At 49.5% G+C, this 69,369-nt stretch overlaps 4 protein-coding genes and 2 long non-coding RNA genes across 10 annotated transcripts; 4 read left to right on the forward strand and 2 right to left on the reverse strand.

Annotated features, from left to right (window-relative positions):
• The first annotated feature begins 2,515 nt into the window (after positions 1-2,515).
• LOC112879744 lies at positions 2,516-3,139 on the forward strand. The gene is made up of 3 exons (XR_003226153.1): positions 2,516-2,631; positions 2,725-2,832; positions 2,943-3,139. It is a non-coding gene; the product is annotated as an uncharacterized LOC112879744 (long non-coding RNA).
• A 1,505-nt stretch (positions 3,140-4,644) lies between these two features.
• LOC112881033 (probable LRR receptor-like serine/threonine-protein kinase At1g07650) lies at positions 4,645-7,150 on the forward strand. Its single transcript, XM_025945745.1, has 6 exons — positions 4,645-4,750; positions 5,052-5,170; positions 5,249-5,435; positions 5,525-5,792; positions 6,212-6,362; positions 6,815-7,150. The coding sequence occupies exons 1-6, from the start codon at positions 4,645-4,647 to the stop codon at positions 7,148-7,150; spliced, it is 1,167 nt and encodes a 388-aa protein (XP_025801530.1).
• Positions 6,704-9,542, reverse strand: LOC112879742 (probable NADH kinase). Its single transcript, XM_025944124.1, has 5 exons — positions 9,285-9,542; positions 8,304-8,549; positions 8,064-8,144; positions 7,806-7,957; positions 6,704-7,726 (listed from the first exon to the last, which is right to left on the reverse strand). Exons 1-5 carry the CDS (start codon positions 9,417-9,419, stop codon positions 7,348-7,350), a joined length of 993 nt encoding a protein of 330 aa, XP_025799909.1. The 5' UTR covers positions 9,420-9,542; the 3' UTR covers positions 6,704-7,347.
• Positions 9,543-10,265: 723 nt separating this feature from the next.
• On the forward strand, positions 10,266-16,675 carry LOC112881968. 4 transcript variants are annotated; one of them, XR_003226565.1, is made up of 7 exons: positions 10,266-10,478; positions 11,136-11,404; positions 11,512-12,177; positions 12,417-12,817; positions 15,710-15,892; positions 16,096-16,193; positions 16,293-16,675. It is a non-coding gene; the product is annotated as an uncharacterized LOC112881968 (long non-coding RNA). The 4 variants fall into 4 exon arrangements; XR_003226564.1 differs by having other exon boundaries at positions 11,136-12,177; XR_003226566.1 differs by lacking the exon at positions 11,136-11,404 and having other exon boundaries at positions 10,268-10,478; positions 11,995-12,177.
• A 558-nt stretch (positions 16,676-17,233) lies between these two features.
• Positions 17,234-22,703, forward strand: LOC112880512 (proton pump-interactor BIP103). 2 transcript variants are annotated; one of them, XM_025945157.1, is made up of 8 exons: positions 17,234-17,383; positions 19,283-19,637; positions 19,815-20,009; positions 20,092-20,271; positions 20,355-20,549; positions 21,268-21,366; positions 21,462-21,968; positions 22,054-22,703. In XM_025945157.1, exons 2-8 carry the CDS (start codon positions 19,293-19,295, stop codon positions 22,393-22,395), a joined length of 1,863 nt encoding a protein of 620 aa, XP_025800942.1. In that variant the 5' UTR covers positions 17,234-17,383; positions 19,283-19,292; the 3' UTR covers positions 22,396-22,703. The 2 variants fall into 2 exon arrangements, with proteins under 2 accessions (XP_025800942.1, XP_025800943.1); XM_025945158.1 differs by having other exon boundaries at positions 17,236-17,383; positions 19,289-19,637.
• Positions 22,704-25,721: 3,018 nt separating this feature from the next.
• On the reverse strand, positions 25,722-49,184 carry LOC112881034 (uncharacterized abhydrolase domain-containing protein DDB_G0269086-like). The gene is made up of 3 exons (XM_025945746.1): positions 48,891-49,184; positions 36,352-36,708; positions 25,722-25,730 (listed from the first exon to the last, which is right to left on the reverse strand). The coding sequence occupies exons 1-3, from the start codon at positions 49,182-49,184 to the stop codon at positions 25,722-25,724; spliced, it is 660 nt and encodes a 219-aa protein (XP_025801531.1).
• Positions 49,185-69,369: the final 20,185 nt, after the last annotated feature.

A 69,369-nucleotide genomic window follows, 5' to 3' on the forward strand; every position in this document is an offset into this window, starting at 1 on the left:
GTCGTCCACTGCCGCCGTAGGTGAGCTTTCCCCTTTCTAATTAGTCAGTGTTCATACCCTACATATGGATGTATGAGGCAAGAAACATCTTCCATGGACACACATAGTATGTTTTGCTACACAGAATTGAAAACAAATCAAATTATCAAGAGCAAAAAGAGACCAACCTAGCCAAATAAAAAAAAGAGCGGTTAATGACCAAAGATTAAGTCATATATTTCAAAAAATGGAGATTACTTTGCGAGAATATGTATCACTAAAGCATTAAGCATGTCTAGGCCTAGGTATGGGATTCATGCGGTTACTCTATGGTTGTATCTAATTCGGAGCGTTTACTCTATGGTTGTATCTGTTTTTTTTCTTTCTCGTGTAGCATGATGTCCAGTGGTCCGGACAGTGTGCAGCAAGCTGCAGGCGGTGAGGACAGTGTGCAGCAACCTACAGATGACAGAGCATCATCAGGACGGCCGGCACGGTCACAGTCAGGAGCTAGCACGTCTGGTGCTGGCAGAAAGAAAAGGTCACAGACAACGTGGCCATCAGATGTGAAAAGTTGTGGCCGGCTCAATTCTGAGGCAGCACCCGAAGACCCGTCAATCTTGGTGAGATTAGCACGGGTTTGTGGCCTCACTGCCCGGCAAAGGGTGCCACTCACCTTGGAACATTTCGATGACTTATCTTGGGACGACAAAAAGAGAATCTTCAAAAACAATATTCAACCCTATGTTGAATATCCGATAGAGTTGCACGATAAGGCTACGAAGCATGCTATGAAGATCATCTCTAAAGCCTGGAGGAGCTACAAGAACAAGTAAAGTGTTGTCACTTACTATTGTCATTTACTAACATTTTTTCATTATCTACTGTCACTTATGCAGATTTATTGTTTTGTCGTGCAGGCTTTTAAAGTGTTGGAAGAAGAAAGAGAACCCTTTTGACAAGTATGCGGACTTGACCAAAGAAGCCTGGGACGAGCTTGTTCAAAAGTGGAATACTCCCGAGTTCCAACAGTCAAGTGAGTATTTTCGGGGTCTCCGAGCGCGGAACGAGCTTGACCACCACCTTGGCTCAGCGGGATATGCTGGAAAGCAACGCAAGTGGGAGCAGGAGGATGAGATGCTGGCAGAGAGGGGCATTGAGAATCCCTATGAATCGTTTGAGGACGGCTGGCACCATTTATGCGTGCTAGGTCAAAGCTCACGGAGGATGGCAATATCAATTACTACAGCACGAGCGCTGAGGAAGTTGCTCAAAGGGCTTTGATGGAGAGCAGCCAAGGTTCAAATGAAGGAGTGAGGGAGTTTGATGCGCTCACCAGGGCTTTGGGAACCCGTGAGCAACGGGGTCATGTCCGTGGTGTTTCCAGTCAGTTGACCTGGAAGGAGGGGTTCCCTGAACACAAAGGCAGATACCGGAAGCGGACTCGAGACTCCTCATCAAAGGTTGACATAGATGAGATCAAAAGGCAGGTGAAGATGGAGATGTTTGGAGAGCTAAAGACCATCTTCGAGTCTCAAGGATTGCCATTCCCTGATTTGCCGGGGAGTACGATGAGTGAAGAGAGAAGCGACAGGGTCGCTTCTACTGCAGCGGGTGCTTCTCAAGGTAGAGGGACAGAGAGGGCAATTGTGCCTATATCAGTGGAGCCGGATACGATAGATGGCTTGGCTCGTCCGACCCGATGCAGTCTTCTCGTGCAGCTGCAGCTGGTCGGAGATTCATCTCGATTGGAGGTCGGGGAAAGGGCTTGTGTATCTCGGTATGTCCCAGCTTGAAGGTGCCCAGGTCAGTGCATTGGTCTTTGCCTCTCTTTTCTTTTCTCCTATTTCTTTTTGTTTTTTTCTTTTGGTATGTACAACTTGCTTGAGATTTAAAGGCTTTGTTGTTGTTGTTGTTGCAGGTCAGGGCTGATTGTGCTGTGGTCAAGATTGACTTAATCCATGAGTTTGCTAAGAATATCAAGCTGGAATTCCCACCAGATGACACGACCACCACTTTGCGGGATGCAGTTGCGAGAAGGGTTCAGTGGCGGAGAGCTGGTATTCATATTGATCCAGCAGACGCAGATTCAGTACCGACCAGTCAACCTCAGCCACAGAGTCCTGCAGTGCCACCGACGTTTTCTGAGCCATGCCCACAGCTGCCGGATACATGGGAAGCGTTACCGGATCCGCATCCTCCTGTTCCTACTCAGCCTCAGATTACCCCCCCTCCACCTGTTCCGATAGAGCCAGCTACCGCTCACAAGAAGCCAAGCAAGGCTAATCCTGTGAGGAAGAAGCAGAGTAGGCTGATGGCGGCGAAGCGGGAGATCTCAGAGGGTAAGAAAAAGGTGGATCGGATAAAACAACCGGTCACAAGGGCTTACACTTCTGAGAATCCAAAGTACAGGGTTGGAAAGTCCTTGCTTAGTGTCCCTGAGCTTCGGGCAGCAGGTCAATATTGTGTGGAGCTGCACAACTACTACATGAGCAAGGTCAATCAAGCCGAGGAAATCATGGTGTCATACGAAGAGCGGCACTTTCTGCAGCTTGAGGGCAGTCGTAACATCTTTATTGTTGCCTGGAGCGATTTGTTCGACCTTTTCAACCTCGATGCTTTGGATCTTTCTCTCATTCGGTGCTTTGCATTGTAAGTCGATTAAGACTTGTTTCCATTTCAATGCATTTGATATACGTTCAACAATTTAAGTCGTTTCTATTTCAATTCATCTGGATCGTGTAGGCACATGCAACAAGAGACAAGGCGTCGAACCGGAAAGAAGTGTGGGTACATTGACCCACAGATGATGACGGTGACATTTATGAATTCAGATAGAGATAGCTTGGTCAGGTGCGCACATTCAACAATTAAACTTGTTTTCATTTCAACTTGTAGCCACATGTAGTCACTTGTTTCCATTTAACACATGTAACCGCTTGTTTCCATTTCAACTTGGTTAGGTACATGGTGAAGTGCATGGGAGTACATGCTGACAAAGAGCACATTGTGGTGCCGTACAACCTAGGCGACCATTGGGTTACACTCATCATCAATGTCAGGAGCAAGCAAGTCTTCTACCTTGACTCGAGCATTCCATCAGATGAGTCGGGCGCGCCTCAGATACGTGATTATTCTCTAGTCATCTCAATCCTTGACGAGTAAGTTTGTTGTTTGCTTTAGTTTTTTATCATTTGCCCATTTCAGAAGCATTTGTAATATAACATCCGGATGTCTGTGTTTAGGTCTCTTGACAGGCATCTTAGGGCCTCAGAAGGATACAAAGAGCAACGTCAAGTTGCGTTTACACATCACACCGCGTGGACGGTAACTACTATAACTAAATCGCTTTACTATTACGATGTTTTCTTGGTTCTAAGTGTCGCAAAATGCTAATTTCTATCTATCTTTGACATGTAGTGCACACGGCAACCCTCGGGTAACTCATGTGGGTTCTATGTTTGCCACAACATGCTTCTAGTTGCAGAGAAACCGGATTTCATGGTAAGAATTCTCACGTGTTCTAATTAAAAAATATCTGTCTTCATCTTGTATTCTAACTGCTTGTAATTATATTTCGAAGGACGAAGATGATTATTTCAATCGAACGACACTTGGTAACGTGCAGGATATCCGAGAGAGGCCAGCGGGGTTCCTCATGATGGAGGTGATCAACAAAAAGGGGGAGTTCCATTTTTAATAGCACGGCAGGCGACATTGAACTAGATTGAGAGACTTGCTTTGCATGTACTCTATTGTTCTTATCGATCATTGTTGTTTTGAGTTAGGTTGAGCCTTGTTTTGAGTTTTGGACGAGGCTAATTGATTGTACATGTGTTATATAATACTATCTTTGCTTGTGTGTATCGCACTGTGTGAATTGTATGGATGCGTGCGATGATTGCGGTGAATTCTGTGAATTGAAATCTTTTGCAGGTATTTGAATGCAGCTGCCAAATCCTGGCTAGTTCCAGGATGCAGCTGGGGAAAAAAAAGACCCTTGTTGGGGGTAGACTAATGCAAGACGCGCCTCGCTTAGGGCGCGACTCTCAATAGGCTCCCAGGGGCGCCTGTGTGAAGCCAAGGCGAGACGCGCCGTAAGTGAGGCGCGTCTCTCATCTGTGACTAATGCGAGACGCGCCTAGCCTAGAGCACGTCTCGCATTTGGCTCTCAGGGAAGCCTGTGAATCCAAGACGAGACGCGCCGTAAGTGAGGCGTGTCTCTCATCTGTGACTAATGCGAGACGCGCCTAGCCTATAGCGCGTCTTGCATTTGGCTCCCAGAGAAGCCTGTGTGAAGCCAAGTCGAGACGCGCCGTAAGTGAGGCGCGTCTTGCATTTTGGTAATCTGAGACGCGTGTGAGGCGCGTCTCAGATTACTTTTTAATCTGCGACGCGGTAATGCGGGACGCGACCCCTTCGCGTCTAGCATTTTGCCTAGGGCGCGTCTCAGATTAGGGCTTTCAATTTTGCACATTTTGCTCCATTAATTACAATGGGAAAGGACACAATATTTGATGTCTAATTACACTCTTGAAATTAAAATGTTATTTTCCTAACTGATCTGGCAGTTTGGATCTTGTTTGTTCATGTTCAGATTTCCAGCTTCCATTGCCTGTTTAACCTCACGAAACTGGCGGTAGCAAAAAGGCCTCGAGGGTGTCCATGCATGATGCTCTGGTGTTTGGAATCCCTATTGTAGCAATTTTCACTGCTCTGATTGTCAGCGTTTATGGGATTAAGCAGAGGAGAAAGAGTTTGATGCATAAAGGTATTATAGCAACTTTCGTATTCAACTCATTTCAAATTTGTGTTACGTAACAAAATGGTAGCTATCTTTCACTTTTTAGTTAACTCGCGTGCTAGAGCACATATACTGCTCAGCAGTGCTAGGAATTGCAAGATAATATCATGAGTCTAAAATAAACGGAAACTGTCTACAAAATTTCCTTGACTAGAAAGCAGTTAAGTAAGGGTAGTAAAGCTTTGCATATTTATGCGTGGGCGCAGAGAAATCATCCCTATCTATGTTAGTATACATATTAATGACTGCATATAAATCCATTCTATAGATCTCCAAGCCCTTGACCTGCAAACTGGCTCCTTCACCTTGAGACGAATCAAAGCGGCAACTAGAAATTTTGATCCGGCTAACAAGATTGGTGAAGGTGGTTTTGGTTCAGTTTACAAGGTCAGTCAGCATTGCTTCCCACGCAAAAACTATACAGAGGGTAATACTGCTGAAGCATTGCCTTTGCTCACTTGACAGGGTTCACTGTCCGATGGCACCGTCATTGCTGTCAAGCAGTTATCATCAAGGTCTAAACAAGGGAATAGGGAGTTCGTGAATGAGATAGGGATGATATCTGCATTACAGCATCCTAACCTTGTCAAACTCTATGGCTGTTGTACAGAAGGGAACCAGTTGTTTCTAGTTTACGAGTATATGGAAAACCATTGCCTTGCACGAGCTCTTTTCAGTGATCATACTCTCATGTTTCTTGGTTTACCCTTTTATAAACTTATGCTACATGTTACAACTAACATACTATTTCTGGACTATTACTGCTGGGTCCAGCTGAACAACATAAACTGCAACTGGATTGGGCAACAAGACTCAAGATTTGCCTTGGGATAGCAAGAGGTCTAGCATATCTGCATGAGGAATCCGCAATAAGGATTGTACACCGAGATATCAAGGCCAGCAATAAACTGCTTGACAAAGATTTGAATGCTAAGATCTCAGATTTTGGGCTAGCAAAGCTTAATGAAGATGACCACACCCACATAAGCACAAAAGTAGCTGGAACAATGTAAGTGTTTCAATGACATACATGTTTTCATCAAAACATAGAATCACATCCGCACCGCACATCAGATTGACCTACAAGGCTGCAAATAAGCAGCTCTTGATGGGAAGGCAGTCTGAAGCAATGCTGGCGATGAACATTGCAACATTTAACTTAAGGATAGACTCTAAAACCAGAGAAATAAAAATTCATCGGCACAACTCCAGAAAGTACATGCATATGGGGGTGACATTGCTGCATAAAAACATAATCAGAAAAGACGCAACTAACAGCATATTGATAGTTTCCTTGAATTAAGAAAATGTTACTAATCAGTTCCTGTTTGAACAACAACTGATGGAGATTACTTTTCTGCTCATTTGTTACTAAATCTATCGGATTGCAAAACTTACAGCTGACTTGATCGTCCTGTATTCATGCAGCGGATACATGGCTCCTAAGTATGCTATGCGTGGTTATTTAACAGATAAAGCTGATGAATACAGTTTTGGAGTTGTTGCTTTGGAAATTGTCAGTGGAAAAAGTAACACAAACTACAGGCCAAAGGAAGATTTTGTTTATCTTCTTGATTGGGTAATTTATAGATCTTTAACTTTGTAAACATTAATGTTCACCATGTTATTGGGACATAGATCAATTTTCACTTAAGACTAGGATGTTTCATGAAAGTGAACGTGGATACACATTTAAGATGATCTTATTATTTAAACATTCGCATTAGGCCAATCCTGTGACCAATCCTTGTGTCCTTTCCAACCAAACTCCTGAAGATACATGGATGCCAACCTATACATTCTGTAGATTAAATATCTGTCATCCTTTGTCGCATTACAAAACAATAGATTCTAACAAAATCTCATTGTGTTAACTGTTAGATTTTTACCTCTACGGTAACAAAATAAGGAATATCCACGTGAACAAGGGAAATTGGATTATATTGAATCAATACGCCAAACTCTAGTTGTTTTACTATCATGTACATACCTTGAGAGTAGTAAGCTAATTGCACGTTAAATGTGTTGCAGGCTTGTGTTCTGCAGGAGAGAGGATCTCTCCTGGAATTGGTAGACTCAGATCTAGGATCCAATTACTCAACAGAAGAGGCACTCCTCGTGCTGAATGTTGCCCTGCTATGCACCACAGCGACACCTACACTCAGACCAAAGATGTCAGAAGTTGTTAGCCTGCTTGAGGGCAAAGCCTCTCTTCAGCCCTTGCTGTCAGATCTCAGCCTTGCTGAAAATAGCCTGAGCTCAAGTGCTGTACGCATGAACTTCTGGCAAATCCTAAGTAAGGCCCAGAGCCTGACAGCACAAGCTTTGTGCAATGACACTAATGGAGTAATGGATCATCAATCATAGATACAGATGGTAGCCTGACACTATTGGTGAGTTAGATGTAGTGGACGTGCACCAGTATGTGTATGTCTGTCAAATATCAAAAGTGCAATGCAAATACCAATTAGCATACTGATGTCCAGTTAATTACTCAATGTCTCAGCTCACCTCAAACATCATATCAAATCAATAAGCATCAACACAAAAATACTTTTATTTCACTATTCAGATGGCTTCATTAGCAAATGTTCTGGCAAAACAACTTTTAAGGTTGGAGCATATGAGGATATCTCAAGTGTGTCCCCATGCTGAATTGAATGCACTACATGTGAACCGTCAAAATACACAGCACCCTCTTGATTGTACCAGACAACAAGCATATGTTGCTCTTGCTTAACTAAACCATGCAGCAGTGGTTTGTCAGCATCTGTTGGCGAAATAGGTTCTCTTATCATATACTGAAGCTCACGGCTTGATAGTGGCATCACAAATCCTCCAGCTGATAGCATAGCAGCAGTTGATCCAGCAGCTGTCGAGACCCTTAGACCACTTGATCTACAATTAATTAAATGCGAACTTTCTCCTGTATTGCTCCTTTTCCTAACGTCGTAAATACAAATCAGAATTGATCATGTCAGAAACCAAAATAAATTTACTAGGAAGCTCGAGTGAAATATACCTAAATGAGAAGCGCGACACACTTGCTGGACATGGGTGTGACACCAATATATCATTCAGGGCATAAGTTGGTAGCTGAATTCCATTTAGTTTCATGGAAATCCTTGACAGCTCCGAAGGGCGTCTACTGCCATCAAGCGTTGCATCAAGTATCTGGGAATATGACAAGTTCAGTAGAAATGAAACTTGGAAAGTACAAGGTTTCATTAATCTGTAAAGTAGGATACGCTTGAAATTTCAGAATAGGTAGTTCAATAACCTGTTCAAAGTTTCCTGCAGTCGCTGCACAAAGATACCCTGTGCTTCTCCTCGCATCAAATTCATCAGTTAACTCATCAACCTGCATAAGAGCTACAGAATTATAACTAGATCTAATCAGGCATAAATTTAATATCACTCATCAGAACAAGAAATGACATACTAGGTATAGTATGAAACAGTGTACCACCGCATTGGTTTCAAGCTATAAGTTTTGAGAGTCAGAAAACCAACAACTTACCTCCTTTGGACAAGTAGGATCTGAATTGACACCCAAAATAGGAACTGAACTGTCCAGGAAGTGGCTAGCTCGAAGAAGAGTGCCATCGCCCCCAACAGTGATCACAAGATCCACATCACGTATTGGCTGAGAGAAGTTATTTCTCTGCACTGAAGTCCAGTCAAGGGACTTGTGCTGCAGGACGCTCTGGCAGAGATCAATCGTGTCCTTGTGAACTCTGCACCTATCATCCAGATAACTTAAGACCTGCAAGGACAAATCACAACTAGGATAGATAAGTGCCAAAACAATTTATAATCCAAATCAGACAGTGCCAACGGTAATGCGATGAATCAGGGAAAAAACTGCACTTAAATTATAGAACTCAAAGATAGCCCAGCAACCAGAGGTAGGTGAACCTTTGTCTAAACAGAAAGTATCAAACACAATGCCAGACTCAGAAATCAAACGAGTCCAAAAATGGTGGACACCATTCACTGTCCATATTTCTCTGATCAAACCATGCAAGTCTATCCAACAAACTATAAAATGGCATCCTGAAGGCATTATGAGAAGTGCCACTGCACTGGCTACCGCAAGGTATCCAGCATGACTTTCAGTTAGCGTTGGTGCTGCTAATCAGTGCAGAACAAAAGTAGACGGGAGGACACAGTCCACACAGGCATTTCGGCGAACAACTGGACTTTAGCGCCATTTAGACAAGCATTTCGCCTCGTTCGGGCCGAATGGATCAAATGCGCGCCCCGCACGATGGACACCGCCGCGATCGCAGCTGTTGGAACCGGAAAACCTGCATCCTGGCGGCCCTTCCACGATCCAAGTGCAAAGCACCGAACGCCAGGACCATTTGGACCCATCACCCCATGCGACCGTCGGAACATGGGAGGCAGGCGGGAGCACCCTGGCACCTCAGTACAGCCCTCAGACAGACATGTTCAACGGCACAGCCAAGATTGAGAGAGGGTGGGAGAGGGGTAGGACCTTGGGGTTGGCGGCGCGCGGTTGCGACGGCGGCGGCGAGGAGGAGGTGGGGAAGGAGGCCGCGGACCCGGCGCACGGGCGGGGAGGGTAGACGTCGAAGGGCTTGAGGAAGAGGAGCACGCGGCGGCGCGCCATGGGAAGCGAGGGTCACGGCGAATCGTAGAGGCGGCGGCGGCGCCGGTCACTTGAGCGGCGGGGAGGTGGCAACGCACGCTACAGGTTCCCTTCCCACAATAACACCCGCGTCGGCCACCAGGATACGTCTTTGAGGACTGCCGAATACGTTTCCAGATCCTGCTCGCGTGAGAGCTTGTTGTTTTCCGGAAAAGCCCCTGACACGGGACAAACTTGAGGATGCATCCCGTCGGAACTGGGCTACTTGGCTTTCGAGGCATGTTTAAATCCACCAACTAATTGGTACACCTAGATAGCTAATTTTAGTTGAGTAGACTGGCTAACGTGCAGCTAAAATTTTTCTAATTAGCTGAATAGCAACTATCTATTTAGCTAGTTTATTAGCTGGGTGGATTTAAACGGAGTCCAAAATCTCTATGTATGTCGATTTCATATACACGCAACTTGTACCTACTATATCATCATCATTTTTAAGATTCAAGCGGAGCTCTCTTGATATAGTTAGCTAGTTCATTAGTTGCATAAGCAGCTTCTACTCGCTCTATTTTAAAATGTAAAAATAATTTTATCTAGTGTGTTCTCCGTGACTTCACTTTAACCATCATGTTATATTATTGCTCACGACCTAAAATTGACATCATATAGTAAGTACTTTGAATTGTTGGTCAAAGATACTTTGAGTTTTGGAGGGCATGCACTCCATACAAAAGTTACACTAGGAGGATGCTACACAGAGCCACAAGGAAGATGTGTATATGGCATAGATCTTGCGCTACACAAGCAAAGATCTGGCATAATAATAAACCTAACTGAACCGGATTCATCGCCGGAGTTCGGAGACGCCCGGAAAGCCGCAAGTTGTCTCCCGCACTATCCTGCCCCTACAGCGCGAGGCCACCCGTGACAGACAGCTGGGCCCGGCGCGCACGAAGCTGCGCCAGGCACACGCAGCAGCCCAAACCCCCGCCCCCCTCGCCCGCGCCGCGTCGTCCTGAGATTCGGCGGCCGCGCCGCCACCGCCGGATCGCCGCTCGACCCTCGCTCGTCAATCGTCATCAGGTGAGTGGGCTGGCCTGTCGGCCTGACACTCCCGCGCCGTAGTACGTTTTCCTCCTCTCGACGGGTCATCACGTCGCCGCGCGCCCCGGGGCGGGTTTCGGATGAGCTTCTCCTGCCCGCTCCGGCCGGCATATGCTGGGGCGGACACCGGGACATCGCTGTTCGATGCGGCGGCGGCGTCGCGGGGTGCTGCCCCGGCCGTGATCATCGTTTTCCTGCGATAAGATTGTTGTTAGGGTTCGCGTTGGTTACTTTTTTTTCTTCCGGCATTGCATTTGCGTGCGTAAACTGCAGTGGTGTCTACGCTGTTGTTTGAGAGAACTAGGTTAGGTTTATTCTGTGTAACCTGATTGCATAATAAAAAAATATATATCAAGAAAAGACGACCAAATGGCAGGTGGTGTCATGTATATATATAGTAGTATATCTATGCTAGCATGTCGGCTATGGTGTTCTGATAACGAGAAAAATGCCATTCAAGGATGTATAAATTGGCAAATGCCATTCACTGCAAGGGGATGGGCACGTCGTCATCTTGGCAGTGGTACTGACCTTTAGAGATGGGTTTACTACTAGGTCCAGTGTTAGTTCACTGTGTTCGTGCAGTTCTGAGTTTCTGACTTTTGCATTTGCTCCTTGAACCGTGTGCCTGCTCAGCCTGCAGAGCTGGAGTTGACCCCAGCACTAAACTTGCATCAGCACACCGTCAGCTGTAGCCAACTATGTTCCCCACCGAGAAGCAGAAATAAGAAACAGGCTGATTGCTGATTGCCCAATTTCAAGACACTCGAGAAACTAAAAAAGACCAAAAAAGGAATCCCTGCTTTTAATATCAAAGCACCTGCCCTCTGATATCTAAAGCAAGGCCAAAAAAGGAGGCCATCTCCCAGGTCCACAGATTTGGCTTTGCAGCTGCAAACTCCCAGGTGATGAACCAATCCTGCCATTATTTCCTTTCTTAAGATAAAAAAAAAGAACAGAGAGAGGTAACATTCGCATGTGGTCCTTCGTTTCCTATTTCTACGAAGTGCAGGATTGGCCTTCGATTCCTCGCAGATGGGTAATTAGATGAAGGATTAGCCTGTTTCAATATAGGGGCAGGAGAAGCAGCCTCTTGAAACACTACCGACGGAGACAGCGTTAGTATGTTTGTAGGATTAGCCTGTTTCAATATAGGGGCAGGAGAAGCAGAGTTAGTATGTTTGTAGGTGTACAATATAAATAGCCTCTTGAAACACTACTGACGGAGACAGCGTCCCTTTTGATTCTTTGATGGTGATCTCATCTGCATGCGTTGACTTTAGATGACCTAATTTCACAGTTGATTCACATAAATCCCTTTCGATGTTTTGGTGTTGCTTTAATCTACATTCCCTGAAAATCATATTATACCGGACCTAGCTTTGGTTGTCTGGTGGGATTTGATCTGGACCCTCTGCTTGCTGGGTTGGTGAAATGATGTGTCATTATTGTGTCGGTTTCTGGTTTATGGTTGAATGTTTTTTCTGGGGTTCAGAGACCAATGGAGCCACGAAACAGGGTGAAGGAGTGCCCTGAATCTACTTATGCTTTCTACTTCATCAAGATCCGCCCATTCGAGGATCCTGAGCTGAGAGAAAAACTTGTGCTGGCTGACCATGAATTTCAGAAGAAGGTCCAAGCTCGTAATAAAATTATTGAGGCTGCAAAAGCCAAGAAGGTATTGTTACAAATCCTTACGCAAGTATAATCTTCCTTTTCTGATGCATAGTGCATCTTATTTTAAAAAAAAAATCAGCAAGAGGTTCGTGTCCTATTACCTTGTTTAAATGGATGTATGTTCTTCTGTTGGCCTAAAGTGCTCTTGAATCTCGATGGATGTAGACAGACAACTCAAGAAGTCATGTGCATGCTTTAACCATGTCATATCGTGTTTTACAACTTATCCTTTATTTGCAGGAGGAACGCTCCATTATAATCTCAGAGCTGAAGACATTGACTGCTGAGAACAAAGAATACAATGTAGTGGTGGAGACTCTTCAAAACTATTTAGGCATGTTTCGTGATGGAAACAACACCATGCAGGCACAGAGCACAGTTTTACGCTCTGTTGTTGAAGAACTTAACCCTTGGTCAACTCATCTTTCACTGCTATACTATAAGTGGGTTTTCTCTCCATTGCTCTTCAATAGATCAAAATGTTGAGCGACCGCATCGTCCATGAGAGCATATCTATACTTGAGGAGAAGCTTTTGCGTAAACAAATTAAGGACATTGAAGAAGCCAGATCAAAGGTCATTTATCTCTCTACCAATCGAGCTAAACTCCAAGATACGGTGGAGGGAAATGAGGCCACACAGGTACGTGCCATACCCGGTTTTAAAAAGGAACCGAATGCTTTTTATATATGCGTCAGGATCAAGTTCCACACATATGATAGACAATACAATTATAATCCGAAACAATATCATAACGAGAGAGAGTATCACAGTACTTTATTATATGACCGAAAGTCTTAATCTTAAACGAATAAGTAAACGTTTATAACTAGCAGCGGATTTTAACTTCATATGTAGATGACTGGGAGACATACGTCTAGCACTCTTCGAAATCTTCAGGAAACTTCAGACAATTATCTTGTTTTGAGCAGCATTGGTTTTAGTAAAGCAACCGTAAGTACACTTATGGTTGGTACTCAGCAAGTGGAGTAAATTATATGACATGCAAGGTCAAAATCAAGGAAAAACTGACATGGTTTGACTACGATAAGCATTTTTAATTGATCAAGTTTTATTTAGCAAGCATCACTATATATCAACCCTTAAATAAATAAAAGAGATAAGATAACAATATTATGAACAAAGAATCTCGATTTAGATCATCTTTTAAGTTCAATTATCATGTGAGGGTCCAAACCGCTCTTAACCGTGAGCACGATTGATATATCAGTTTTCACTCTGCAGAGATTGTACACTTTACCCACAATTCGTGTTTTCATTGATGCCCGGGTTTGCAAGTCACTTAGACACTTCCAAGATGAGTAACGGAGATTCACTACGAGGCCTTTACAAAGATTCCCTAACTTATGACAATCTGCTAAGGTTTCGAGTCAAAGCGGTCATAACCCTCCCCAATGAGATAGTGTTTTAGCCAAGGACCACATATCATAAAGCCTCAAGAGGACCGAGCTATACCCTGACAATGCAACCCTTCTTGTCCTTTCGGTAAGATTATCATAAGCTAAAATTTCTAATTAATTAGCCAAGACCAGAGCCATGTAGTATTGTGGTTGCGCTATTTTCTTGGGTGGTTCTCCATGTTCCAATTAATGCATTGATCTTTATTATCACCGTAAAAGTATTCCAAAATATGAGTAAACCAGTGTAGCATGATTTCAGGTTATCCAACCAAAGTCTAAGTAAAAGCAACTAGCGTAGCTACAACATAAATATAACAACCCAGATTTAATCAAGAAAGTTCAAAAGAAACTAGGCAAATCCTTAGTTTGGGATCCATCATATTCTAGACACATGCATGCATATAAAATAATGTGTGTATTTATAAAGTTATTGGGACTGAAATATGATCAAGGACCACTTGCCTTTGTCAAAGAAGTGATGCTCGGGAACATCTTCAAAGCTTTGCTCTTGCAGACCCTAGAACTGCGCACCGTCTGTTGTAACATACAAGTATATACAAACAAACAATAGAATAAATAAGAAACAGTACACCAAACAATATAAACAGCACAAAACAGCGTTATAAAGCTACTGTATATGTCGCAAGGGTTGCGTGAGCGCGAGAATCGATGAAAACGGAGTTAAAACGGAGAAATTATGGCTAAAACATGATTCTAGGGGCTTAGTTGTAAAAGATTTGAATTAGAAGGGCTTTGGACAAATAAACCGAGGGCTAAAACATAATTAAACCTTAAATCTAGGGTTTAGATTGAAAAACAGAAAGGCTAGGGACCGCGAGTTCTATTTTTGAAAAGGACAGGGGCCTATTCAAAAGAAAAAGGATCTATTCGTGAATACTTTTGAACTGCCATGGACTGCGGGCTGATTCCTATATAACTCAGGGCTAAAGTGCAAAATAGATTTGACCGGTATCGGGTTTACTAGACTCGGGTTAGACGGCCAGGGGCGGCTGGAGGCGTGGGGGCGGCGGCGCTGGGCGCGGGCGGCGAGAGCAGGCGGCGGCGGACGGCGGCAGGCTTGCCGGATTTGGCCGAAAACGGTCGTCCGTGCACGGTTTTGAGCGCGGGCTGCACAGGAAGGACGCAGGCATTACGGGGAACTCATCTAAGGGCTCGGGTTGGCGAGGCGGGGGCCGGAGAGGGACGCACGGCGGCGATGGCGAGGAATCAGGTGCGCGGGAAGGCAGGGAAGAAGGGAAGAAGGGGCCGGCGAGGATCCTCACCGCAAGGCGGAGCTCCGGTGGCAGCTTGTTGTGCCAGCGGAACGGCGAAGCGGCGGCTGCGGCGGCGACCGAGAGGCGGCATCAATGGCGGCGGCGGCTAGGGCTTCGAGGGCGAGAGGCGGTGGCTGCAAGTTATGTGGAGTCTAGGGCACGGGCGGCGCTTTAAATAGGGCGGCCGCGGCCTTGGCGTGCGGGCCCCGGTGTCGCGCGGCGGGGAGGCCGTGCCGCGGCCAGACTCAACACAAGTCCGAGCCCGGCTCGAGCTCGAGGTCGGGGAAGACCCCGACAGGCAGGTCCCGCCTGTCAGCGTGAGAGAGGGAGGGGAGGAGGGAAGCTGGCGCGCGGGCGGACTGGGCTGGGGAAAGAGAAGCAGGCTGCGCGCGGTGGAGGGAGAGGAAGGAAAGAGGCCAGCTGTCCTGGGCCGTGCGGGGAGAGAGGAAAAAGAGAAAGGCCGGTTGGGCTTGGGCCGCAAGGAAGAAAAGAGAGATAAAAAGAAAAAAAGAGAGAGTGGGCCGAGCCTAAATAGAAAAAGAGAGAGAAAAAGAATTGCATTCAAATATATTTGCATTTAAATTTAAATAAAAAACAAACAATAAAATAATGCAATGCGGCATGAAATACACAAAACCTATATTTTCTTATGTTTCTTTTTATGGTTAAGTAAATTACCATTAATTCACGGTAAATGCTCTAAAATCAACGGTAAATGCTCTAAAATTTATTTAGCTTTTTAATTTGAAAATTTGGGTGTTACAGAACACTACACTTCATCTTTTGTTCCTGCACGTATTTCCTGAAGAAAGAAAAAAGTAGTGATGATCTGCATTCAGGTCACTGATAGAATAAGAAAGGAGCAACAAGCAATCAGATCTAAGATTAATGTCTTAGAGGATGAGCTAAATGTTGTTTATGCTGAGATCGCATCAATTCAAGAAGATTTAGATGCAGCTACTGGCAGAAAGGACAAGGCATATGAGTCGTTGGCAGCATTGAGACAAGCGCGTGATGCGAAAGTAAGTTTACATATCTTGAAAGCTCCTCATGAAAAGATGCCTGCTCATAATGTTGTTTTTCTCTGCTATGCTCGGGCTAACACCCTGATTCTTTTACATACTACTTCTCTATTAAATTCTACAAAGTTAGCAAAGTCATCTCCTTGTTATTTCTAGGATAATTGTGTTGTGCGGTTCATTGACACTCTGTTGCACTTGTCCAGAACGCCGCATTCCTTCGAAACCGTCTGGTTCTGGAAATGCTAGAGATTACGCTTCAAGGGGAATGGTGACAGGGCTGCAAGGGCTCCACAAGGCCGAGGTGTGCTTCTGGAAATGCTACTACGTTGCCCCATGAGTTGATACTTTGTGATGCTGATATGAGTGGTTGTACTAAACACTTTGTTGCTATGATACATAGGTTGACGAGTTCATGGCCCAGTGGTGCCGAAGCAAGGATTTCAGAGAGGACTGCGAGGCGAGGACCCTCTCTTCTCTCAGCGACCGGCAACAGGAAAGAGATGGCCGGACGAGGGACACATAACCAGTGAAATCGGCTAAGAAATTGCTAGAGATTCAAGAAGTAGGGTTGGTTTATATTGCACAGTGAAAAACACGACATGAATTTCGGGGTCAATGTATCCTTAAACTTCGGCGGAATCCCAATATAAACACAGGAAGCACTTGGCATGATTCCTTGTGCCGTTATTCATAAAAAGAAACAGAAAAGGGCAGGGGCTGGACATATCTTTTTTTTGTGAACTCTTAAGATATTGTTCCAGCTGTGCGCTTTCTTTCAGTCTCCCTTTTCTGTCCGTTCATTGCCGCTGTATCCGCTCCCCGCTGCCACAACCCCAAACTACAAGCCTAACCCCACGATGGCAGTGCAGCATAGTGTTGCTGGGGCATTTTGGCCTTCCAATCATTTCACTAGCATTTGAATCCAACCCAGCACTAGCCAATAGCCATACGATTTTTGCCCCCTTTTTGGATCGGATCCGTGCATTTTGTTTTCTCTCATGAATCATTTGCTCAAAAACCTGGAGGGTCCAACCAAAAAGGCAAAAGAGGACGATTCATGGAGAGCAGATAGCCAGCTGGGCCCATCATCTAAACAGACAGCCGGGCCCATGACGCGCGGACGTCACAGCCCATGCCATTCCTTTCCCTTTGCGGACGAGCACGGGCAGGAGGAGAGACAGAGAGAGAAACCCAAACGATCCATCCGGTAATTTCCTGCCTGCGCCCCCGCAATTTGCAACCAAACAAACCCAATGGGATTTAAAAGAAAAATCTATCTCATATATAACCCCCGCCACCGTTCGGCTTCTACTTGTAGCAGGCACGCGGCCCAAACCCCTCCCCGCCCCCCCCCCCCCCCCCGTCTCCTTCCTCCAAATCCACATCACCCCGAGCCGGCGTGCGCCTCCAGATTTGGCGACCGCCGCCTCCGCCGTCGCCAGATCGGAGCGGGCGCGGCCTCGCTTCGCCTCCCCGCGCGGCCCCCGCCTGGTGAGTGAGCTGCCCGGCTCGCCGGCCCCCCTGCTGCCGTACCCCTCCGAGTCGTCTGCTAGATTTGGTTCGCGGGTTTGACGGGCCGGAGCTGCTCCCCTCCCCTCTGATCCGCTGGGCTGCGGCCCCGGAGGAGCGCGGGGTGGCGTAGGTGCCTCGTGATCTGCTGTGGCTGCGTTTCCTTCTGGTTTGGGGAGCGGTGGGGGGTTTTTTTTTTGGTATTTTTTGTTGCGATTCGCGGCGATCGGTTCCGTGGTGGGTTGAAATGGGTTGCGGGGGAACTGGGAGTGGTTATGTGGTAGATCTGGATCGGCGGCCTGGTTGGATTGGGGTTGACGATCGGAGGTAGCATGGCTGTGATCTGCGGTGCCTCGTGGATCACGCCTGGATTTGACCGGGTGTGGTGGCTGGATTCTAAGTCGGATCCCTCCACGTGCTGGCAGCGCTTTTTTTTTTGCGCCTCCGTTAGTAATCGTACTCGAGCTCTAGATTTTCCTTGCATAGGAGTAGCACTCCTGTTCCGTTTCATGTGTTAAATCTGCTGCTGTAGTTTGCTCATAGGCTTTGCCATATTAGTGATATAACTGTCCCGGTATGTCAGTGGGCCAACTGCCGTTGAACGTGTGCAGTGATTTCAACTCCTGCCTGTATCAGGATCACCCTATCTTCTGCTGCTGGAATTCCAGAGTTCATGTTGGTCGCTCTCAATCCCACTGCATGCATAAACTGCGGTGTTTCTACTGTTGTGTTAGAACTAAATGATACGGGTGGAACTTTTGCAGAATGAAGAAATATCATGACCCTCAACTATGCTAAGAAAAGATAGCCAGAATGAGATAATGCCAGGCAGTTCGTGTTTGGTGTGTCATGGGCAGATAGCATGTGGGCGTGGGCTTTGTGTGCTAGTGATTCAGTGTGCAGTTGTACACCTCACCACCTTGTCCGGGAACTTGTGAGCTGTGACGTTGTTATGAGTTGTATGCCCTTATCCAAATTTTGTATCCATTTGGCTACCTTCTGCTGTAAGTTGACGCAGCACCAAAATTGCAACTGCATACTGGCCCCACTACACTTTTGTCTGACTAGCTTTCCTTTTTGGGAAGCAGAAAGAAGAAAGACACGCGATCTACCAAGCAAAAACTGTAAAGCCCCAAAAGGAAACCCTGCCTTTTATGTCAAAACCTCCGCCCTTCTCCCATATTCCTCTGATAGATATTCAAATTTGGGGATGCAGCTGCAGCCAATTCCAGGTGAACCTACTCCTTAGGAACACAGATGAGTATGTTTGGAAGTGGTGCTTTGCTTAGGCTTGGTAGGGAGTTATTCTTAGATGGGGGATCGGATAAGAGTTGGCATTAGATAGCCCCTTGAGTGTGAACTGGTGGAGATAACTCCCCTTTTGATGATTTGATGGTGATATGATCTACATACCTTGTATCACACCTTAGCTTTAGTTCGGTTTACATAATTTCTGTTTGATCTTCTCATGGTGATTTGATCAACATGCCTCTTGGATTGGCAAGTTTTTGGGTGTTTGGTCCCTTGAGTTTGAACTGCTGGAGATAACGACCCTTTTGATGATTTGATGGTGATGTGATCTACATACCTTATATGGCACCTTAACTTTAGTTTGGTTTACATAATTTCTATTTGATCTTTTCATGGTGATTTGATCAACATGCCTTGGATTGGCTAGTTTTTGGGTGTTCTGTAACATTTACTAGCCTCTGTTTGTTTGCCGGCTGACTGCTTCTAGTTTGCATTTGCACTTCTTGTGTAGTTGAGTAAAATCTATATAGTTTGGAAATAAAGATTCAGCTAACTGTATGTATTCCTCAGATTTTGATTTTAATTCTACCTCATTGTAACCTGTTCCACTGACAGTTTTCTGTGCTGTAGCTGCAGGGTCATGGGAATGGAGGTCGTTGGAGCTGAAACAGCACCGGCAGAGGTCAAAGTATCTGATGGAGAAGTGAACCTATTCCAAGAGAAGGAAAGCAAAGCAACTGCTAAAGAACGTGAGGAGGCAGCTGTTTTTGGCTCAGAGACAACTACAAATGTTGCTGATATGGCACCTCCAAAGGATGCGAAGGATGAGTGGCCTGAACCTAAGCAAACTTATGCCTTCTACTTCGTCAAGATCCGCTCGTTTGAGGATCCTAAGCTGAGGGCAAAACTCGAGCAGGCTGACAAAGAATTCCAGAAGAAGATCCAAGCTCGTTCTAAACTTATCGAGGCACTAAGAGCCAAGAAGGTATTCCTCATTGACATAGGGTCTTCTTTGATGCTGTATTACTGTACATCAGCAAGAGATTTCATGTCTTGTAACTTTAAATGTATGCATGTGAGATTGCTTAGATCTGCTCTTAATTGGAGTAGGCAGCCCCAGAGTGACATGTATTCCATTTTATAACTTACAAATTCTTTGCAGTCAGAGCGCTCTAGTATTATCTCGGAGCTGAAGCCATTGTCTGCCGAGAACAAACAATATAATGAAGTTGTGAATGAGAAGATAAAGGAGATGGAGCCTCTTCGGAACAGTTTAGGCAGGTTTCGTGAGGAAAACAATGCCATGAGGGCACAGGGTGCAGGTTTATGCTCTTCTATTGAAGAGCTTGAACAAACGGTATGCCCAGAACCTTTTTGCAAACTCAGCTTCAACTCATTCAGTGTTTAATTATATGTTGGTGTCCATTGCTCCTCCCTAGATCAAGATGCTTAATGACCGTATAGTACATGAGAGCATATCCTTACCTGAGGAGAAACGTCTGGTCAAAGAAATCAAGGACCTTGAAAAAACCAGATCAAAAGTCATATCTAATGCTGCTAACCGGGCTAAACTGCAAGATACTGTGGTTGAAAAAGAGGCCATACAGGACCAGGTCAAAGTAAGTATGTTGTGCTGCAATTCATCTTTTATTTCTGTATCTATTTCCTGAAGAAAAAAAAGGTAACACTGGTATAAATTCAGATAATTGGGGAGGGCATTGATGGAATAAAGAAGGAAAGACAAGCAGTCAGATCTAAGATTAAGGTCCTGGAGGATGAGCTAAAAGTTGTTGATGCTGAGATCGCATCGCTTCAAGAAGATTTAGATGCAGCAACCGCCAGAAAGGATAAGGCATATGAATCATTGCAAGAATTGAGGGCAGCGCGCGATGCGAAAGTAAGTTTTAACGTTTATTCAAATTTCCCGATGCATAGATTGTGTGTCCTTGTAATATTGCTATACTTGGGCTAATAGGGAATTTCTTCTGTGGCTTCATCTTTTGTTTGTCTTACCTGGCGGTTTAGATTACCTGTGTGGGCCTGTGCAGCATGTAGCTGTTTTTGTAATGATCTTGTTTCGCTGTGTGCCTTTTAGCAATGGCTGTGTTGGATTAGTGTGCCTGCTCTTTTGTTTTGCTTTTCCTTGAGTATGCTTTGGCCTTTTTTGGATGTTGACTTCCTATAGTTTGGGACGGGAACAAACTATTGTTTAGATACCATTTACAGCTCTCTTCTTATATGTGTATCATCTATCTATTCTTGTGCAAGGCATCAGCTAGTGCTACCTTTCCTTGAGTTGAATGTATTTGTGATTTATCTCTGTTCTTTCATGTCTAGATTCGACGCATTACATCACAGCCACATGTTATGCATTCCAACTACCTTTTGAACTCCATGCATAATGCTAGTTCATTTAGCGGCATGATCTTATCAGGACTGTTTTAAGCTGATGATGGGGATTTGTTCTTGTCGGTCTTTAGCGTCTTGAAACTTTCTGCCTGTTGCATAACCTGAGGTGGCATGGCTTGCTTTCTTTTTTTGTTTTTTATGGGAGCTTGTCGCTGGCTTATGATTATGTGTGGCAATTCAATGATGTTCTTCTACACTTGATCCAGAATGCATCCTTCCTTCAAAACCGCACGGTTTTAAACAAGGCTAGGGACTATTCGTCAAGGAATATGCTGACAGAATTGCAAGAGCTCCACAAGACTGAGGTTTGCTTCTAAAAATGTTGATAGTATAATGGATGATGGATCGATCCCATGTGATGCCCAACTTGTCTGTACTTAAACAATTGCTACTCTGACAGGTCGACAAGTTCATGACCCAATGGTGCGAAAGCAAGGCCTTCAGAGAGGACTATGAGAAGAGGATTCTTGCCTCCCTCAACAGCCGACTGCTGAGCCGAGATGGCCGGATGAGGAATCCTGATGAGAAGCCCATATTCATCGAGTCGCAGGCACCAGCACCAGCTGCAGAAATGGATCCTGTCCCGGTAAAATTACCTGCAAAACAAGCCAAGGAAGCGCCTGCTCCCCCAGCAGATGAAGCTCCCAAGGTTGAAGTCCGTTCAAAAGGGCCTGTGAAGTCACTCAAGGCAAAAGCTGCACTGGATGCTGATGATGATTACGAGGCCGAGCCTCCAAAGGAAAAGGCGAAGCCTACAGAGGCTGATGTGGCGAAGTTGAAAGAGAAAAAGAGGCAGGAGGAGATTGAGAAGAACAGGCTTGCGTTGGAGAGGAAGAAGAGGCAGGCTGAGAAGCAGGCAGCTAAGGCGGCGGCCCGAGCACAGAAGGATGCTGAGAAGAAGCTGAAGGTACTGCTGATCTCTCTTTCTTGCTTCTCTCTCGTTCACTGACATGTGATCTATACTGTAATAATGCATCACCTAATTCTTTCAGAAAGAGGAGAAAAAGGCCAAGAAGAAATCCGGAGCAGCTGACACCGATGAGCCCTCAGAATCAGATGCCAAGTCTGATGAAGCCATGGAAGCCCAGGCCGAGGAGGAAGCAGCCCCAGTTTCCACCACAGGGAAGAAAGAACAGAAGGAGAATGCCCGGTACAGGAGTGGGGTCAGCCGGAGCAAGGCCCCGCCACCCAAGGCGATCCTTAAGAGGAAGAAGGCGCAGTCATATTGGTCGTGGGCTGGCCCGGCTGCTGCAGTGGCAGCTGCTGTGCTGGTGGCCCTCCTTGCGGTGCTGGGCTACTACCAGTACTACCTCCCAGCGAGTGCCAGCAACTAGAGGGTTGAGGGAGGGCCTGTTCCGCCGCGGCCACGCCCCTGAATGATGTGGAGACCAATTTTGCAGGCGAGAAGGAACAGAGTGCGTGGTCAGCTTTTGAGACGTAGACTGGAGGAGGGGTCGGTCTTGTTCGCTTTTCGTTGTGTTAGCTTATATTCTGTGGAGTCGGAGAAGAAGATACAGTTGATTTTGGTTGCGACTTTGCTAGATCTTATATATATACTGCCACTGATATATCCCGTGTACTTTTGAAGTGAAGCGTATATTGCCGTCTGGAATAATACCTTTCTCTTTAGCTGCATCTGAAATACAAGCCTTTAACGGTCCTTCCAGTTGGTCTCTGTTAAATTGCGCAAGGGTTTCTTCTTTTTTCCCTTCTTATTGATTGCCGCTGTTTGTTAGCCAGATTACCCATTCATTCACCCGAGTCAATGGCAGTCGGGCAGTCGCTGCTCGAATTTCAACTCCCAAATGGCAGTCCACTTACAAAATTTGAGAGTTGCTCCAAATTGAACTCGATACATCACTAAAGCCTGTGAAAGGTTTTATGCTTCAGAACACGCACAAGTCCCGAGCGCCTCTGAACACCGCACAAACCTGTCTGCACATCCTCACAAAAGGCTTAGAAATCCCTGTTATAGCACACAACTGCCAGAAAAGGCAGGGGCAAAACTGATGCGGCATTAAACAGCACATCCTCACAAATTGGAAGCACTATACGTTTTATGCGAATTTAAGGAAGCTCGGCATCTATGTATTTTGCAGCGCCACAAAGTATCACAGTTATTAATTAAAGAACATTGCATATCCTAGTAAAGTTTTGAGTAAAATACACCGTCGGATATTAAACTTAGCTCGGAGTATCATACGGATTCTCAAACTTTCAAATTATACATTTAAATCCTTAAACTTGCTAATCATATCACGCTAATCATATCACGCGAGGTCCAAATCACAGTTGTTTAAACTAAATCGAACGTTATATAATTTATTCACGTATAAAATTATATACAAAATATATACAAATAAATAATAATAAAAAAATTATTTGTACAAATATGTTCAAATATGAAATATTTGTATAAAAATTTTGTAGGAAAATGAAACTCATATGACAAAATTTATACAAAAAGTAGAAACAAAAGTTGGAGGAAATATTGGAAAGAATATTCGGACATGAAGTTTTGAAACAAATATAAGATTTGAGTGCAAAAATTCTAAATGAAATTTGGGCCCACATGTAAACTCCACGTTAACATAAATACTTCCAGTTTAGAATTTAAAAAATGGTAATTTGGACTCACGTGACACAATCAGTAAGTTTGTGGATCTGAATATGCATTTTGGAAGTTTGGGGACCTAGATGATGGCCCTGTTTGGCACGGCTTATGGGCCAGTTTGTGAGCAATTTTAAGCCGCGGGCTAGCCAAACGGTTCGCTTATGCCCCGCTTCCCCCCCAGCGCTTGCCGACCGCCTTCATGAAACGAGCAGCCGCGCCTGACCAGCTTCCGCAGCTTCCCCAATCCATTCCCCCCTTCCGCCCCCCTGCGCTGGGCTCCCCGCGCCGGCCCCCCTCGCCGGCCTCCGCCCCCTGCGCCGCCCCCTTCCGCCCCCCTGCGCCCGCCCCCTTCCGCCCCCCGCGCCGGCCTCCGGCCCCCCGCGCCGCCCCCTAATTTATTTGTGTAATGACACTATTATGTTATCTAATTTATAATTAAGTTATCATTATCTTATTTAAGAGTAATTTTTGATTAATTGTATGATATATTTGTGTTGTTAATAATTCTATTGTTATTCTGTTGTAAAAATAAATGAATATATATCTGTACAGTATTTCAGCCCATTCAATAAGCAGTCTGCCAAACATTTAACTTCTGTGACCAGCTGCTTCTTTAACAAGCTGCTTCTCTGGCCAGCTAGCCACCAGCTGGCTTCTGAACAAGTTTCAGCTGCGCCAAACAGGGCCGATATTACGAACCAAGTTCGAGGACCGGCCGTGTATTTTACTTTAAAATTTTTATTTTAGCTAAGGTTATAAAAAGCGCTTGTCGATGTTTTACCGCCACGCCCACGGAGGGATACCTCTGAGGTGTTGAGTTTATAGGTAGGGTGTCGCCGAGATCAGGAACTCAAAGGTGCAAAGGAACACAAGGTTTAGACAGTTTCGGACCGCCGAGAGCGTAATACTCTACATCCTGTGTGGTTTGTATTGTCTTTGATGGTCGTTTGGTGATCTCCTGGGTGGTTCCCCGGGTGATCTGTCTGTTTTCCCTGGAGGGGGTCCTGTCTGCCCTTATATAGTCTGGGGGGATAGATTCACATGGAAGTTCTAGTCGGATACATGCCCTAGAGTCCTACTCGAGTACTTTTCTGGTAGTTCCCTACTATATCCAACTAGTTTTACTATTGTATGAGCAGTTGTACTAGGCTACGAGTAGTTACACAGAAGTAGGACATGGGTCATGTCCCAACCCTTATCATTTGAAAAGTATGCCACGTGTACAGTCCCGTGGCTCGGGGTATGACAAGCCACCGAGCTCTTCGTAGCCGAGTACTGCAGGCGTCCGAGTACTTCTGAAGGCGTCTTCATGTTCTTCCGAACTTCATCTTGAAGATGTCTTCCGAGTTCTTCCTTGGCTGCGTCGAGACTGTGAGGTGCTCATGCCCCGAGTAGTTATCTTCTTTTATATGGGGTGCGATTAAACTCGCACTCTATATGGAGTAGCCCTCGAGCCTTAGGTTGACTCGCAGAATCAGGCTGACGGTCAATTCAATCTTGACTCTTCTATCTTTATCTTCCAGCAGATTTGAAAAATAAGTCGGTGTTGACACGTGTCCCACAGCCCCTGAGTCTTGAATCCGAATTCCAAGTTTTGGAATAAAAGATCCAAAGAATCGTGGCATGCAATCTCCATTGCGGAGAGCCGTGTCGCATCTAGCCCCCGAGCCTGGGAGCTAAATAAGTCGCATAGGATATGCCCAGTAATCGGTGGCGCCAGCCTCCGAGCCTAGGTATTGGCTAAGGAGCCGCTGAATCTTGAGCTATCGATGAAGCCCAATAGTCGGAGTCGATTCCGACTAGTTTTGTAGGCGAAACGAGTAGCCGAAGTAGTCGCCAGCGTGTCGCCGTGCATTCTTCACGAAGTCCAATAGTCGCCGACGGTTGTTGATGAACCCAACTGATCGGAGTCGAATCCTACGAGTAGTCGTTGTAGTCAGCAACATGTAAGCGAGCGTTCTCGCGAAATTGGAGTAGTCGTGGGCGATTGTTGATAAAACCAACTAGTCGGAGTTGAATCCGACTTGCCCAGCAGCACGGTCCAGATTAGGTCCCCTGCAAGGTAAACACAAAAGTATGTTGTAACTGATAGACATGAAACCGTGTTGGGAGCGTGGCCCTTGCAATAAACTCCATGTATAACTAGTTAAAAACTAGTAAACGGAGAAATACTGAAAGTATGGGAGTGAGGCCTCTTCAGTAACATAGAGTACTAGTCAGAGACTTAGTAGTCTGAGCGTTACTGGAAGTATGGGAGCGAGGCCCCTTTAGTAAACTACGTGTAGTACTAGTCAAGAACTAGTAAAACGAAATTATACTGGAAGTACGGGAGCGATGCCCCTTCAGTATACTACACGTAGTACTGGTAGCGAACTAGTAAAACGGAATGTTACTGGAGCTATGGGATTGAGGTCCCTTCAGTACACTACGCATAGTACTAGTCGCGAACTAGTAAAACGGAGTTGTACAGGAAGTATGGGAGTGAGGCCCCTTTAGTAAATTATGCGTAGTACTAGTCGCGAACTAGTAAAACGGAGTTGTACTGGAAGTATTAGAGCGAGGCCCCTTCAGTACACTACGCGTAGTACTAGTCGCGAACTAGTAAAACAGAGTGTTACTGGAACTATGGGAGCGAGGCTCTTTCAGTAAACTACGCGTAGTACTAGTCACGAACTAGTAAAACGGATTAGTACTGGGATTCTGGGAGCGAGGCCCCTTCAGTACACTACGCGTAGTACTAGCCGAGAACTAGTAATACGGAGTGTTACTGGAAGTCTGTGAAGGTTACTGTAAGTCAATTAGCAAGAGAGAGATGAATCTTGCTAGTAGCTTCAATCATATCCTTAGGTGAATCTTGAGAATTCATATGTTGACTTGCGAAAACATCACGGTTGGCCCGAAGGGGTTGATTACAAGGTCTTTCACGTGAGGCGATGAGTTCCTTGAGCGGGCCAAGACAAGTCTCGGTTGGCCCAAAGGGACAACACAATCGTGTACTTGCGTTGGTACAAAAGTAGTCGTTGAACAAGGATGACTCGGCTAGCCCAAAGGAACTCCTTGGACGGGCCAAGACAAGTCGCAAGTTGCCATGCGAAGATATCTCGGTTAGCCCAAAGGAATACCTTGGGCGAGCCAAAACAAGTCGCACGGCGCTGAAGTAAGGATGAACGAACATGCCCTATTTTGAAAAAACTCCTTGATCCCCTGACCGAGTGGTTGAACGAATTCTTTGGGAAAAACCCCCTTGTGTCGAGATGAAACTCGAGATAATGGTTAAACAAATTCCCTAAAGATCTCCGTAAAACCTCCTTGAATCAGGTTTCAATCTTCTCGTGGGTGAGTGGCGATCTTGGTTCGTTGGTGATTGCCGACGGAGTCGTGGCGCTTGTTGATGAAGCCGCACCGGTTCGGTGATGATCCTGACTAGTCGGAATCAATTCCAACTAGTCACTGGTAGAACGAGTCCTGCTTCCAGCTAATTTTGTAGTCGAAGTAGTCGTTGGCGGGTCAGCCAAGTGCCCTGGCGATGGCGAAGTAATCGTCGAGGAGTCGAGGGTCGTGCCTGCTTGGAGCGGTGCTAGGCCTGACAAGTTGTCGGGGTTGGTGGCGCAAAAAGGTGGGCTAAAGCGGGTAGCTTGGAGGGCTCCATGCCCTTCCGATACCCTAGCCTACCTTGCCAAGTTTGTGGCGCAAAAAGGTGGGTTGAGCTGGGTACCTTAGAGGACTCGTGCCCTTCCAATACCTAGGCCCACCCGACCAAGTTGTAGTCGAAGAAAGGTGGGCTGAGCCGGGTAGCTTGGAGGACTCGTGCCCTTCGGATACCCCAGGCCCGCCCAATCAAGTCGTAGGCGAAGAAAGGTGGGCTGAGCTGGGTAGCTTGGAGGACTTATGCCCTTCCTATACCCTGGCCCGCCCTACCACATCGTAGGTGAAGAAAGGTGGGCTGAGCCGGGTAGCTTGGAGAACTCGTGCCCTTCCTATGCCCTGGCCCGCCCTACCAAGATGGAGGCGTAAAATGGTGGGCTGAACCGGGTAGCTTGGAGGACTCGTGCCCTTCCTATGCCCAGACCCGCCCTACCAAGATTGGCCTAGTTGATGAAGTCCGAGTAGTTGAGGGGAACGGGAGCCTTTCAATGGATGCTGGCTAGTCCTTCTCTGATTTGTAGGAAGCGATCCATATCCTCCTCCAACTTGTAGTAGACGTTCCATATCCTCCTCCGACTTGTCGTAGGCGATCCAAATCTTCCTCCGACTTGTCATAGATGATCCAAATCCTCCTCCGACTTGTAGTAGTGGAGCTTCCTCCATTTACTAGTTTCGACGGTTTCAAGGGGTTCCGAGTCGTCGATTGCATGGTTGATTTCTATGTGGGTGGTACGGTTGCTTCGTGCTTCTTCTAGTCGGGAAAAATTGAATTCCATCGAAATAGTTGGCAAAGTTGTGCGGGAGCAAGGCCCCTTCAGCAAACTACGCGTAATACTAGTCGGAAACTAGTAAACGGAGTGTTACTGGAGGTCTGGGAGCAAGGCCCCTTCAGTAACACAACAGACTAGTCAGGAACTAGTAATCTATGCATTACTGGAAGTGATTGATAGACAATAGCGTAGGTGCTTTGTTTGACTAATTATCGGGTTCCACTAGTCATTGCCAAACGAGACAACCACTATTGGCAGTCACATGGTTCGGTTGTGACAGAGTTCCCTGAGTTTAGCGAGGGAGTCGTGATTAACCCGTGTAAATGAACATAAATAGTGACTGTCGGTACATACAGACAGGGGTACCTCCGGCTAGGGTGTCCAGGCCCCTGGCGTCTCGTAATCCATAACCCCCTCCTCTCCCTTTGGGTGACGTGGCATGCGACCCGGGCCTGACAGCTGGGGCCACGGTCTCCGGACCCTCCCCGAGCTCTGGGAAGCCCGGGGCCCCTGTGCACCAAGGAGGGCAGGACGGCTTTCGGGTTGCCCCCGCGGCCCCGGACCCCCCAGGGGGTCCGCGGCCGCTACGTGTGATAACCGGACCATCACGGGCCAGGCTCCCTTAACTGGACTCGAAGGGCCCAGACTCCCCTTCCCCCGGGGAGGGGTCCGGTGCCGCCACGTGCCGCTTGACAGAGGGAGCGGGACTGGCTCTGCCGCATACCTGCGGCTGGAGGCCCTTCGCGAGTCACCAGCCCACCTACCAGCATTAAATGCGGTAGCTGAGCCGGGCGCGCCCAAGTCAAAAGGTGCGGCCTGCCACTGACACACGGGGCAGGTAAGCTGACACCACGGTAAGCCCGCCTGATCTGAAGGCGGCGCGTCATATCACCATGCACAGTGCGCGGACTGTGTACAGTCCTGTCACGGCGCTGCACGCGTGATGATGGTCTGTAATAGGCAAAGCCAAGGCGTGCGCTGTAACAGTGCACACGCACCGGGTCAGCGCTGCTTCACCGCCTGACGGGAGGTCTCGTCCTAACAGTGACAGCACGGCTTCACTGTTATGCAACGCTGACGCCGGATACCGTGCAAGACAAGGCTGTACAGGGCCGTATCCAAGTTATGGATACGCACATCAACTTCCCGATTGAGAGGACTACGGAGAGGAGCTGGAGATGAAGATCTCCATATCTCTCTTAGAACAAGCTTCTGCTGGCCGGACCCACATGTCGGGGTCCAGCTTGGTGTAAGCTCCCCCCTTGGACTATAAAAGGGAGGGTGTACACGTTAGAAAGGGGTTCCAACATCCAAGGTTAGACACAAGCACAAGACCAGACTAAGTTCTACCCAAGGCTCTCACAGTCAATACAATACCATAGTGGACGTAGGGTATTACGCTCCGGCGGCCCGAACCACTCTAAAATCCTCGTGTCCTTCCTGTGTTCATCCGCACACCGATCGAGCGCTCCTAAGTCTCCTCCAAACTCATCCTTAACTAGGGTTAGACGGGTGCTTTCCGCCACCCGGCTGGAGAATTCCTCCGATATTTGGCGCGCCAGGTAGGGGGGCTTAGGTTTGGTTCGCGTTTGATCAAAGTGCAAGGCCGCGATGGCGCAGGAAAACGGTCACCATGACCTCCTGATTGGGGAAGAGGTGGCGTCCACGGCGCCACACGCCTCTCGCCGTCTCGCCTCCAGAACGGCTCCGCGTGTTGCCCCACCATGTGCGGCGGAGCGGGTCTCAGTGGCCCAATCGGTGCCCGCACCGAGCGGGCCCCTCATGGCAGCCAGGGAGTTGCTCCGCAACCCCCCTGGAGAGGCGGCTTCGCCAGACGCGCACAGGCAATGGCGTGACGACGTCGATCGTCTCCTCAACCTGGCACAGGCTTCCCCAGGCTCTGCGGGGGGGTCTGTTTCCAGGCAGCGCCGTTGCCAGGGCGGCGCATCCGGTTCGGTGCACTCACCGTCCGTAAGGAGTGCACGGACCGAAGACCTCCGGGCGGAGCTCAACCGCAGGCATGCGGGAGAGGACGCCAGGGTCTCCATCGAGCGGGCGCGCAACCGACGGCTCAATATTGAGGGTCGGAACCTCGCGCCCGAGCTCGATGCGGCTGTGGCCAGGCCGCAAGGACTCCCCCAGGTGCCGGTGTCGGGCGTGGACTGCGCAGCGCTCGCAGACCACCTCCGTGCAGTCGCCTGGCCGTCCAAGTTTTGGCCCCACCTGCCGGAAAAATATGACGGCTCCACCAACCCGTCAGAGTTCCTGCAGGTTTACATCACCGCCATCACGGCGGCCGGAGGTAACGAAGCCGTCATGCCAGTTACTTTCATGTAGCCTTGACCGGGCCAGCCCGGACCTGGCTCATGAATCTTACCCCAGGAACCATCCAGTCCTGGGGTGAACTCTGCGCACAGTTCACGGCAAACTTCGCCAGTGCGTACCAGCAGCATGGCGTGGAGGCCCACCTCCACGCCGTGAGGCAACAACCCGGAGAAACCCTCCGGGCCTTCATCTCCCGCTTCACCAAGGTACGTGGAACTATCCCACGTATCTCCGATGCGTCTATTATCACGGCCTTCCGACAGGGGGTCCGAGACGAGAAGATGCTAGAGAAGCTGGCGACCCACCAAGTGGAAGCCGTCACCACCCTGTTCGCTCTGGCGGACAAGTGCGTCCGGGCTGCAGAAGGCCGTGCATGGCACTCTGCAACCCAGGCAGGTCCCGCTCAGACGAGTGGACCCAGTGTCGCTGCCCCCGGCAGCGGCAAGAAGAAGAACAAGAAGGCCCGTAGCTTCGACAAGTCACGGATTGGGGGTCCGGCCGTTGCAGCTGCGACGACCAGGGGCCAGAACTCCCGTGGCAAGCGCTCGCGACAGCAGCGCACCGACCCCGGGTCGTGCCCTGTTCATCCGGGGGCTCGCCACAGTGCCACCGAGTGCCGCGAGATCCAGAAGCTCGCGGAGCGCCTCAGCAAGAGGCGAGACCAAGCCTCCAAGGAAGGCTCCTCCCCACCGCGCCGGTCCGGTAAGGAGAAAACCTCCGAAGCCGACGCAGCTGCGACGGAAAGGGAGTTGGGGTATCAAGCCCCCAACAAAGACCTCAAGGGGCTTTTTCAGCAGTCCGATTCTGAGTCCGGCGGGGACGAGCGCCGCAAGAAGCTGTACGTTATGTACGGTGGCAGTTCGGAGCTCGTCTCCCGGCGGGACGTCAAGGCCCTTCGCCGGGAGGTCCTCTCGGTGAAGCCAGGGATGCCGAGAGCGGCGCCCCATCAGCGGTGGAAGGGCACCACCGTCTCCTTTGGGCCATCTGATTGCCCAGAGAACATGGCGGGCGCCGGAGTGCTGCCGCTCATTACAGCACCCACCATAGCCAATGTCCGCCTTCACCATGTGCTGATCGACGGAGGTGCCGGCCTCAGCGTCATCAGCTATGTAGCGTTCAAGCACCTGCAGATCCCGGAGTCCAAGTTGGCTCCATCACGCCCATTCTCAGGAGTGGGCCCGGATCCCGTATACCAGGTAGGGACCATCACCCTACCGGTTACATTCGGGACAGAGGACAACTTCCGTACCGAGAACGTGCAGTTCGAAGTTGCGGAAGTTAACCTCCCCTTCAACGCCATCATCGGCAGGCCGGCTCTGTACCGGTTCATGGCCGTTGCCCACTACGGGTACCTGGTCCTGAAGATGCCTTCTCCGGCAGGCGTCCTCACCGTCCAGAGCGATCGTGCCGCTGCTGTTGTGGCGGTCGAAAAGCTCCATGCGCTGGCCACAGGGCTTGCCTCTGTGGCTGGCGCCCAGGGGTCTGACCCCTCAACCTCACGTGCCAAGGTTCCGGCCAAGGCACCGAGGGTCTGTCCGTCTGACACGGACAACGTTCCCGTGAAGACCATCCAGGTCGGAGCGGAGACCTCCCGGACCACCCGCATCGGTGGCAACCTGGGAGGGAAATAGGAAAGCGCGCTCATCGCCTTCCTCCGGGCAAATGTTGATGTGTTCGCCTGGGAGCCATCACAAATGCCCGGGATCCCCAGGGAGGTGATTGAGCATCATCTGAAGATCCACCCCGACGCCAGGCCGGTCCGGCAGAAACCACGCAAGCAGTCCATCGAGCGGCAAAACTTCATCCGTGAAGAGGTCCGCAAGCTGCTGCAGGCTGGCTTCATCGAGGAGGTCTACCATCCTGTATGGTTGGCCAACCCGGTGGTGGTCCCAAAGGCCAACGGGAAGCTTCGGATGTGCATCGACTACACCAATCTTAATAAGGCATGTCCAAAAGACCCTTATCCACTCCCGCGTATTGATCAGATTGTAGACTCCACCTCCGGGTGTGATTTGCTGTCCTTCATAGATGCCTATTCTGGTTTCCATCAAATCAAAATGGCTAGAGATGATAGGAAGCATACAGCTTTTGTAACAGTGGATGGTCTTTATTGTTATATAGTGATGCCTTATGGATTGCTCAATGCTCTACCCACCTTTGCTCGCGCAATGAATATCACTCTAGGTGATTTGGTTAGAGATATAGTAGAGGTGTATGTCGATGACATCGTAGTCAAGACTAGAGAGTCGTGTTCTCTATTAGAAAATTTAGCTCGAGTTTTTGACAAGTTACGGGCGACCTCCACCAAGCTTAACCCCGAGAAGTGCGTCTTTGGCGTATCGGCGGGGAAGCTCCTTGGTTTCCTGGTCTCCCACCGGGAATCGAAGCCAACCCGGATAAGGTCCGGGCAATCAAGGCAATGAGACCCCCCGCGCGCCTCAAGGATGTACAGAGGTTGACGGGGTCCCTGGCAGCTCTCAGCCGCTTCATTTCGAGGCTGGCGGAGAGGGCACTTCCCTTCTTCAAGTTGATGAGGGGGTCCGGCCCATTCACATGGACCGAAGAGGCAGAGCGTGCTTTCCAAGAGATGAAGCAGTACCTTACCTCCTTGCCGGTCCTAGTCGCGCCGGACCCAGGTGAGACACTGTTTCTTTATCTTGCAGCAACGACCGAAGTGATCAGCATGGTGCTGGTCACCGAGAGGTCCGAGCCTCTCTCGCAGGGGGCCCCCGCGGACCCCCCTACTGGAGAAGGAGGACCAGCCTCCACCACTCCAGTAACCGGCCCTACTTCGGAGGGTCCGGCCGGGTCCCGACCCGGACAAGCGCTCAGCAGCCTGGGGGCCGACGGGTACCCAGCTGAAGCCGAAGGGTCTAACTCACCTGGCAGAGTCAGGACCATCCAGAAGCCGGTCTACTATGTCAGTGAGGTCCTTCACGAGGCAAAGGCCAGGTATCCTGAGACGCATAAGCTTCTTTATGCCATACTCGTTGCGTCCAGGAAACTCCGCCATTATTTTCAGGCCCACAAGATTGTGGTGGTAACCTCCTACCCTTTGAGGGCCATCCTCCACAACTCCAACGCCACAGGCAATATCGCCAAGTGGGCAGCTGAGCTTGCTGGATTCCAACTTGACTTTCAGCCACGCCACGCCGTCAAGAGTCAGGTCCTAGCTGACTTCGTGGCGGAATGGACACCTGCGCCAAGCGCCTCTGGGGGTCCGGACCATGGGACGGACCCCCCACGTCCGGAAGCCAGGGCCCCGGTGTTCACCGGACCCCACTGGACCCTCTTCTTTGACGGGTCCGCCCGCAGCAAGAGGGCCGGGGCTGGCGTGGTCCTCATCGACCCACAAGGCGAGCAATTAAAGTATATGGTGCACCTCGATTTTGAGGCCACCAACAACATGGCGGAGTATGAGGCCTTAATCTTTGGGCTCATGGCGGCACTGTCCCTGGGGGTTCGGGAGATCCTGGTCAAAGGGGACTCCCAACTCATCATCAGGCAAGTCCGGGGGGAGTGTTGCTGCAACAACCCCCAGCTCGCAGCCTACCTCATTTATGTGAAGAGGCTGGAGAAGGACTTCGATGTGCTGGAACTGCAACATGTTCCACGCGAAGGCAACACAGCAGCTGATGCACTCTCCGCGAGCGCATCGACTCAGGCACCCGTGCCTAAGGGCGTCTTCCAGAGGCGTCTGTTGAAGCCTTCCGCCCAGCCTGCCGACCTGGGCGATGGGGGTCGGAATAGCACCTCGAAGCTAGCGGTCCCGGCGGCGCTCCATCCGTGGTGCCCGCCAAGGGTCGTGTGCTCCCTTGAGGGTCCCGAAGACCTCAGGGAGCCACGCCCGGTTTCTCAGGAAGGTCCTGATGCATGGATCTCCAGGGTCCGGGACTATCTGAAAGATAATTTCCTTCCTGAAGATCATGCAACTGCTGAGCGCATTGTCCGAATGGCTAAGCGATACACAGTGGTAGAGGGGGATCTCTACCGCCGTGGCGCCAACGGCATCCTCATGCGGTGCATCACCCAGGAAGAGGGCCGCGACTTGCTCGCGGAGATCCATGGAGACGAGTGCGGAAGCCACTCTTCATCCCGCACGCTGGTTGGTAAAGCCTTTCGGCATGGTTTTTACTGGCCGACAGCGCTCCAGGATGCAGCTGACTTGGTAAGGTCCTGCAAAGCGTGTCAGTTCCATGCAAAGCAGATACACACTCCAGCTCAGGCACTGCAGATGATTCCTCCCTCTTGGCCCTTCGCTGTATGGGGGTTGGATATCTTGGGACCTTTCCCTAGGGCCGTCGGCGGGTACCGGTACCTTTATGTCGCCATTGACAAGTTCACCAAATGGCCGGAAGCAACCCCTGTGGTCAACATCACCAAGGCGTCGGCAACTGCTTTCCTCAGGTCGATTGTGTGCCGGTTCGGGGTCCCGAACCGGGTCATTACTGACAATGGGACTCAGTTCACAAGCCAATACTTCCAAGAGTACTGTGAGGATATGGGCATCCAGCTCTGTTTTGCCTCAGTGGCGCATCCTAGGAGCAATGGCCAAGTAGAGCGGGCCAACGCTGAGATCCTTAGAGGACTCAAGATCCGGACCTACTGTGATCTCGAGAAGCATGGCGCAAGGTGGATCGAAGAGCTTCCGAGTGTATTATGGGGGAACCGGACCACACCCAGCCGTGCGACAGGGGAAACCCCTTTCTTCCTGGTCTATGGGGCCGAAGCATGCCTTCCCCCGGAGATCACCATGGGCTCTCTTCGAGTCCGGTCTTTTGATGAAGATTTGCAGGAACTGCAGCGTCGCCAAGATGTGGACCTCGTCGACGAGCGCAGATGGCGAGCAGCAGTCCGAAATGCACGGTACAACCAAGCACTCCGGCGCTACCACCAACGGTTCGTGCGAAGTAGGGAGCTCCGGGTCGGAGACCTAGTCCTAAGGCGAATCCTGAACCGGGAAGGCATGCACAAGCTCTCCCCCAGCTGGGAGGGGCCCTACAAAGTGACCAAGGTGTGCCGACCCGGATCTGTTCGCCTGGCTGCGGAGGATGGAATGCAACTACCCAATCCATGGAACATTGAGCACCTCCGTAAGTTCTATCCCTAGGACCTGGTTGAGAGGAAATTTTTCCTTTGTAATTGGTAGCATTGCCGTGCGGACCAGGGCGGTAGAGGTCCGCCCTCGTAAACCCGGCCCCTGACGTACCTCGGTGTGTCCAACAGCACTTTGCAGATCGACAGTCAGGAAAACAGCTAAGTTTTTTCGCGAAAAGTAGACACATCAAATACTTAAACGCATTACTAATAATGTGCACAACATTTTAAAGTTATCTTACAATAACAAAAGTTATGTTACAAAAGAAATAACAAAAAAGATACTAGCACTACTGCTCTGGTGGTCCAGAGGCACTCCCGCTCTCTGCAGGTTCGGGACGACGCCGGAGGCGGGTTGCGACCATGTCCGCCGCCTCTTGGACCCCTTCTCGCGCGGCGGCTGCGGTCGCCCGGAGGGGTCCGACCATGACAGGAGTCAGCTGGATTGAGGGGTCATGGCTCCGGAAGCTCGTGAGAATGTACTCGGCCATCCCCCTAGCAACTATTCGCCCCTCTGTCTCCAGGAGATCCTGCATCCCGGCCCCCGCATCCTGTAGCCGCCTGGCGGTGGTGTCCAGCAGTTGAAGCGCGGCGCTAAATGGCGAAGGAGCCTCCGGTACCCAGATGGGGTTGGCTCCGAGTGCCTCTAGCAGAGGGTTCACCGTGCCAACCTATCTTGTTAATCGGTCGGAGCCGGCGCGCTGCTCCTCCAGGAGCTCCTCCACCTTGGCCTCCCTCTCCTGGAGCGCAGCCTCGCGTTCCTGGAGCCTTCGGTTCCCGGCTGCCAGCTCCTCCTCCACGGCCTCTTCCCGTTTTTGGAGCTCCTGGAGCCGGGCCACCTCCTCTGCTTCACGGGCGGCCAGCCATTCTTCTTTCTTTGCTGCCGCCGCCGCCAAATCTGCGAGGGCGGCCTTTTCCGCCTCGACCGCTGCTGGCGCCTTCCTGGCCTGGGCCGCCAGCTCCTGGGCGACCCGCTCCCTGTCTACTAACGCCACCTTCATCTCCTCCACGGCGATCAGCCCCTCAAGGGCTTCCGTTTCCCGCCGCCTGGCCACCTTCTCCCGCTGGAGCGCCGCCGCCTCTCGGACGCGAGCTTGCTCCAGCTCCTCCTGCAGAAGCTCGCGCCCATGCATGAGCTTGGCGCGCTCCTCGGCGTAGCGGGCAGAGACGGAGTTGATGCGGTTACCCAGGCGAACCTCCCAGTCGAAGAGTCGGTGGCGTTCTGCCTCCAGCTTCTCCCACTCCCGGCGCATACCAGCCTCTAGCTCCTGCTGAGCTTGGTGGCATTTGGCTATGAGCCGGTGTGACGCCCTGAAAATTTACCAATTTAAAACATGCGTTAAAGCATTCCGATCAAAAACGTATTCGTCGTCGAACCCTAGCTCTAACCCTCTACATTTCCCCGCCATCTTGACAGCCGACGCGAGCCAATTACGTCCCCCGCCCTGAGCCGCACAACGCCCGCGCGCACCGCCTCAACCCTCGCCACCGCGTCACGACGACCGCGCGCGACCGCTTCCCGCAATCAGCGCCGGCGCAAGTCCTATCTCGCGCAGCGCGTGAATCCCGCGCGCGCGTGGCCGACCGGCCGCGGTCACCGCCGCGACCGGCGCCGGCACTCCTCCCTCCTTCCTTTTCTTTTCTCTCTTTCTCCCTATTCCTTTTCCTTTTTCCTTTTCTTTTTCCTTCCCTTCCCTTTTTCTTTCTTTTCCCTTTTTCTTCCTTCCCTCCCTTTTCTTTTCTCCCTCTTTCCTTCCTGCCCCTCCCTCTTTTCCCTCTGCTCCCGAGCGCCACACGCCGTGCGCTGCCGTGCCGCGCACGCGCTCGCCCCCGCGTGCCCCGCGTGGCCGTGCGCCGCGCCATGCGCCGCGCCGTGCCCACGCCCCGCTCTGGCCCGCGCCGTGCCGCGCCATCCGCGCGACGCGCCGCGCCCCTGGCCGCGCCACGCCGCCCCGCACGCGCACGCGGCCGCGCCGCCCGTCGTTCGCCGCGTCGCCCGCCGCTGTTGCACCCCGCCTCGCCGCCCGCGCCGCTCCTGTGCCAGCACAGCACCACGTACGAAGCTCGGCGCCCTCCCCGCCACGCCGCGTCGCGACGGCCGCAAGCGGCCGGGCGCCATTGATGGCGCCCCGCACCGCCCGCCGGCCGTCACCGCCCCGATCCCCTCCGCCTCACCGGCCTCTCCCCCTATAAATACCCCCCCCCAACGTCGCACTCTACCATCACAACCACCACCGCCGCCCCTACCCTTCTCCCCCTGTCCCTAGCGCCGCCGCCGCCTGTGGCCCTGCCGCCGCCCGCCGCTCACCGTGGGCACACCCCCCTGCTCCACCCCGGCCCGTGGTGAGTGGGGGAATCGACTCCCCTCTTCCCCCTCTCTCTTTTCCCCCATTCCCGGACCGTCGCCGTGCCCTGGCCGGCCGGATCGGGCCGCCGCCGGCGCCCTGCCTCCCCCTCCTCTATTTTGCACGGGGGAGAGGAAGGAGGAGGGCATTTTGCCCATAGCCCCCTGCCCTTTCCTGTATTCCTCAAAAAGAACCCCCCCCTCCCTTAGTTACTTCTCTTTGCTAAATAACCCTACTCCTTTTTAATATTTCAAACCGAGCCCCTCCATTATGTAAACCCAATTATACTCTACATCCTTTAGCGTACCTTGGATGTTTATAGAATTCGCAAATAAGCCCCTACCCTCTTTATATAATTATGAATAGGCCCCTGGACCCCCGTTTAAGCCCTAAAACCCCCTTTAGCGCGTCATTTTATGTGTGAAACGACCTCCGATCGGCCCGAAACTTTACCACGCCCTTTCTAGTATAGTTTTAGCCATGCCATTAAGAAACCACCCAAAGACATCACCCCTAACTCCGTAACTAAATTATTTCCGATTCAAGCTCAGCGATGAAAGCTTTTAGTTCTTGCGCTTGATTGTGTGTCTGTTTGTTTGTGTCGTAGGACACGGAGTGAACGAGGAAGGTCTTGACTGTGACCAAGCGAACGAGGATCAGTTCCGCGACTCCGAGCCCGAGGGACAGTGCTACGATCAGGACCTCCCGCAAGGGTTTGACGATGGCAAGTTCAATTCCGCCCTTTGATGCATGTTTTTGTCCTAGTTTTTATAAACACAACCCGATGGCCTGTTTTATAAAATTGCATGGTTTTGCGTGCCGTAACCATGGTAGGATAGCCACCCTTGTTGTGACAACCATACCTTGACCACCTGATTTTATAAAGAAAATGCGTGTGTGTGGGAAGGGAAAAATGTGGATTTGAGAAACGAGTCGGACGGGATGGATGGCATTTCTGTGTGAATTGCCGTTGGTGTGCTCGTACCTGTGTGGTTGAGCGTGGAGGGGAGATATCCATCTTGTCACCCCTAAGGACCGAGTTGATGTGACATCTCACCTAGCTTCTTGTAGTGCGAACCACTTGACCGTTGTATGGGCAACGGCTTAGCACAAACCCCACTAGTTAGCCTGATAGCCATCAGGAGAGCTGAGAGCAACGGGTGATCAAGGAGAAGGGATAAGCTCTGTGTGACTTATGCCCCGGTTGAACCTCGGAGGTAGGTCGAATGACCCCTTGATGGATCCCGTGGTGGCTAGTCAGGTCTAGCTAAGGTGGGTAATGGCTTTGTTGGGATCCGCACCGGCACTAAGGTGTTCGTGTTGTGGTACCCCGCCTGTGGGTAAAGTTGCACACCTCTGCAGAGTTAAAATCTATTCGAATAGCCGTGCCCACGGTATTGGGCAAGTTATGGTGTGGTCACATAACTAGTGTTTCTCTTGGGAATGGTTGAGCTGGTGTGAGTTGTTTGGAAAGTGTCCGGCAGTTGTGCCGTGTGCTACGGCGGACGGGGAGTCCGGTAGCAGTTTAAAACCTGGATCCTGTGTGGATCAACACTGTGTGCTCCTTGGTATAAAAAAACCTGTCTTGAAAAGTGCTTTTAAAACGAACCCCTGCATATAATTGTGTTATTCGCAAATGAACCGTAACCTTGTCCTTGGATTATCCTGTGCATTAAATTCTATTATACCCCCTTCCGTGGGTGTGACTGGACTTGCTGAGTACGTTTGTACTCACCCCTTTCTTACTTTTACAGTGGAAGACCCAGACTACGTCCCCGAAGACAACGAGTAGGGTTTCGTCCTGCACCCAGTCTTGCCTGTGGATGAGGCCACCGTTGGATTCCGCATGGCGCAAGACTCTGATGATCCTTTATTCGTAGCTAGTGTAGTTGTGTGGGTTTTGATCCTCGCGATAGTGGCGCTTCACTGCCCATTACCGCGTAGAGTTGTACGGTAATGTACCATCTGATGTAATAAAAGTGTTATCAGCCTCCTGGGACTGATAAAGCAACACTTTTAAGTCTTCCCTGATGGGGGGACGCTTCAGGTGGTATCAGAGCCGTAGGCTGGCCGTAGGACGTGACCCTAGGAACGAGACCCCTTTTCAGACCCTAGAACTTGTCCCGATTTAGAAATTTTCTGCACAAACACTCACCACTGGTCTTTGCCTTGTTCCAGATGGCTAGCAATGGATGGGTTAGCGGAATCTGCCACGCAGAGCCTGGCCTCCCCAAGTTACTATTGCTCAGCCTGGAACGCGTTGGGATCATGGAACCACCGGAGTATGCCTACCGTGAGTACATCGCCGGAGGCACCCTCCGGTGCGACATGATGATTTTTGTGGAGAGAAGCACCCGCTACCCTGATGTGGACCCTTGGTTCATCTCCACTGCTGGCTTCCGTTTCCCTGACACCTATCGAAAAGCCGCCCGCAAAGCCCTGCGACGGCTGCGTGTGCTCTACAGGCGACACCTTCAGCAGACTCCAATGGGATTTTTCCCACCCGCTGAGGGAAGAGGACGTACTTGGATTGCCCGGATGAGGGGACTTAGACGAGAAGAAGAAGACCTAGAAGATACGGTCTCCCACCTATCCATCTACCTTACTGGCTTGGATGCACTCTGCCGCGAACAGTCGGCGCAACTGAAGCAGCTAATCCATGGGATTGAAAAGTTAACCCAGGAACTGGAGGAACAACGGACAAGAGCCGCAGCCGCGGTCAGTAGTGAAGAAGTCGCCCAAGAAAGCCTCAGGCAAGCCCGAGACCGGCGCATGCAAGATTGGACCCGGAGTGGGACACCAGTTCCGGCAATTGGGGAGGATCATGTTTTACTCGGGACGCCCATCATAGGATGGGGACCCCTTTTTGGAAACACACCAGCCCCACCCGGAAACCCTGAAAGCTCGGCTGCCGCCGTCGAAAGGAATGCTCAAGCGCAACCCCTGACCGGTGGAAACCCAGAGGACGGTGAGCAAGGATCACTCGCGCTCTCCGCCCCAGAAGAAGGCCTGCCCCGCGAGTAAAATGACCGGCGCCACCCTAGTGATGTGTCCCCAGCCACTTTTGTTGTTGTGCCTGATCCCAGACGAGTAGTACGAGACCTAGCCTTACCCTAAGTTGTACCCCCCTTGCAGTAATAAAATGGTTTGTGCTTGTTGTTTGTGATGTTGTGTGCTGGTTTGTTGTGTGCTGATTATTTATATGAGTACCGGCAGGAGGTAGATTCTGCCTTATACGTATACGAATTAAACAACTTAAACATCACATAAACGTAACCCCAATCTACCCGATCAATAGGTGACCCCCCGGAATGTCGCGAGGGCCTTCCGTGGCCGGAACCCCGTAGCTGCTAGTGTCGGAGCACACCCCGTTGAACAAGATCTTCCCCAAGGAGAACAAGAAGTAAGCCAAAACCGAGGGGGAAGTCAAGAAGGAGAACAACTACCACCACCCCCACCCCTCGGAGACCTGGCGCAGATCATCCATAACCAGACCCTCATACTGGAGACTCTGGCGAATGCCCTCATTAACCGGCAGCCGCGAGGGCAGAATATGAACGATAAGCTGACGGCCTTCCTAAGGACCAAACCACCCACCTTTGCCGGGTCCTGCAACCCGTTGGATGCTGACGACTGGTTGCGAGTAATTCAGAGGAAGCTCGAACCATTCGAATGCCAGGACCGGGATAAAGTCCTTCTGGCAGCCCACCAGCTCACCGGAACAGCATTATCTTGGTGGGAAAACTATTGTGCCGCAGCCGAATATGCCTCTACCATCACCTGGGGAGAATTCGTAAGGGAGTTCCGCCGCTACCACATCCCTTCGGCCACTATGAAGCGCAAGGCGGATGAATTCCGCGCACTACAACAAGAAAGCATGTCGGTGGAAGAATACACCCACCGGTTCATAGAATTGGCCCGGTACGCGCTGGAAGAAGTGAACGACGACGATAAGAAGCAAGATATGTTCAAGAAGGGATTAAGCCCAGAACTCCGGACCTTGCTTACTCCCCAGATCTATCCGGACTTCAACACCCTGATGAACAAGGCTATCCTCACAGAAAGGGCCAAAGCTGAAGAGAGAAAGGATAATAAATGCAAATTCCTGGAGAGTAAGGCCCGCCAACAGGACCGCTTCCAAAAGCCGAGGAACTCCAACTACACTGCACCAAGATCCCAGGCTCCAATGCAGTATAGGACTCAGTCCCAAGTGACAGGATCACGAGCCCCTGAAGCACAGCCTAAGAGTCAGAATACCATGAGGGCCCCGCAGAGCAACACAAGCCTGGCCGCCTCCGACAACAACAATGTTAGGGCCTGTTTCAACTGCCGTGAGACGGGGCACTTCATCGCCAATTGCCCCTACGCCAAGAATAAGCCGGCCACATCAGCCTTCTCCAACTCGGTGAATGGACCCAGACCAGCCCTGACCGGTGCCAACCGAGTGCCTATCCGCAACAACGACAACGGCCAGCAGACGAAACAGCCCCAGCAATCATTTGGACGAGCCCGCGTCAATCACATCGACGCGCAGGAGGCTCAAGAGGCTCAAGGCGTAGTGCTCGGTGAGTACCTAGTCAACTCAGCTCTGGCAACAGTATTATTTGATTCTGGAGCATCACACTCGTTTATATCCTCGAGCTATGTGGAGAAACACAAAATACCTACAGTACTACTAAAAACGCCCCTATTAACCCGGACGCCTGGAGGCGACATCAATTGTCAATTAGGCTGTCCACGGGTAAGAATCAATTTAAGTGGGGTAGAATTTCTAGCAGACTTGGTAGTACTTAAGTCTGGGGGAATAGACGTAATCCTTGGAATGGACTGGTTAAGCCGACACAATGGTCTCATAGGCTGTACCGACAAAGTGGTACACCTAACAAACCCTGAAGGAGTACAAGTGATCTGCCATACCCGGGATAATAAGTTGGACCCAATGATGTTTAGCATGGAAGCCAAGCCCTTAGGAGGAGTCCCGGTAGTAAACGAATACCCAGATGTGTTCCCCGAAGAGCTTCCCGGTATGCCGCCAGATAGGGATATAGAATTCGTCATCGACCTTAACCCCGGAACCTCCCCTATAGCCAAGAGACCCTATAGGATGGCGGCCTCAGAATTGACGGAATTAAAGAAGCAACTAGAAGAACTACAACGGATTGGCTTTATCAGACCAAGCTCGTCGCCATGGGGAGCCCCGGTTCTGTTCGTTAAAAAGAAAGATGGGAGTATGAGGATGTGTGTAGATTACCGGGCACTGAATGAAGTTACCATTAAAAATAAGTACCCCCTCCCCAGGATTGATGACCTGTTCGATCAGCTAAAAGGAGCCAAGTACTTTTCCAAGATCGATTTAAGGTCAGGATATTTTCAGCTCAAGATTAGGGAAAGTGACATCCCTAAGACAACTTTTATCACCCGCTACGGGCAGTTTGAGTTCACTGTAATGTCCTTCGGACTAACCAATGCCCCGGCCTATTTTATGAACCTCATGAACAAGGTATTTATGGACGAGCTGGATAAGTTTGTCGTAGTTTTTATCGACGACATACTTATCTACTCCAAGAGTATTCAGGAACATGAGCAACACCTGCGGGTAGTATTGGAGAAGCTGAGAACACATAGGCTCTATGCTAAGTTTGGCAAGTGCGAATTCTGGCTGGAAAGAGTGGCTTTCCTTGGTCACATCCTGACCGCGGAAGGCGTAGCCGTGGACCCAGAGAAGGTCGAAGCCGTTTCCAATTGGCAGCGACCAACTAACGTCAGTGAAATCAGGAGCTTCCTTGGGTTAGCCGGGTACTATCGGAGATTTATCGAGGGATTCTCTAAGATAGCTCGACCCATGACAGAACTCCTTAAAAAGGAGAAGAAGTTCGCTTGGACGGAATCTTGTGAGAGAAGCTTTCAGGAACTAAAGCAAAGGTTGACAACCGCCCCAGTGTTAACCCTACCGGATATTCATCGGGATTTTGTCATTTATTGTGATGCATCCCGACAAGGATTAGGGTGTGTGTTGATGCAAGACGGGAAAGTCGTTGCATATGCTTCCCGCCAACTCCGGACCCATGAGCAGAACTATCCGACCCATGATTTGGAACTTGCAGCCGTAGTGCATGCCCTTAAGATTTGGAGGCACTACCTGATTGGAAATAAGTGTGAGATTTACACCGACCATAAGAGTCTGAAGTATATCTTTACCCAGCCGGATTTGAACCTAAGACAAAGAAGATGGTTGGAGTTGGTCAAGGACTATAATTTGGAAATTCATTATCACCCTGGAAAAGCAAATGTGGTAGCCGATGCCTTAAGCCGAAAATCCTATGGACCCAAGGATGACAATCTGTGTGAGGAAATGGCACGATTAAACGTGCACATTGTTCCTCGAGGTTCCAGCCAAGTGCTAAGCGTTCAATCGATACTAGAGGATAGAATTAGAGAGGCTCAAAGCTCGGATCAGGAGTTAGTAAAGATCCGCAAGCAAACTGGAGAAGACAAAGCGCCAGGTTTCAGAGTAGACGATAAGGGGACGTTGTGGTACGAGGATAGGATTTGCGTACCCCAGGATGGCGACTTCCGGCAATTAATCATGGACGAAGCCCATAACTCGGCTTACTCCATCCACCCAGGATCCACCAAAATGTATATGGACATAAGGCAAAAATACTGGTGGAATGGAATGAAAGCGGATGTTGCACGATTTGTGGCACATTGCGATACCTGCCAAAGGATCAAGGCCGAACATCAAAAGCCGGCAGGATTATTGCAACCCTTGCCCATTCCGGTCTGGAAATGGGATGAGGTAGGAATGGACTTTGTAGGGGGTCTACCCCGAACGCAGAAGGGACACGATTCCATATGGGTAATAGTGGATCGACTCACTAAATCGGCTCATTTCATACCCGTACGAACCACTTACGGTGGAGAAAAGCTGGCAAAGCTTTATGTGGAAAACATAGTAAAATTACATGGAGTGCCCAGCAGAATTGTCTCAGATAGAGGAACCCAATTCACCTCTAGATTCTGGAAGAGCTTGCATCAAGCCATGGGCACCAAATTGGATTTCAGCTCCGCATATCACTCGCAGACGGATGGCCAGACCGAAAGGGTGAATCAGATTATGGAAGATATGCTGAGAGCATGCGTCCTGACCTATGGACAGGACTGGGAGCAGAGTCTGCCTTATGCAGAGTTTTCGTACAACAATAGTTATCAAGCCAGCTTGGGCATGTCGCCATTCGAAGCCCTCTATGGAAGGAAGTGCAGAACTCCCCTGATGTGGTCAGAAGTTGGAGAACGTGCCTTAGTAGGACCTGCACTCATAAAAGAAGCAGAAGAAAAAGTAGCGGAAATCCGCGAGAAATTGAAAGCAGCCCAGTCGCGACAAAAGAGCTACGCAGACAAAAAAAGGCGAGAAATAAGATTTGACCCAGGGGATTTTGTTTATCTCAAGGTCTCGCCTATCCGAGGAACGCGGAGATTTCAGCTACAGGGAAAATTGGCCCCTCGGTACATTGGACCGTATCGAGTTCTGAAGAGAGTCGGAGCCGTGGCATACCAACTGGAGTTACCAGAAGAAATGACAGATATACACCCAGTATTCCATGTTTCGCAATTAAAAAGATGTTTAAGAGTACCCGAGGGAGAACATGTGCCGGTGGAAACAATAGATCTACAGCCGGATCTGCGATACCAGGAAGTGCCGGTCAAAATCCTAGACACCGTCACTAGAAGGACAAGAAACTCCGAAGTACGGATATGCAGAGTTCAATGGAGCAGACATGGAGTAGAGGAAGCAACTTGGGAGCGCGAGGAGGCCCTAAAGAAGGAATTTTCCCATCTATTTAGGAGCCAGCCGAATCTCGAGGACGAGATTCATTTAAGTGGGGTAGGTTTGTGACGCCCTGAAAATTTACCAATTTAAAACATGCGTTAAAGCATTCCGATCAAAAACGTATTCGTCGTCGAACCCTAGCTCTAACCCTCTACATTTCCCCGCCATCTTGACAGCCGACGCGAGCCAATTACGTCCCCCGCCCTGAGCCGCACAACGCCCGCGCGCACCGCCTCAACCCTCGCCACCGCGTCACGACGACCGCGGGCGACCGCTTCCCGCAATCAGCGCCGGCACAAGTCCTATCTCGCGCAGCGCGTGAATCCCCCGCGCGCGTGGCCGACCGGCCGCGGTCACCGCCGCGACCGGCGCCGGCACTCCTCCCTCCTTCCTTTTCTTTTCTCTCTTTCTCCCTATTCCTTTTCCTTTTTCCTTTTCTTTTTCCTTCCCTTCCCTTTTTCTTTCTTTTCCCTTTTTCTTCCTTCCCTCCCTTTTCTTTTCTCCCTCTTTCCTTCCTGCCCCTCCCTCTTTTCCCTCTGCTCCCGAGCGCCACACGCCGTGCGCTGCCGTGCCGCGCACGCGCTCGCCCCCGCGTGCCCCGTGTGGCCGTGCGCCGCGCCATGCGCTGCGCCGTGCCCACGCCCCGCTCTGGCCCGCGCCGTGCCGCGCCATCCGCGCGACGCGCCGCGCCCCTGGCCGCGCCACGCCGCCCCGCACGCGCACGCGGCCGCGCCGCCCGTCGTTCGCCGCGTCGCCCGCCGCTGTTGCACCCCGCCTCGCCGCCCGCGCCGCTCCTGTGCCAGCACAGCACCACGTACGGAGCTCGGCGCCCTCCCCGCCACGCCGCGTCGCGACGGCCGCAAGCGGCCGGGCGCCATTGATGGCGCCCCGCACCGCCCGCCGGCCGTCACCGCCCCGTTCCCCTCCGCCTCACCGGCCTCTCCCCCTATAAATACCCCCCCCCCAACGTCGCACTCTACCATCACAACCACCACCGCCCCTACCCTTCTCCCCCTGTCCCTAGCGCCGCCGCCGCCTGTGGCCCTGCCGCCGCCCGCCGCTCACCGTGGGCACACCCCCCTGCTCCACCCCGGCCCGTGGTGAGTGGGGGAATCGACTCCCCTCTTCCCCCTCTCTCTTTTCCCCCATTCCCGGACCGTCGCCGTGCCCTGGCCGGCCGGATCAGGCCGCCGCCGGCGCCCTGCCTCCCCCTCCTCTGTTTTGCACGGGGGAGAGGAAGGAGGAGGGCATTTTGCCCATAGCCCCCTGCCCTTTCCTGTATTCCTCAAAAAGAACCCCCCCTCCCTTAGTTACTTCTCTTTGCTAAATAACCCTACTCCTTTTTAATATTTCAAACCGAGCCCCTCCATTATGTAAACCCAATTATACTCGACATCCTTTAGCGTACCTTGGATGTTTATAGAATTCGCAAATAAGCCCCTACCCTCTTTATATAATTATGAATAGGCCCCTGGACCCCCGTTTAAGCCCTAAAACCCCCTTTAGCGCGTCATTTTATGTGTGAAACGACCTCCGATCGGCCCGAAACTTTACCACGCCCTTTCTAGTATAGTTTTAGCCATGCCATTAAGAAACCACCCAAAGACATCGCCCCTAACTCCGTAACTAAATTATTTCCGATTCAAGCTCAGCGATGAAATCTTTTAGTTCTTGCGCTTGATTGTGTGTCTGTTTGTTTGTGTCGTAGGACACGGAGTGAACGAGGAAGGTCTTGACTGTGACCAAGCGAACGAGGATCAGTTCCGCGACTCCGAGCCCGAGGGACAGTGCTACGATCAGGACCTCCCGCAAGGGTTTGACGATGGCAAGTTCAATTCCGCCCTTTGATGCATGTTTTTGTCCTAGTTTTTATAAACACAACCCGATGGCCTGTTTTATAAAATTGCATGGTTTTGCGTGCCGTAACCATGGTAGGATAGCCACCCTTGTTGTGACAACCATACCTTGACCACCTGATTTTATAAAGAAAATGCGTGTGTGTGGGAAGGGAAAAATGTGGATTTGAGAAACGAGTCGGACGGGATGGATGGCATTTCTGTGTGAATTGCCGTTGGTGTGCTCGTACCTGTGTGGTTGAGCGTGGAGGGGAGATATCCATCTTGTCACCCCTAAGGACCGAGTTGATGTGACATCTCACCTAGCTTCTTGTAGTGCGAACCACTTGACCGTTGTATGGGCAACGGCTTAGCACAAACCCCACTAGTTAGCCTGATAGCCATCAGGAGAGCTGAGAGCAACGGGTGATCAAGGAGAAGGGATAAGCTCTGTGTGACTTATGCCCCGGTTGAACCTCGGAGGTAGGTCGAATGACCCCTTGATGGATCCCGTGGTGGCTAGTCAGGTCTAGCTAAGGTGGGTAATGGCTTTGTTGGGATCCGCACCGGCACTAAGGTGTTCGTGTTGTGGTACCCCGCCTGTGGGTAAAGTTGCACACCTCTGCAGAGTTAAAATCTATTCGAATAGCCGTGCCCACGGTATTGGGCAAGTTATGGTGTGGTCACATAACTAGTGTTTCTCTTGGGAATGGTTGAGCTGGTGTGAGTTGTTTGGAAAGTGTCCGGCAGTTGTGCCGTGTGCTACGGCGGACGGGGAGTCCGGTAGCAGTTTAAAACCTGGATCCTGTGTGGATCAACACTGTGTGCTCCTTGGTATAAGAAAACCTGTCTTGAAAAGTGCTTTTAAAACGAACCCCTGCATATAATTGTGTTATTCGCAAATGAACCGTAACCTTGTCCTTGGATTATCCTGTGCATTAAATTCTATTATACCCCCTTCCGTGGGTGTGACTGGACTTGCTGAGTACGTTTGTACTCACCCCTTTCTTACTTTTACAGTGGAAGACCCAGACTACGTCCCCGAAGACAACGAGTAGGGTTTCGTCCTGCACCCAGTCTTGCCTGTGGATGAGGCCACCGTTGGATTCCGCATGGCGCAAGACTCTGATGATCCTTTGTTCGTAGCTAGTGTAGTTGTGTGGGTTTTGATCCTCGCGATAGTGGCGCTTCACTGCCCATTACCGCGTAGAGTTGTACGGTAATGTACCATCTGATGTAATAAAAGTGTTATCAGCCTCCTGGGACTGATAAAGCAACACTTTTAAGTCTTCCCTGATGGGGGGACGCTTCAGCCGGGGGAGAGGGACCTCCGCTGTGCTTGGGAGGAGGCGCCTCCCTAGCACCACCTCCGGTTCCTCCTCCTCTGCCGGTGGGGAGACGCTGCTGCCAACTTCGGCGACCCCTGGTGCCGCCTCCTCCGCCTCTTCCGCTACCTCCGGTGCCGCCACCTCTGCTGCCTCCGGCGCTGCAGCCTCCGCCGTGGCAGCGGCCCCCTCAGCCGCCGGCTCGGCTGGTGAGGGCCCGGCCTCGTCACCTGAAGCTGCGGCCGCTGCCTCCATAGCAGCAGCGGCCTTGGTGGCCTCCTCCTGGGGGGCAGCTTCGGGTCGTGGCGGGGTGGAGGCATCCGGCTCCGAGCCCATGGGTCCGGTAGCTTCTGGAGCTGCTTCGGGCGGGGGACCTGCTGGGGACGGCGCCGAGGGTCCCAACGCTGGCTGGGGGCCGGTCCCCCCAGTTGGTACGTCTGAAGATTGCGGCCTGCCGTATCACCTATATGGTTAAGGACCGGAAGCCAAGAAAGGAAATGAAAAACCTTGACAAATTTACTTACGGGAAGTCGCACCACTCCCATCTGCCCCGGCGGCTGGGGGAGCCTTCCTCCCTGCCGAGGACCCCCCGGACCTTTGGGGAGCGTCCCCGGCCTTTGAGCCTCCCGGTGGCGGCGATGGGGACTGTGGCCTGACCTCGGACGGTGGTGGTGGTGTCGCGGGCCGCCGTTCTGGTGGTGGTGGCGGTGGAGTCTGTCGTCTCGGGGGAGGCCGGTGTTGCGGTGGAGGAGGTGCAGCCCCGCTCTGCTCCTCCGCCCCGCGGTCTTCTAGCGCTTGGCCGCCGGCTCCCCGACCAAGGAGCCATCGCCTCGCTGGAGCCTCCGGGATTTGCTCCCTTCGGGTTGGCTGCTCCGCGCCGGTGCTGGCCCCTGGGCCTCACCGCGTCCTTCTGTCGGGGGAGCACCAGCGTTGCCTTTCTGCCGGTGCTCTGGCACCGGCGCCTTCTCCTTCCCTTTCCCGCTGGGGGCCGGACCTCTGGGTCCCGGCCCCCCGGGACCGTCGTTGGTGCATTGCTGGCGGTCCGGCGTGGCGCCAGGGATCTGGAGCCCGCGGTTGGGGTCGCCCCCCAGTTGCCGGACCGCCAGGCCGCCCTCGTCCAGGGTCGGCATCGACGCCAGGACCGAAGACCGCAGTGCCTGGTCCTTGCACAGGGCCTTCACCCCGCTCGGGAGGACCAGGGACTCGGGAATGAACGCCTCGCCGGTCACCGCTCGGACCGCCGCCTCCAGTTCCGCCCTGGTGAAGTCACCGCCGGGCCCGCGCGCGATCCTGCAGCAGTCGTTAAGCCCCGTGTACACGTAGGCCATCCGGGACCGATGCTGCAGGGGGGCGATTCGCCGCTTCAGGAAGTCGCCCAGCACCATCATACAAGTCAGGCCGCCCCTTGCCAGCTTCTTGATCCGGTACAGCACCGGGTCGAGCTCCGAAGGTATTGTCGGCCTGGCCTTCCAAGTGCTCCGGTCGCTCTGGGGGCCCCCCGTCGGCAGTTCCAGGCGGTCGTGGGGGTCGGTTACCGCAATGACCCAGCCTTCACGCTAGTCCTCCCACTTGGAGCTGGAGAAGGCGGCGATGTAAGAGCCCGCCATCCCGTGCCGGAACTGGAAGTAATAAGCGCCAATCTCGCCGCGCTTCTTCCCGGTCCCGACCAGGGAATAGAAATATTTGAAGATGGTGGTGCAGGGTCGCACCCCCACGAACATCTCCATAAGGTGGGCGAAGACCGCCGCGAGGAGGACGGAATGGGGGGTGAGATGATGAAGTTGGAGGCTGAACTCCTCCAGGAGCAGGAGGAAGAAGGAGGAGATTGGAGGAACCAACCCGCACAAAATGTACGAATTGAAAAGGACGAACTCCCCCGCAGCAAGCTTGCGGAGGGGGATCTTGCCGGCCCTGACCTTCCCGGCGTTCGCCGGAGCGGTCCACCCCATGAGGCGCCGCACCTGTAATATCTAGGTAGTAGATAGTTAAATGTTAAGTTTGGATATAATATATGTAAGTAGAATATAGTATATACAAGTTGTACAAAGCATAAGGGTATATTTGTAAATTATAAGTTTTATAAATTCTCATGAGCAAATGTGTGAAAATGTTCTTAAGTGTCAAAATTCAGATGGCTATAGCTAATAAAGGATCAAAAGTTAAATAAACACAAAAGGGAATGGACTCAATATGAAATTAAGGACCTTTATGTAATTAATACAAACATATAAGGACTTACATGTGAAATGGTAAAAAAATAAAAGTAAAACTTAGTTTTACCTAAGGACTAAAGTGCAAAGAGAACTAGTCATGATTACTGCAGGGAAACTTGCAAAAGGACCCTAAGCATTAAAGCAATTGGTTTGAATTACAAGACAAAGTTTATAAATTGAATGACACTCTAAAGTTTAAAATAAAACTTTATTCTTTGAGATTTGGAACTTGAACCCTAAAGCAATCTTGTAGGATTTAAAATTCTCTACAACTTTCATGTTGAGCACTTTTCTATTTGACCTTTGTAGCAGTAGGAAAATTTTAGATTACAGTAGGGTCCCTGAATTCTTTGGATATTACGAACTAGTCCTCCTGACAGACCCTGCTTCGTCTTCCTCTGGCGCGCGCCGCTTCCCTCTCTGCGCCACTTCTGCCCCCGCCGCTCGCCGTCGATCCCGCGCCCCGAGCGCCACCTCCAGCTGCAAAACTCTTCCACGCGTCATCCCCTCCCAGTCTCGGCTTCTTTCCTCTCCCCTGGTGGCTTCTCCCACGCGCGCCACGACGTGCCCGAGCCATTTCCGGCCGCCACCTCCTCGCCGTCGTGGACAGGCCATCCCGGTGCATTAACCCTCTCCCTTTCGCGCGCAGCAGCACCACAACAACACCCACACGCTGAGCTGCTACTCCCAGTGTCCAATTTTCCCGAAACCGAACGGCATTTCCTCGCCGTCGTCCCGTTCCTCTCCGGCCGTGCATCACCCGCCCGTGGACAGCCCACACCGGACCACCTCCGCTCCAGCCAGCACACGCACAAGCTTACCCGTAGTCCACTGGTGCTCCCCGACCACTCGTGGTCCTCCAATTTCTGTTGAAACCTCGTCGCCGACGATCGCCATCCGCCGCCGCCCTCGGCCTCACCGTGGGCAGCTCGTTGCAGGTACTCCCGAGCCACCACGTCACCCCTAACAGAACCACATCATCCCCCTGAAGCTGTCCGACCCATCCCTTGACCCTCTGGTGCACCACAGCACCTTCCCGACGCTCGCCGGCGATCTTCCTTGCCGCCGCCGCCTCGGTCTCCGTCGAACTCCCTCCATCTTGCATCAATTCATCCAATTGTTGACACGTGCACGTTCCCCATGACTCACTGGTTCTCGTGCGCAGGTTGTTTGCCGACGTTCATCGCCGGAGCACCCTCGTCGCCGTCGACCTCTCCGCCGTCATCTCGGGTTCAAGTCGAATCCTACTGTTCCGGCCAATCCCGTCCACGACACGTAGCCCAGCACGACCGCAGTAAGCCCCTGACCCGATTCCTACCCTTGGACCTCGCCGCCGGCGACCACCGTCGCCGGAACACGGCCGTCACTGCTCTGCTCTGCTCGGGTTCATGCCCAGGGACCTCGGGTTAGAAGGAAAAGAAACCCAGGGGGTTTCTTGCAAAGCCCTAGACTCAGTGGAATAGTAGCCAAGGACCTCCTTATGTAATTTTTGCTGTTAACTTAGAAATACCATATCTCTTTAAGGAAAAATCATAAAATGGTAAACTAAATTTTGTTAGAATCTTTAGACAAAGATCTGTAACTTTGCTTTAAAGGTCGACTTCAGTTTTTGAATGCTTGATGACCTAATTTAAATATCAAAGTTAATTGCTTGTAGGCTTAAGAATTACATAGTAATTCATAGAAAAATGATAAATTAGTAAAACCAGTGCCAATAATTTTCTTTTAACATGTGAAATTGAAGAAAAATAATTGATCTTGTACTCTAGTAATATTTTCTTCTTGTATAGATTTTGTTAAAAATAATGTGTAGTCTACATAGTATGATTAATAAATATAGTTTTAAATGTTCTAAAATCATGAAAATAGATTAAGGTCCTGTTTTGTACTATTATGGCATGTTATTAAATTTTCAACCAAGAAGTTAAATGATAATTAAATTAGGTATAATATATTAGATATATAAGGTAATGGCAACTTAAAATTAAAAGGTTAACATGTAAAGTTTTTAATATAAATATTAATGGAAACCACACCACCTGCTGCTCCATGCTACTAAATGGAACACTTAACCTAGCTAAATTCATTGTTTAATGAATCTACGTAAATTTATTAGTACTCAATAAATGACTGCCCAGTACAAAGTAATTAGGAAATATATCAAAATAAAAGGTTATTTATATCAGATTACAACTTTATCGGGAAGTAAACTAAAGGTAAAGGCATTCTATAACTCGTACTTTGCATCTCATGTAGACTCGACCACTCTCGCTGACGGGGATTATCAACTGATCCCGGAACAAGAAGAAGTTTATTCAGAAGACCCCGGGATTCTTGTTACAGATTTCTCTGAAGCCCCGAACCAAGGTTCGGAAGAAAATAATTTGACTAACCCCAACCCCACCAGCGAAGGCAAGCCCCGGACATAACCCCTACTTTATTACACTGCAACCTATACTATTTATGTATATATCTTTATGCATTAAGTTCTTAGGAGTTGTTTGGAAACCTTAGTTGCATTATTCTAGGAACCAATGTATTGAACACTAGAATTGGAGTCCGACTAGCTGCTCTGCTTATAGGACCGGTAGAAGTCGAGTGATTTCCTGTCACTCGCGCGAATTAGGAATTGTAATGTTTACATTCCTGCTGTCACTATAAGGATGCCGGACGGGAATTTTATGAGGTATCATGGTCAAGATGATACCCCGTCTGTGTTGTGGAATTTGATAAGGTCGCAGTGTGTGGTAGCGGTGGTTAAGCGTTTGAAAGTACTAGCCACATGCCGTGAAATATGGTAAGCGGTAAGCCTAGTAACCGATCGGCCCGAGGAGTGGACATACCTCCCACCACATGTATTTGCTTCTTTTGGATACTTTGTTCGACGTGTAGGCATATGTGTTGCTGGGCAACCAGGAGTACGGGTTTTGTAGTCGCGCTACAGACGTACGTCCTGCACTTTTGTAGTGCGTATGACCTGCAGTCGCTTGTGGTGGATCTGATCCACGAGTCGGAATGAAAGGCAAACGGTTGCTTCGGAACAACCCTGTGGTGTTCCAAGCGTGTGTGTTAGGTTTACCTTGCAAGGGTTGAATCTCGATTCAGAATCGTCCGCCTCTCACGATGTATGAGACTGCTTATCCCCTTTATCACATAGAGTAACAAGAGCAATTATTTGATTATCAAAGATGATGTTTGAATAAAGATTCTACCATGTTTGGATAGCTATAGGTGCTTACCTAGAATGATTAATTCAACTAGAACCTGAAAGCTAAAAATTGAAAATAAGGATCTACTCTTTGTTGCTTTTCAGCTGAAAACCCTACCCAAAGCTAAAAGCCAGCATGAGTCTAGTTATGGGCTAAGATATACCCAATTCCGGGTAAGTCTTGCTGAGTATTAGTATACTCAGCCTTGCTTTGTTGATTTAATTCAGGTAACCCTTCTGAGGAGCCCGCATTCATTACACCATGGCCTTACCCTTTGCCTGATGGTTGGTCCGTGGAATGGGATCCGTCCCCGGCCAACACAGACTCCGCCGAGTGATATTATGCCAGGGCTAGCATAATATCTGTAATGACGCCATGTATAATAACTCCGCTTTTCAAATTCCGCTGCTTTAATCAGAAACTCGAACTTGTGATGTAATAAACTCTCTTCTGTAAGAACAAATGTTATTTTGTATATTTTTGTAATATAACTGCCTGTGGTGTAAATTATTTTGGGCATTGTATCTCTGGACTCACCTTCGTGTGAGGTACCTTGTTAGATCCTGCGTTCGGTGGTTCATCGGGACGTTACCCGACAGACCAATAGTTTTATACCGTTTGAAGTGCGAGGTAGCCCTGCATTAAGGACTCGCGCACTTGAGTCGGTATAATTCAGGTTGGTTCTGCCACAGCTGGTATCAGAGCTAACAAGTGTACCCTGGAGATATAATTAGCCTTAAAAAGTAATTTTTAGTATAAAATTTTATTAATCAAGTATTTGCGAACTACGTTGGTTCGTTAAGGATTATGTATAGTACGTAAGCCCTAGGGTAATACTATTATGGGAAGTAAAGGTGGCTGTAATATATATATATATGACTAACATTCCAGCATTACTTTTCAGTTGAAATTTAATTTCGTGCACAATTCAACTTTACAATTATGTAACGACATCTTCGATCGGGAGGTAAGAAGGTAAGAATCCTCAGCCAACTGAGGGAGCTTGGCCTTCCTGTCGGTGATGCGAACCGAACGCTGATTCTCAAGCAGTGGCCTACTTGAGATGCTGCCAATGTACCAACCTTGGTTGACTACATTGGGAGTATATGGTTTGGCGCAGGGTATGGCGATCGCTGTTCATACCCCCGCATTTTGCGGTACCCCCGTGAATACGTTATTCAATAACGTATGTTAACGTTGTCTGTACGGCGGTAATTGTACAGATGCTGTTTCTATAGTGAACAGTAATGAATGGGGACGCTTTCATGATATGCTGGCATGAAAGGTTCATTGGATATATATATGTATTGTGGTTTTCTGCAGGTACACTAACCACGATTCCGAAACTAGGACGGATAGGGTTTATCGACTAGTTAATAGTGAGAGACGTATTTATGTTATGCCATCGTAACTAACCACGTAAGACCAAGATTACTTGGCAGTTAATTTTTGTTTGTGAGATCGGTTAGTACGTGCATGCATAATCCATTAATCAACTAAATTGAATACTTGTTTAATGCTTCCTAAAGAAAATGGGCAACATGTTGGTTTTTCTTAGTTGGGTAAGTAAGAATCTTAGTTGGGTATCTTAGGCATCCATCTGATTTCCAGCCTTTGCTGTTATCAGAATCAGCTATCTTAATCTAATTTTACCTTGTAAATTTTCTCAACAGGGTAAAAATATCTTACCATTTGCAATGTTGTCGCAGATGGCTGCTCCTTCCACTACCTTTTGGGATCAGGAAGGACACTTTCACACCAATGGTTTACATTGGGAAGGGTTTCCTCGTCTTTTGTGGGAATCCTTGAGCATGTTTCATTATACAGAGCCTACTCTGTATGATGGGGTAGAGTATGTTGAAGAAGGAGTTTCCCGCTGCAGGGTTAAAATGATAATTCCTCAACACCCTTTCCGCTCCTTATGGCCTCCCATAGAAGTGGAAGTGGTGGGATATCGTCTAGTGGATACTCTTGAAACTGCTGCTTTAGAAGGAATCAAACTCTTCTGCAATCAACATCCGATTGAAGTTGCTTCATATCCTATTGGGTTATTCCCTACCATAAACCCGAGTAATTCGGACTGGGATTTTCGGACAAATCATTTTGGCCATTTGCTAGGAGATATAGCTGAAGAAACCGTCCGAATTGTTACCAGGTTTATGGATGTGCAATACCGTTACCAAAAGCTACTGCGTCATGGAGTAAATCAGATAACTGGTGTGGCTCAAGGCCACTATCGGAATGCTGATCACCAAGTGACCCAAATAGAAGAGTTACAAGCTTTGGTAACTCAAAAGGATGAAATTATTGCAGCTAGGGATGAAACAATTCTTCACCGCGAAGATCAGATCATTGAGAGTGATCATCTTATCACTCAACGTGACGCTGTTATAGAATTTCTACAAGAGCATATTCATGATTTGATGCTTGAAGCAGATGATGCCCAGGCTCATATTGAAGAATTGCAGCAGCAACCCATTCTTCCTGCTATACCCATAGTACCTGAAGAAGAAGAAGAAGACCCAGAGGAAATTGAGGGTATTTCAGAGATTGATTCCGAGCATGGGGACCCTGTTATTAGTCCCCATCACTCTCTTTCTGGCAGTCAGTCTTCTGTAGGAAATTTCGATGATTTTTAGTAAATCGTCAACTTTCAAGATGTAATCTAAGGGAATGTAATAGTTTAAGTAGCCAAAACTCACGCCATTTGATGTAACATAGATGGCCTATGTAGTAAACTTTCGACATGCGATGTGAGAACTATCTGAGTTAGCAATGTAATATAATTTCCGGTTTCATCATCTTGTTCATTATCCTTAAATTTTGAGATGAGATGATTGTGCGGAATATATGCATTGATTATGTCTTCTGAAATTGGGAGTAAGGATATATGGTTAATAATGGACATCTCCTTTATTTCAGATGGTTGGAGCTACAAGAGGAACCCCGGAGGGTTTTAGGGCTGATCAAGCCAGTGGTTCTCAGCAACCACCACCACCTCCTCCCAACCTTGCCGAAGTCATGGCTCGGCAAACGGAATTACTTAATATGTTGGTTCAAGCTCAACTGAATCAACAGCAACAATTCCGAGGAGGTAGGGATGATCGTAATCCTCCTGTAGCTAGCTACCAGGATTTCCTCAGTACCCAACCGCCTTTCTTCAGTAAGGCCGAGGAACCATTGGATGCTGATGCCTGGCTCCACATTATTGAGTCGAAGTTCGCTCTCCTGACCATACCATGTGCAGATTCTAGCAAGGCTTCCTTTGCTGCTCAACAACTTCGTGGTGCTGCTAGAATCTGGTGGGACAATTTTTATGCCATGCAACCTGCAGGGCATGTCATCACATGGGATGAATTCCGGGTTGCCTTCCGAGCACATTACATACCCGCGGGATTACTGGAGCGAAAGCTTAATGAGTTCCTGGCTCTTATACAAGGTGCCAACACAGTTTTGCAGTATGCACAGAATTTCAATCATCTGTGCCAGTATGCAGGGTATCACGCAGATAATGATACCAAGAAACAAGACCGTTTTCGTCGAGGCCTTAACACCAAACTCAAAGAACGCCTGAACCTTGTGAAGGCAAACACATTCAGTGAGTTGGTCAACATGGCCTTAACTCAGGAAGACTGCATTGTGGCGCATTATGCCGAGAAGAAGCGGAAGAACCCTGCTGGGACCTCGAGTACTCAACCACCGAGGTATCGGGTTGTTCCCAATACGCCGCCCAGAGCGCCACAACGCAATGCTCCTACGGGAAGATTGGTTTTTAGGCCGCCTCAGCAGCCAGGAAGGTTCAGACCTCCTGTGCCACCACAGCAAGCACAACAATCTGGCCAACGGCCAAATGTTCCGCAGATGCCACAAAAGGGCAACAACTATCGCTGCTACAATTGCGGAAGTGCGGATCATCTTATCCGAGATTGTCCGCGGCCTAAGAAATCCAATCAAGGGCAGAGCTCCAACCAGGGAAACCAGAATAAGGGAAAGAAGCCAGTGATGCAAGTTCGTCAAGGACGGATTAACTTCACCACTCTGGCAGAACTTCCAGAAGGAGCTCCTGTCATGTCGGGTACATTTTCTATTTACCATAAACCAGTTGTTACTTTATTCGATTCCGGAGCAACACATAGCTTTATTAGTAACAACTGTGGAACCCGACTAGGACTTGAATCTTGTCCTATCCAGGGGTCATATATGATCACTACCCCTGGAGGAAATACTACTTCCAACCGAATAAGTAGATATGTGCCAATTCAGTTAGGTAGTATAGAAATAAAAACTGATTTGGTGTTAATAAGTTTGGAGGGTATCGATATTATACTTGGGACAGACTGGATGACTAAGCATCAAGTCCGGTTAGATATCTGTTCCCGAGTGGTTGAAATCAAATCACCATACTATGGGAGTACCACTCTTTATCTACCCCAGCCAGAGTATCTGCACCCCTGCACATATGTTATCACGGATATTAAAGTCAAGGATATTCCGATAGTATGTGAATTTCCCGATGTCTTTCCCGATGATCTGCCTGGAATGCCACCAGATCGAGACATCGAGTTCATCATTGAACTTCAACCGGGCACTGCTCCAATTTCAAAAAGACCGTATCGTATGCCTCCAAACGAATTGGCAGAATTGAAAGTTCAGCTACAAGATCTTCTTGATAAGGGTTATATACGCCCCAGTGCTTCACCTTGGGGTTGTTCTGCTCTCTTTGTCAAGAAGAAGGACGATAGTCTGAGGCTATGTGTTGACTACCGTCCACTCAATGCGGTTACCATTAAAAATAAGTATCCTCTTCCCCGCATTGATATCTTGTTTGATCAACTAGCTGGAGCAAAGGTCTTTTCCAAGATTGATTTACGCTCTGGTTATCATCAAATCAAGATCAGGCCTAGTGACATTCCAAAAACGGCCTTCTCAACCAGATATGGACTTTATGAATGTCTGGTCATGTCATTTGGACTTACAAATGCGCCGGCATATTTCATGTATCTCATGAATTCCGTATTTATGCCGGAGCTTGATAAATTTGTTGTGGTCTTCATTGATGACATTCTGATCTACTCCAGAACCAAAGAAGACCATGCTAACCATTTGCGTGTCGTTCTTCAACGATTACGGGATCATCGCCTTTATGCAAAATTTTCCAAATGTGAATTCTGGCTAGATAGTGTGAAATTTTTGGGACATACTATTTCTAGTCAAGGCATATCGGTTGATCCAACCAAAGTTCAAGAAGTTATGGACTGGAATCCTCCCACCTCAGTCCATCAAATACGAAGTTTCCTTGGATTGGCAGGCTATTATCGCCGATTCATTCCAGACTTCTCCAAGATAGCTAAACCCATGACTGAGCTACTCAAGAAAGAAGTTAAGTTCCATTGGAATGAAAAGTGTGAGGAAGCATTTCACACTTTAAGAAAACTTCTGACGACTGCTCCAGTGCTAGCTCAGCCAGATAGTACCCAGCCGTTTGATGTCTACTGTGACGCTTCCGGAATTGGCCTTGGTTGTGTTCTTATGCAAAACAACCGGGTTATTGCTTATGCATCCCGAGCACTCCGGACTCATGAGCAAAATTATCCAACACATGATCTTGAATTGGCAGCAGTTATTCATGCTCTCAAGATCTGGAGACATCATCTTATGGGCGCTAAGTGTAACATTTACACTGACCATAAGAGCCTCAAATATATTTTCACTCAGGCTGATTTAAATATGAGGCAAAGGCGTTGGTTGGAGTTAATCAAAGATTATGACCTGGAGGTACACTATCATCCGGGCAAAGCTAATGTGGTTGCGGATGCACTTAGCCGCAAGTCACATTGTCACTGTTTGACTATCTCCACTTTTAATGACACTCTTTGCCATCAAATGCGGAGACTCAGTCTGGAGATTATTCCCCAAGGTAGTTTAAACTTGATCTCCATTGAGTCTACTTTGCGAGATAAAATTGTCATGTCGCAGCTACATGATGAGGGTGTCAATATTATTAAATCCAAGCTATCCCAGGGAGAAGCTAAGTATTGGTGTTTTCACACTGATCGTCAAGGAGTCCTGTGGTTCAACGATCGACTTGTTGTCCCTAAGGATCATCAACTTCGTAAGCAAATCCTCGACGAAGCACATTTGTCCAAATTCTCTATTCATCCTGGTAGCACCAAGATGTATCACGATCTTCGGCAACATTTTTGGTGGACCAGAATGAAGAGAGAAATTGCCAAATATGTGTCTGAGTGCGATACGTGCTAGAGAGTCAAAGCCAGTCATCTCAAAGCTTCTGGTACGCTTCAGCCATTACCCATTCCGTCATGGAAATGGGAAGACATTAGTATGGATTTCATTGTCGGTCTTCCCAACACATCTCAAAAACATGACTCCATATGGGTAATCATCGATAGACTCACAAAAACAGCTCATTTCCTTCCGGTGCATACCACTTACTCTGCTAAGAAGTATGCCGAAGTCTATCTGGAACAAATCGTTCGATTGCATGGGGTTCCGAAAACTATCATATCTGATCGTGGGCCCCAATTTATCGCACGGTTCTGGGAGCAGCTACAATCAGCTCTACGAACCAAATTGATTCGAAGCTCTGCATATCACCCCCAGACTGATGGGCAGACTGAGCGAGTTAATCAAATTCTTGAAGACATGCTCCGAGCTTGTATTATTCACTATGGTACAAGTTGGGACAAGTGTCTTGCTCTAGCTGAATTTGCCTACAACAACAGTTACCAAGCTAGTCTTCAAATGGCTCCTTTCGAAGCGTTATATGGTCGCCGATGCCGAACTCCTTTGAGTTGGTCAGAGACCGGTGAACGCAAAATCTTCGGACCGGACCTAGTTGTTGAAGCCGAAGATAAGGTTAAGGTTATTCAATCTAATCTTAAAACCGCTCAGTCCAGACAAAAGAGTTATGCAGATAAGAGGAGAAAACCTCTGCAATTCCAGATAGGAGATTTTGTCTATCTCCGAGTGTCACCTACCAAAGGCGTCCAACGTTTCGGCATAAAAGGAAAGTTAGCACCTCGGTATGTCGGACCCTTTGAAATTCTTGATGTTTGTGGCCCAGTGGCTTACAAACTTCGTCTTCCATCTCAATGGGCAGCTATTCACGATGTCTTTCACATCTCTCAACTTAAGAAGTGTGTCAAAGTACCCACAGAAATCGTTGAGACAAGTACCCTTGAGATAAAACCTGATTTGTCGTACATTGAACAACCTCTTCGAATTCTGGATACTAAGGAAAGGTTCACCAGAAGAAGGGCAGTTAAGATGTACAAGATCTTGTGGGATCATCACACCGAAGAAGAAGCGACTTGGGAAACTGAGTCTTATCTTCAACGGAATTTTCCAGATTTCCTACAAACCAATCCCCAAATCTAAATTATCCATTTCTGCTCAGCTTCGGAATCTCGGGACGAGATTCTTTTAAGGAGGGAAGGCTGTAATATCTAGGTAGTAGATAGTTAAATGTTAAGTTTGGATATAATATATGTAAGTAGAATATAGTATATACAAGTTGTACAAAGCATAAGGGTATATTTGTAAATTATAAGTTTTATAAATTCTCATGAGCAAATGTGTGAAAATGTTCTTAAGTGTCAAAATTCAGATGGCTATAGCTAATAAAGGATCAAAAGTTAAATAAACACAAAAGGGAATGGACTCAATATGAAATTAAGGACCTTTATGTAATTAATACAAACATATAAGGACTTACATGTGAAATGGTAAAAAAATAAAAGTAAAACTTAGTTTTACCTAAGGACTAAAGTGCAAAGAGAACTAGTCATGATTACTGCAGGGAAACTTGCAAAAGGACCCTAAGCATTAAAGCAATTGGTTTGAATTACAAGACAAAGTTTATAAATTGAATGACACTCTAAAGTTTAAAATAAAACTTTATTCTTTGAGATTTGGAACTTGAACCCTAAAGCAATCTTGTAGGATTTAAAATTCTCTACAACTTTCATGTTGAGCACTTTTCTATTTGACCTTTGTAGCAGTAGGAAAATTTTAGATTACAGTAGGGTCCCTGAATTCTTTGGATATTACGAACTAGTCCTCCTGACAGACCCTGCTTCGTCTTCCTCTGGCGCGCGCCGCTTCCCTCTCTGCGCCACTTCTGCCCCCGCCGCTCGCCGTCGATCCCGCGCCCCGAGCGCCACCTCCAGCTGCAAAACTCTTCCACGCGTCATCCCCTCCCAGTCTCGGCTTCTTTCCTCTCCCCTGGTGGCTTCTCCCACGCGCGCCACGACGTGCCCGAGCCATTTCCGGCCGCCACCTCCTCGCCGTCGTGGACAGGCCATCCCGGTGCATTAACCCTCTCCCTTTCGCGCGCAGCAGCACCACAACAACACCCACACGCTGAGCTGCTACTCCCAGTGTCCAATTTTCCCGAAACCGAACGGCATTTCCTCGCCGTCGTCCCGTTCCTCTCCGGCCGTGCATCACCCGCCCGTGGACAGCCCACACCGGACCACCTCCGCTCCAGCCAGCACACGCACAAGCTTACCCGTAGTCCACTGGTGCTCCCCGACCACTCGTGGTCCTCCAATTTCTGTTGAAACCTCGTCGCCGACGATCGCCATCTGCCGCCGCCCTCGGCCTCACCGTGGGCAGCTCGTTGCAGGTACTCCCGAGCCACCACGTCACCCCTAACAGAACCACATCATCCCCCTGAAGCTGTCCGACCCATCCCTTGACCCTCTGGTGCACCACAGCACCTTCCCGACGCTCGCCGGCGATCTTCCTCGCCGCCGCCGCCTCGGTCTCCGTCGAACTCCCTCCATCTTGCATCAATTCATCCAATTGTTGACACGTGCACGTTCCCCATGACTCACTGGTTCTCGTGCGCAGGTTGTTTGCCGACGTTCATCGCCGGAGCACCCTCGTCGCCGTCGACCTCTCCGCCGTCATCTCGGGTTCAAGTCGAATCCTACTGTTCCGGCCAATCCCGTCCACGACACGTAGCCCAGCACGACCGCAGTAAGCCCCTGACCCGATTCCTACCCTTGGACCTCGCCGCCGGCGACCACCGTCGCCGGAACACGGCCGTCACTGCTCTGCTCTGCTCGGGTTCATGCCCAGGGACCTCGGGTTAGAAGGAAAAGAAACCCAGGGGGTTTCTTGCAAAGCCCTAGACTCAGTGGAATAGTAGCCAAGGACCTCCTTATGTAATTTTTGCTGTTAACTTAGAAATACCATATCTCTTTAAGGAAAAATCATAAAATGGTAAACTAAATTTTGTTAGAATCTTTAGACAAAGATCTGTAACTTTGCTTTAAAGGTCGACTTCAGTTTTTGAATGCTTGATGACCTAATTTAAATATCAAAGTTAATTGCTTGTAGGCTTAAGAATTACATAGTAATTCATAGAAAAATGATAAATTAGTAAAACCAGTGCCAATAATTTTCTTTTAACATGTGAAATTGAAGAAAAATAATTGATCTTGTACTCTAGTAATATTTTCTTCTTGTATAGATTTTGTTAAAAATAATGTGTAGTCTACATAGTATGATTAATAAATATAGTTTTAAATGTTCTAAAATCATGAAAATAGATTAAGGTCCTGTTTTGTACTATTATGGCATGTTATTAAATTTTCAACCAAGAAGTTAAATGATAATTAAATTAGGTATAATATATTAGATATATAAGGTAATGGCAACTTAAAATTAAAAGGTTAACATGTAAAGTTTTTAATATAAATATTAATGGAAACCACACCACCTGCTGCTCCATGCTACTAAATGGAACACTTAACCTAGCTAAATTCATTGTTTAATGAATCTACGTAAATTTATTAGTACTCAATAAATGACTGCCCAGTACAAAGTAATTAGGAAATATATCAAAATAAAAGGTTATTTATATCAGATTACAACTTTATCGGGAAGTAAACTAAAGGTAAAGGCATTCTATAACTCGTACTTTGCATCTCATGTAGACTCGACCACTCTCGCTGACGGGGATTATCAACTAATCCCGGAACAAGAAGAAGTTTATTCAGAAGACCCCGGGATTCTTGTTACGGATTTCTCTGAAGCCCCGAACCAAGGTTCGGAAGAAAATAATTTGACTAACCCCAACCCCACCAGCGAAGGCAAGCCCCGGACATAACCCCTACTTTATTACACTGCAACCTATACTATTTATGTATATATCTTTATGCATTAAGTTCTTAGGAGTTGTTTGGAAACCTTAGTTGCATTATTCTAGGAACCAATGTATTGAACACTAGAATTGGAGTCCGACTAGCTGCTCTGCTTATAGGACCGGTAGAAGTCGAGTGATTTCCTGTCACTCGCGCGAATTAGGAATTGTAATGTTTACATTCCTGCTGTCACTATAAGGATGCCGGACGGGAATTTTATGAGGTATCATGGTCAAGATGATACCCCGTCTGTGTTGTGGAATTTGATAAGGTCGCAGTGTGTGGTAGCGGTGGTTAAGCGTTTGAAAGTACTAGCCACATGCCGTGAAATATGGTAAGCGGTAAGCCTAGTAACCGATCGGCCCGAGGAGTGGACATACCTCCCACCACATGTATTTGCTTCTTTTGGATACTTTGTTCGACGTGTAGGCATATGTGTTGCTGGGCAACCAGGAGTACGGGTTTTGTAGTCGCGCTACAGACGTACGTCCTGCACTTTTGTAGTGCGTATGACCTGCAGTCGCTTGTGGTGGATCTGATCCACGAGTCGGAATGAAAGGCAAACGGTTGCTTCGGAACAACCCTGTGGTGTTCCAAGCGTGTGTGTTAGGTTTACCTTGCAAGGGTTGAATCTCGATTCAGAATCGTCCGCCTCTCACGATGTATGAGACTGCTTATCCCCTTTATCACATAGAGTAACAAGAGCAATTATTTGATTATCAAAGATGATGTTTGAATAAAGATTCTACCATGTTTGGATAGCTATAGGTGCTTACCTAGAATGATTAATTCAACTAGAACCTGAAAGCTAAAAATTGAAAATAAGGATCTACTCTTTGTTGCTTTTCAGCTGAAAACCCTACCCAAAGCTAAAAGCCAGCATGAGTCTAGTTATGGGCTAAGATATACCCAATTCCGGGTAAGTCTTGCTGAGTATTAGTATACTCAGCCTTGCTTTGTTGATTTAATTCAGGTAACCCTTCTGAGGAGCCCGCATTCATTACACCATGGCCTTACCCTTTGCCTGATGGTTGGTCCGTGGAATGGGATCCGTCCCCGGCCAACACAGACTCCGCCGAGTGATATTATGCCAGGGCTAGCATAATATCTGTAATGACGCCATGTATAATAACTCCGCTTTTCAAATTCCGCTGCTTTAATCAGAAACTCGAACTTGTGATGTAATAAACTCTCTTCTGTAAGAACAAATGTTATTTTGTATATTTTTGTAATATAACTGCCTGTGGTGTAAATTATTTTGGGCATTGTATCTCTGGACTCACCTTCGTGTGAGGTACCTTGTTAGATCCTGCGTTCGGTGGTTCATCGGGACGTTACCCGACAGACCAATAGTTTTATACCGTTTGAAGTGCGAGGTAGCCCTGCATTAAGGACTCGCGCACTTGAGTCGGTATAATTCAGGTTGGTTCTGCCACAGCACCGCGTCCAAATGATCCTGGCTCTGGAAGCGACGCGGGAAAGGAAGTGTAGCCATGGTGTTTGTTGGGTATGGATTGCAAAGGAGAAGGGAAGAGAAGGGAGCCGAGCGCAAGGATGCCAATCACGAGAAGGGATGCGGAGACGAAGGGGCGCTACGGCGTCTGTTGTTGGCGAGAGCGAAAAGGTAGCCGCTCCCTTCGGCGCATACCTTTTATGCAAAAGGCCGCTGCCTTCTCGCGCCCACGACGACCGAGGAGAAGCCGAACGGTTGCCTGCACCAGGCCCGCTCCTCTCATACCCTTTGACCGGTGGGCCCGGGCCCACCAGTCAGAGGCGTGACCGCTGGGGGTATGGGGGAAAGGCGGAATCCGAACTGCCCAGGCCGCTGGACGGGCTCGAATAAGACAAGAATCTGAACCGCCTGATGCGTGCGCCGCGAGCGCGGGACGGGCCCCTCGGGGATCCCACTTTGGGCGAAAGGACATCCATGCCCTTACCCGGCGGGAACGAGCTGTCCACCCGGCGCGAAGCTGGGATTTGGCCCCACCTGCGGGTTCATCCCTCACCCAAGGTGGGCCCGGGGGCCTCTGTCGGTACATACAGACAGGGGTACCTCCGGCTAGGGTGTCCAGGCCCCTGGCGTCTCGTAATCCATAACCCCCTCCTCTCCCTCTGGGTGACGTGGCATGCGACCCGGGCCTGACAGCTGGGGCCACGGTCTCCGGACCCTCCCCGAGCTCTGGGAAGCCCGGGACCCCTGTGCACCAAGGAGGGCAGGACGGCTTTCGGGTTGCCCCCGCGGCCCCGGACCCCCAGGGGGTCCGGGGCCGCTACGTGTGATAACCGGACCATCACGGGCCAGGCTCCCTCAACTGGACTCGAAGGGCCCGGACTCCCCTTCCCCCGGGGAGGGGTCCGGTGCCGCCACGTGCCGCTTGACAGAGGGAGCGGGACTGGCTCTGCCGCGTACCTGCGGCTGGAGGCCCTTCGCGAGTCACCAGCCCACCTACCAGCATTAAATGCGGTAGCTGAGCCGGGCGCGCCCAAGTCAAAAGGTGCGGCCTGCCACTGACACACGGGGCAGGTAAGCTGACACCACGGTAAGCCCGCCTGATCTGAAGGCGGCGCGTCATATCACCGTGCACAGTGCGCGGACTGTGTACAGTCCTGTCACGGCGCTGCACGCGTGATGATGGTCTGTAATAGGCAAAGCCAAGGCGTGCGCTGTAACAGTGCACACGCACCGGATCAGCGCTGCTTCACCGCCTGACGGGAGGTCTCGTCCTAACAGTGACAGCACGGCTTCACTGTTATGCAACGCTGACGCCGGATACCGTGCAAGACAAGGCTGTATAGGGCCGTATCCAAGTTATGGATACGCACATCAACTTCCCGATTGAGAGGACTACGGAGAGGAGCTGGAGATGAAGATCTCCATATCTCTCTTAGAACAAGCTTCTGCTGGCCGGACCCACATGTCGGGGTCCAGCTCGGTGTAAGCTCCCCCCTTGAACTATAAAAGGGAGGGTGTACACGTTAGAAAGGGGTTCCAACATCCAAGGTTAGACACAAGCACAAGACCAGACTAAGTTCTACCCAAGGCTCTCACAGTCAATACAATACCATAGTGGACGTAGGGTATTACGCTCCGGCGGCCCGAACCACTCTAAAATCCTCGTGTCCTTCCTGTGTTCATCCGCACACCGATCGAGCGCTCCTAAGTCTCCTCCAAACCCATCCTTAACTAGGGTTAGGCGGGTGCTTTCCGCCACCCGGCTGGAGAATTCCTCCGACAGCGACCCTGACTAAGTGGTAAAAAAGGGGTGCTTTTAGGTGTATGGAACCTCTTGTTTCGAGATAAGGTCCCAAAACAATGGTTTAAACAATCGAAACACCGAAAAGACCCTTAGAAAACCTCCTTGAATCGGGTACGGAATTTATGAGTAAATCATTAGTCGAGTAGTCCCGTCGCCGTTCTTCATAGACTTGGCGGAGCTCCGAGGGCTCTCCGAAGGGTTTGACATTCAAACGTGGAATGGTTGCTCTTCAGGTGGCACAGGCATTGCCCGTGGAGGGCTTTCTCGAGTCATTTCTTTGAATTGGGAGTCTTTTTTCTGCGGGTGGATTGTTCCACGGCTTCTGGCTTGCGCTTCCGAGTGGTCTTCAAGTAGTCGAGAGGGAGTTGGTAGCGGGTAGGGTTGTAGGCTTCCACTTCTTCGCGCTCCTGCCGCCTGGCAGTGATGACATTGCGGGCTTCTCGGCTAGCGTTGATGATGGCACGAAGGTCACCCATGGAGGAGTCGTGGAGGTTACCGCTCCCCTGCTGGTTCGTCTTGATGGCGCGGCGCCTGCATTGGGCGCGCTTCGCATTGATGAGCCTGCGGCATTCCTTCTGGATGTCATCTGCGTCGTCCACCTTGATGTTGGATGAGAATTCTCTATCCATTGTTACGTCCACGTCTTCGTCGAGTGGATCAAGGAGGTAGTCGTCGTAGTCATATAGCTGGACGCGCTCTAGGCCTTCACAGTCCTCGTCGGCGTGAATCATGAGTACTTCTCGATTGGGGGCAAAGCATTTGGCACTCCACACTGCCTGGCCCTTGTCTTCGTCGTCAGATGGAGGGAAGGGTCTGCCTTCTTGAAAAGGGAGTTCCCCGAGTGTGGCAATGAATCGTGGTGGACTTGATTTGAGGGACCTGGAGGGTTTCATGCCCTTCCGATGTCCAAACCTGCCCAACCAAACTGATCCCCTTACCAGACCATGGGTCACATGAGTAGCTGAATCCGAGTAGTTGTCGGAAACGATAGCCCCACAACAAGCGGTGGCTTCCCCTTCTCCGAGTGTTGGAGGATGATCAAAATCCTCTTCTAATACGGAGAGGGTCTTGGGTTGACCCGTCTCAAACCGATCTTGATCCGTGAGCGATTTGTCGATGGAACCAGCTAGTCGGAGTTGATTCCAACTAGTTGTTGACCAAGCGGAGCTAGTCGCCGAGTAGTTTGCGGCTCGGTCCCGACTAGTTTCTAGTCGAGACGAGTTGTCAAAGATGTCGTAGGCGCTGCCTATTTGTCGAGGCAGTCGAGACTGCAGCGCGAGTTGAGTAGTCGAGGTTGTCGCGGCAGCGCATCGATGATGAGTGGAGTAGTCAAAAATTTCCAGCTCCCTAGGATCGATTCGCCGAAGGGTGGATTGTGCCGCAAGGTGGGAGTTGGATTCGAGTACCTCAGAGGGCTCTAGACCCTTCCAGTACAAGAAACAGCCTTGCAACGTTGATGTTATAGTTAAACCCGGATGATTACCCGAAAATGACTCAGAGTAATCATCGGGTTGCGAGTGGATAACGAGAACTGAGGCCTCTCAACAAGCGGTGGCTCCCCCCATCCTCGAGTCCTCCTCGGTCTGGAATTATAGTTGAACGGGTACTCTTTGTTTGAGTCAGAGTCGTAGTCGAGAACGGGGGCCCCCTGACGCGCGGTGGCTCCCTCG

The sequence above is a fragment of the Panicum hallii genome, chromosome 2 (assembly GCF_002211085.1).
Source record: "Panicum hallii strain FIL2 chromosome 2, PHallii_v3.1, whole genome shotgun sequence".
Taxonomy (NCBI): Eukaryota; Viridiplantae; Streptophyta; class Magnoliopsida; order Poales; family Poaceae; genus Panicum; species Panicum hallii.

Bases quoted from the DNA above. Each gene is read 5' to 3' on its own strand.
- LOC112881033 (XM_025945745.1), top strand. From the start codon at position 4,645: ATGCATGATGCTCTGGTGTTTGGAATCCCTATTGTAGCAATTTTCACT. The intron at 5,171-5,248 runs GTCAGTCAGCAT...CTCACTTGACAG, and splicing joins GTTTTGGTTCAGTTTACAAG to GGTTCACTGTCCGATGGCAC. The intron at 5,793-6,211 runs GTAAGTGTTTCA...GTATTCATGCAG, and splicing joins ACAAAAGTAGCTGGAACAAT to CGGATACATGGCTCCTAAGT.
- LOC112879742 (XM_025944124.1), bottom strand. From the start codon at position 9,419: ATGGCGCGCCGCCGCGTGCTCCTCTTCCTCAAGCCCTTCGACGTCTAC. The intron at 8,550-9,284 runs GTCCTACCCCTC...TTGTCCTTGCAG, and splicing joins CGCGCGCCGCCAACCCCAAG to GTCTTAAGTTATCTGGATGA. The intron at 8,145-8,303 runs GTAAGTTGTTGG...GCTCTTATGCAG, and splicing joins ATCCTACTTGTCCAAAGGAG to GTTGATGAGTTAACTGATGA.
- LOC112880512 (XM_025945157.1), top strand. From the start codon at position 19,293: ATGGGAATGGAGGTCGTTGGAGCTGAAACAGCACCGGCAGAGGTCAAA. The intron at 20,272-20,354 runs GTAAGTATGTTG...GTATAAATTCAG, and splicing joins CCATACAGGACCAGGTCAAA to ATAATTGGGGAGGGCATTGA. The intron at 20,550-21,267 runs GTAAGTTTTAAC...CACTTGATCCAG, and splicing joins GGGCAGCGCGCGATGCGAAA to AATGCATCCTTCCTTCAAAA.
- LOC112881034 (XM_025945746.1), bottom strand. From the start codon at position 49,184: ATGGGCTCGGAGCCGGATGCCTCCACCCCGCCACGACCCGAAGCTGCC. The intron at 36,709-48,890 runs GTGGTGCTAGGG...TTCGACTGGGAG, and splicing joins CAGAGGAGGAGGAACCGGAG to GTTCGCCTGGGTAACCGCAT.